This window comes from Andrographis paniculata, unplaced genomic scaffold (assembly GCF_009805555.1).
Source record: "Andrographis paniculata isolate CXL003 unplaced genomic scaffold, ASM980555v1 Contig71END, whole genome shotgun sequence".
In the NCBI taxonomy this organism is placed as follows: domain Eukaryota; kingdom Viridiplantae; phylum Streptophyta; class Magnoliopsida; order Lamiales; family Acanthaceae; genus Andrographis; species Andrographis paniculata.
The window spans coordinates 2,205,038-2,277,126 of record NW_026137608.1 but is presented as its reverse complement, the minus strand read 5'-3'; the positions used below and the strand labels follow the sequence as shown (position 1 = coordinate 2,277,126).

At 32.4% G+C, this 72,089-nt stretch overlaps 1 protein-coding gene across 3 annotated transcripts; it reads right to left on the bottom strand.

Moving 5' to 3' along the window:
• Positions 1–26,224: 26,224 nt before the first annotated feature.
• Positions 26,225–49,638, bottom strand: LOC127264740 (protein virilizer homolog). Of its 3 annotated transcripts, none has more exons than XM_051294245.1 (28): positions 49,280–49,638; positions 46,653–46,741; positions 46,334–46,457; positions 44,274–44,930; positions 43,740–44,108; positions 43,251–43,355; positions 42,917–43,096; positions 39,544–39,685; positions 39,278–39,459; positions 39,002–39,087; positions 38,872–38,920; positions 37,873–37,939; positions 37,330–37,808; positions 37,139–37,238; positions 35,903–36,039; positions 35,264–35,331; positions 34,964–35,180; positions 34,629–34,844; positions 34,322–34,477; positions 34,184–34,237; positions 33,893–34,101; positions 33,725–33,794; positions 32,620–32,951; positions 29,188–29,350; positions 27,740–29,101; positions 26,856–27,638; positions 26,687–26,758; positions 26,225–26,546 (listed from the first exon to the last, which is right to left on the bottom strand). In XM_051294245.1, exons 1-28 carry the CDS (start codon positions 49,355–49,357, stop codon positions 26,526–26,528), a joined length of 6,567 nt encoding a protein of 2,188 aa, XP_051150202.1. In that variant the 5' UTR covers positions 49,358–49,638; the 3' UTR covers positions 26,225–26,525. The 3 variants fall into 3 exon arrangements, with proteins under 3 accessions (XP_051150202.1, XP_051150200.1, XP_051150201.1); XM_051294243.1 differs by having other exon boundaries at positions 27,722–29,101; positions 49,280–49,637; XM_051294244.1 differs by having other exon boundaries at positions 27,722–29,101; positions 35,903–36,036; positions 49,280–49,637.
• Positions 49,639–72,089: the final 22,451 nt, after the last annotated feature.

The following is a 72,089-nucleotide window of genomic DNA, read 5'->3' as shown; positions in this document are numbered from 1 at the left end:
ATTAGCCTCTGAACTTAAACGCACCAAAGAAGGCTTGGTGGTGCATGGACACATAGGACCGAGCTATATGAAAAGGCCCATAAGTTTCATTCCCTTAAACGAGTGGCATCATAAACGGGTCTTATATGAGAAAAAATTTAAAAAGGCCATATGCATGTGGATTGGAGAAACCGCAAGGCTCTTGGAAGGACATCACAAAATATAGACTTCAATGCAAGCAGAATAGCTGAAGGGCTCTTGTGATGATATTGTTCCTTATCTAGAAGGTCTTTTGACCAGACTTTTCACAACGCCCCAATACTGAGCAACTTTCACTCAATTGGTTAGAGTGATTCATCTTTTGAGGTTGGGATAAATATTTTGTCCCTCTGAGCGTGGGGCTCTTTAAGTTTCATGCCTTCTGCACATATGGATGATTCTATGGAAGGGGCAACACAAGTTCCTTTATTCGAAAGATTGAGGGTGGGCATGTTTATTGTATGCTCTTTCAACATTTCTCTTATTTAGATGAACATGTTTTAGTACCCGTACACATTCTTCTAATAAGGACTCAAATTATTATATCAACATTCAATCATTTTCTTCCATCTTAAGGCTATCTTTAGGAATGACACTATGAGATCCAATGACAATATTGTATTTTGGTCACATATGAGCCTAAAAGGGATGTTTCCTATAGATGATGACTTTGAATTGTGATAAAACCACAGGAATTCTTCAAGATTTTTGTGCCAACTCTTACGATTGCTTTCTATTTTTTTCTTCACCGTTGATATTAGTGCTTAATGATTGCTTTTGCTTTGGTGTAGTATAGCAAAGTATAACTTATTCAGAGTCGATATTGATCAGGTCATTACTTAAGTATGAGTAAAGTGTATTCTTGAATCCATAGTAATTATTTGGGGGTATCCTGATAGGATGAATAAAATTATTGTTAATGAACTTTATGACATGGTTCTAACAGACATGGATTGGGGGAATCCATTTGGTGAAGCAATTAGTGGGTATAAGAATAAAAGAATAATCATTAATTGATGGAAAATATATCTTTTCAATGATATCTATTGTCCACCCTCTAAAAGCCATGACTTAATGATGGAATGTAGTTCTTTTGATAGTACTGATTGCATATGGACATTTCATTCGCATACGTCATATACCCGAGGGTATCTAACAAAATTTTGAGAAATTGTAAGATAGAAACAACCATATTTGAAGATCATCTACCTCATGGCTATTATGGCTTTGTGAGTTATTCCCAATCCCTTCAAGAAATATATCCATTACTTTCTTGGCCTCTTTAGAACCTAAGAAGCAAGATGAAGTCCCGCTTGGTCAACATTGGTATAAGTTGTTGTCAATGATGATGTATTTTAGGAGTTGTTATCTTGCATGTCTAGAGTTTGCTCTATTCAAATCTTCCCAATTTTTCCAAGAACTCATTTCGCCAATATGTGTTCCCATCGGTGCACGTGCATTCTTGCGGAGTGTGATGATCTTTTACTGTGAACGTAGATGTCCATTGAGCCAAATAATTAGCCTCCATATTTTTCTCTCTAGGAGTGTCATCTAGTATGGCTTGTTGGAATTACTTCAAAAGATCCAAAGCTTCTCCAATGAGGCCTTAAATTTTGGTTGTTAGTGCTTAGATTTTCCGAGCATCTAACAGATGACGAGATGAGAATCTTCTATGATTAGGATGTTGATGAACCCTTTGGATTAAAAAAAAAATATATAGAGCTAAGAACAACACATCATTCTTAACCTGATTGTTGGTGTATCCTTATGGCACACAATATAACAAAATTTTATATTTCCCATTTGGTGATAATCATAGTAACACCTGCCCTAGTTGCTTCTCCGGTACTAAAGTTATCAAATGTCACTTACCAGGGCTCTAGACCTCCATAGCGTGTAGATGTCTCTATATTGTACACCATTTTAGGGTGTTTTTCCAAGAAATCGGCAAAAAGTTGTCCATCATAGCCTTCAAAGGTTTATATAAAAGAAAAAATTATGCGAACTTCATGAATTATTTGACCAAGTAGTTGTACAAGAGAAGTCAACTCAGTAGGTGGCATAGCAGGACTACTTTACATAGCACATTAATTTAAGAAAGACAATCTTATATTCTAATTTTTTGCATGCATGATAGAATGATAAATATAATTTCTCAATCAAAGAATAATATTTCTCAGCATCATATAGGTTTTTACTCAAGTAATTCATTACTCACTCTTTTCCCCCTACATTATCTTGGGCATATACATGGTCCAAGAACGGTTGTATATTTAATGGATGACTCTGTTTCTTTCTTCTAAAACCTCAATTAGTCCAACGGGATGCCGTCAATCAAAAGTCTAGTAATATTAGCTATATCCACGAGAGTAATTCTCAAGATTCCAATCGAAAGACAAAACACATTTATTTTCGCATTCTAGAACGACATAAAAACACAGAGATAGCAAAGTTGGAACTTTTAAAAAAAAAGGGGCGGACATTAAAAATAAAAAATAAAATAAAATAAATGAGAGAGAAAGATGTTGATCATAAAATCTTGATAGCTCAAACGGAGGGCGTAGACTATTTTCTTGGTTTTCCATTCATTCCGTAGATATGGTGTCAAATGTTTGAACCGGGACTCCACTCATTTAGGACCTATTGTAGTGGTAATTAACTTTGATGGAAAGGAGGACCAGGCATATCATTGAGTGTGTAGAGGGATCGAATCAAAGAATTTTTCCAACACACCAAAAATACCGCTCGTATCTCAAAAGAAAGAATACTTTTGACGAAAAGCACGTATGGTAAGTACGTTGCCAATGGGACGTGTGGTTGGAGCCAAGTCATAATCAGAAAAGGAACCATCATAATCAGAGTTTCCGCCTTTTTCATCGAAAATGTTAGGAGACTCTCTATAATGCTTTTGACTCTAATTGCTCGCTATATCATATGGCCCGATAGAACTCGAAGAAATTCGCGCAGATTTACTATGGGGATCTACCAAGGTCTCAATCGACTCATTCGGTTGGCGGGGTTGATCAACCACCATCTTAGAAGGTAATCAATTAGGCGTTAATGTTACCCAAGGAGAAGGTGTGCGACGGTCATAGGTTAAGTGTAGGCCTCAAATTAGTACTAATGGACTGTGAGAGAATAGAGAAGGATCAGGATCAATATTAAATGATCTATGATGGTTCCAAGAAATAAGTTTCCAAATTGAACGAAGACATGAAATTGAAAAAAAAAAATTATTTTCATATGTGATATCTTGAAATATCCGGATCTCATATGTCGTATGGCTTTAAATAGAATAAGTCATACGAGAAAACGGGGCCTATGTTACCGCCAAAAGTTTAATTAGGTTCAAAATCAATATACACGGCAAAATCAGAAGAAATTTGGACATATATGGATCAATATTGATAGATGTCACAGACAAGAAAGGGCATTCGGGCATGTCAAAAGGTTTCCAAAGGAAGCTCAGGCATATCAGATAGCGTTTCAGATAAAAGGTATATTCAGACCATCGGACTAGTAGATCGAGTCCTCAGATGGTATCAGATGGCGTTTTGGACTTTAAATTGACCGTCGAACTTTTAGTTTAATACGTCAAATGAAACTAAGATTGACCGTCAAACGGATTTTAGATTGACTGTTTGACGAATCTTAGTATGACCATCAGATGAATTTTAGATTTTCCATTAGATGAATCTTACTACGCCTGTCAGATGAATTTTAAATTGACCGTCAGAAGAATTTTATATTGACTATCAGAAAAACTTAGGAATGACGCATCGGACGTATTTTCGGAGGAGCTACGACATGCTATTGATGTTTTAAAAAAATACAGACATGTCAGATGAATCTGGATGATATGCCAATTCCATATTAAAGGAATAGAGAATGTGTTTTATTTTGGCTCATATACGGTTGAGTCTTGATTTTAAATACAATATTAGGTTATATTGCCAATATTCAGATATAAGAATCTTGATTATTAGAAAATATCTTGAATTTTGTTAACAAAATAGTAGAAATTGATACCAAGATTACAAGATTATCTATTTTGAAAAAATTGATCAATTTAAAAAGTTAGATATAGTTGGAAAACTAAATTAATTCTCTGAACTATTATTTATGTACTGAATAGTTGCATCGTTTCACATTATTAGTAGATTAATTAGAATTACATTTTAGTTCTTAAGACACCATTTAGATTCTATAAATAGGGATTGATGTATTTATTATAAACTCAAATCTAACATCTCAATATATATTTATATTTTTTTTCGATCAAAAATATATTTATATTTTTTGTTTATTATAGTATTTTTTTTCCAAAATTTTCATTTTTATTTTTCTACAATTTTTAAATGGATGTATTTTTTATGTTAAAAGTGAAGAATCGTATCTGTAACACAAAAAATAATATTTTATATTGAACTGATGATTTTTTGTGAATGAATAATATGTATGTATTATATATTGTGTTAATGTGTATATATATTATAATTTTTTTTATACTATTTCTAAAAATATTGTGTTACTAAAAATTAGAAAGTAAACAAATTCATTAATTCGAACTCTTATATGAATATTAATTAATATCAAAGAAATTAATTCAGCATAACATTCTCGAAACATAAAACTCCAGACAATGTTATTAGTGTTATATATATGATATATATATAACATTATTAAACAATACTATATATATGACAAACTTCTCGTGTGTATATATATATATATTAATATGCGTGTGCAAAGGAGTTAGTGTATTATTATTGTTATTATTATTCTATTCTAAGAGAGAGTGTAGTAAATAAATTATTGTTAAGTTATGTTTTATTTCAACGAAATATGCCTTATTTATAGGCAATAATACACATGATTAGTCATCAAATTTGATGACACATCATAACCAAATTAATACACATAAGATTATACATGACATTCTGCATGTTTCCAAAAGGACACCTATAATAAATAATACATGAGATATAATACTCCCTCTTAGGTGTCATATAATTGCAATGAATTCGGCTAGTTAAAATCTTATTAAGAAAAACCCAATGGAACAAAAATTCTAATAAAGGAAAAATCATACGCAATTCATGCTTTCAAAATTGCTCCCCCTAATGTGGACTTCATTTGAAATCTCGTAGCCGACACATCCCGATGTTCCTCACCAATTTCTCAAACATTGCGGTCCGTAAAGCCTTAGTCAATAGCTATGCTAAATTCCCATCTGATCGAATCTGCTGCACATCTATTTCACTATTTTTCTGGAGATCGTGAGTAAAGAAAAGGTTTGGTGAAATATGTTTCGTCCTATTTCATTTAATATATTATTCTTTTAATTAAGCTATACGAGCTGCATTATCTTTGTATAAGATAGTATGAGGATTATCACTTTCAGATTTCAAGTGACAATTCTGTAAAATTTGATGAATCATTGATCTCAGTCAAATACACTCTCGACTAGCTCATGAATCGCTATTATTTCTACATAATTTGAAGATGTGGCAGTTAAATTTTGTTTAGTGGATCTCCAATGTACCATTGTACCTCCACAAGTAAATATATAACCCATCTGACACTTTGCTTTATGATGGTCAGAAAGATACTCAACATCTGCATATTCAATCAATTCATGTCGAGATCCTTTTGGATATAATAGGCTGAGATCAATAGTTCCTTAGAGATAACGAAAAATATGTTTGATTCCTTTCCAATGTCATTGTGTTGACATTCCACTAAATATGGCTAATAAATTCACAACAAATGCTATATCTGGTCGTGTACTATTAATCAGATACATTAATGCGCCAATAGCACTTAAATATGGTACCTCAGGACCAAGTGTTTTCTCACTCTATTCTTTGTTCTAAAAGGATCCTTAAAAGGATTGAGAGTTCTAACGATTGAAGTACTTAATGAATGTGCTTTATCCATTGCAAATCGTTTTAATACCTTTTGAATATATGCAGATTGATGAATTAAAATTCTATTGTCCAAGTGTTCAATCTGTACACCAAGGCAGAATTTTGTTTTCCCAAAATTCTTGATTTTAAATTCCTTTTTCAAGTATTCAATAGCTTTTTGGAGCTCATCGGGAGTTTCAATTAAGTTCAGATCTTCCATATAAACAACTATGATTACAAATTTTGTATCAATCTTCTTTATAAAAATATATGGGTAAAAAAAAATTATTAGTATATCATTCTTTCATCAATGATTCAATGAGCCGGTTGTACCATATGCGACCAGATTGCTTGAGCCTGTACAGAAAATTTTTTAATTTAATAGAATAACATTCTTTTGGCTTTGATTTGTATGCATCATGCATACTAAATCCTTCAAGGATTTTCAGTAGATATGACTATCCAATGAGCCATATAAATATGCAGTTACGACGTCTATCAGATGCATATCCAAATTTTTATGAACTGCCAAACTAACAAGATATCGAAATTTTATTCCATTCATTACTGGAGAATATGTTTTGTTAAAATCAATTCCAGGTCTTTGTGAAAAACCTTGAGCAACAAGTCTTGCTTTATATGTGGCAATTTCATTGTTCTCATTTTGTTTTTGAACAAATACCCAATTGTAATCAATAGGTTTAACACCTTCAGGTGTTTGAACAATAGTTCCAAGAACTTTTCATTTTGCCAGTGAATTTAATTCAGACTAGATAGCATCTTTCCATTTTGGTCAATATATTCTTTTCAGACATTCATCAATTGATTTAGGTTCTGGATACTTGTCACTTTCTATTAGATCAACTGTTGCATTATATGCAAAAGCATTATCCATAATCGTATCATTTCGGTTCCAATATTTTCCGGTAGTGGCATAATTTGTTGAATTTTCAATAATTTTATTCTCTTAACTAGAAATTCTATCAGGATTAACTTCTTCATGAAGTTTATCAGAATCAATCTCTTATTAAATTTGATCCATGTTACTAATTGTTTCTTGAAGATTTTGATTAATATTCATGTCATTAGTCCTTTCATTTGTTCATCTTTTTTTTTTTGAAAATTTTTATCCTTGAAGCCTAGAGGTCTGCCACGCTTCAAGCGTGCATTTGATTCATTAGAACTTTGCATTTTTTTCAGAGACAACAGTTTTGGCAAGTGCATCTTCTGCAGCTATATGATTTTGTGACTCTGCTTGCATCACCAAAAATATCAGGTAGCTGGTTTGCAATTTGCTGTAAATGTACAATTATTTGCACTTCTAATTCACTTTGACTTGTATGAGGATCAAGGAAACTAAATGGTATTTTTCAAGTAATTTTCCTTTTCAGTTGATCAGTTTCTCCCCCTAATGTTGGGAAATGCAACTCATAAAAATGACAGTCAACAAATATAGTTGTAAATAAATCACCAGTTAATGGTTCAAGATATTTAATAATAGATGGTGATTCATACCTGACATATATCCCTAATTTCCATTGGGAGGCCATTTTTGTACGTTAGGGCGGTGCAATTGGCACATAAACTGCGTACCCAAAAATTCGTAAATGTGAAATATTGGGCTTTTCATTATACACCAATTGTACTGTGGAGTAGCTATGATAGCTTGTCGGTTTTAATCTTATTAGTGTTTCTGCATGCATAACTGCATGTCCCCAAGCAGATACAAGAAGTTTAGATTTCATTAACATAGGTCTTGCAATTAATTGCACCATTTTTATAAACGATTCAGCTAGACCATTTTGAGTGTGTACATGAGGTACAAGAGGTTCAATGTCAATTCCAATAGACATACAAAAATCATCAAATGTCTTAGATGAAAATTCACCAGCATTATCAAGATGAATTTTCTTTATTAGTTGATCAGAAAATTGTGCTTGTAATTTAATCATTTGAGCAAGTAACCTCGCAAATGCCAAAATTCAGGTGGATAATAAACATACATGTGACCATCTAGTAGATGCATCAATAAGTACCATAAAATATCTGAATGGTCTACATGATGGATATACTGGCCCACATACATCACCCTCAATTCGTTCTAAAAATACAGGGGATTCAATTCCCACTTTTGCTGGTGATGGTCTAGATATCAACTTCCCTTGTAAGTAAGCAACACATTTTAACTCATTTGTATTTAATATAATATGATTTTTCAAATTATGGCTGTGGGTATTTTCAATAGTTTGTCTCATCATAGTGCTACCAAGATGCCCAAATCGGTCATGCAAAATTATAAAATCTGTAGATTTTTAGTTTACCAGATATATTTCATCTGCTTTAATCTTTATGTAATATAATGTGAAAGACAATGAAGACAATTTTCCTAATACATATTTGTGTTCATCAATGAATTTTGTAATCAACAAAAATTCATTATTTGCCTAATTTGTTGTCTCAATATGATATCTATTTATGTTAATCCTATTAAAACTTAGCAAATTTCTTTGGGATTTGCTAGAATATAGTGCATTTTCAATATCAAGTATTACTCATTCGGAGAGAAATATTATTATTCTTCTGGAGCCCTCAATTCTACCTATGGTATTACCTCAATTTTTCCAAACTTTAGGTTAGTGAAATATTTCTTATATATTAAGATAGTGTGTGTCGATGCACTATCAATGAGACATAAATTGTCTTTCATATTATTTATTATAGCGCGTTCAACATTCATATTTCCTCTTTTGGAAGAAAATATAAGAAATATATCAGAAAAATTGAAGGATATACATAGTTGTCATATTATTAAGAAATATGGGTAGTAGAAAGTATAGATGTTACAAAAATATATACACATATCTATATGTACACTATTACATTGCATCTTTCGGATTTTCATCGTATCCACCTTCAGGGTGTATCAGAAAGACAGATACATCTACAGTGTATTGTCAGTACATTTATCACTACCACTACCACTACCACCGACAATATTTTCCGAAAAATTCATTTATGGGGCATTGAAAATTTTCGGGGTTTTAGCATCTTCAGGTGCTTTGTTTTTCTACTTCAAGGAGTTCTAGTACAATTCTACGAAATAAGAGTTTGAGCGACAAGTTCTGGATCAGTATCCTGTCATCCTACAACGTTAACACTTATCCTCAATTTTCTTCGAACCTTGACCAACATCATCATGAGGCCGCTTCAAGGGTCTGTTTGGTTCATGTTCATCAAAACGTCCCTCATGGTAATTATGAAAAACAAAACTTCCACGACCACGTCCATGGTCGGCTCCATGTCCACGATTCATTCCACGTCCACGGTGAAATCTACATCCACGGCCTTGTCCGCGACCTCATCTGTGGTTGTATCTGGGCATATTGTTCAAATATTGAGTCGCATTCACTTCAGGGAATGGACTTGCAACAGTTGGCTTAGATTTGTGATTTTTTAATAATAATTCGTTATTATGTTCAGCAACAAGGAGACAAGAAATAAAATCAAAATATTTAGTAAAGCCTCTTTCTCGATATTGTTGCTGCAAAACTATATTAGAGGCATGAAACGTGGTGAACATTTTATTTAGCATATCCCTATCAGTGATATTATCTCCACAAAATCTTAATTGGAACATGATTTTAAACATCATAGAATTATAATCGGTAACTTTTTTAAAATCTTGCAGACGCAAGTATTGCCATGCGTGTTTTGCTTTTGTCAATATGACCAACTTCAAGTAGTCAAACTGATCTTTTAAATTTGTCCATAATTCAATTGATCTTTTACTATGATATATTCCATTATCAGAGCTTTATAAATATGATGACGAAAAAAATCATTGCATTTGCACGCTCTTGGCTTGTACATTCATTCCCCTTAACTATTGTTTTTGCAAGCCTCAAAGACTCGAGGTGCATTTCAACATCCATCACCAACGGCATATAATTACTTCCGGTAATAGCCAGTGGGGAGAATTCATATTTTGCTATGTTAGTCATAATTATATTGAAAATAGTTGAGTAATTACCTAAAAGTTTGGAAAAATCTCTGCAGCACTTTGATATACTCTTTTCATATCCGAGATGAAACTTGGGCAAAATTTCGACAGCAATGTTTTCTTTCAGTTTCCAAGATAGTACTTCAATATAAGAGTCAGACAAAAATATTTGTTGATCGTGCTGAGAACTGTGTTAATATATATAATATATATAACATTATTAAACAATACTATGCATATATATATATATGACAAACATAACGTGTGTGTATATATATTAATATGTATGGGCAAAAGAGTGAGTGTATTATTACTATTGTTATTATTATTCTATTTTAAGGGAGAGTAGTAAATAAATTATTGTTGAGTTATGTTTTATTTAAAAAAAAAAAAAAACTTTATTTATAGGCAATAATATACATAATTAGTCATCAAATTTGATGGCGCGTCCTAACCAAATTAATACACATGAAATTATACCTGACATTTTGCATGTTTTCAAAATGACACCTATAATAAATAATACATGAGTCATAATAATTAGTTTTTAATTATTACCATAAACAATATTATCTTTTTTTTTTTAGTTTAAATCTTAAAAATAATAATATAAGCCTACAGTTTTATTTTTATAATAATAATAATAATAATAATAATAAGTAATTAACATAATAAGTGAATGATGACTAATTACATTTTGGAGCGGTGCGGCGGTTCAAGTAAAGCTGTAACTTTCAATTGGATGGACCCATCCCATCGATTCTGCCAATTATTTATTTATTAGATTTTTGTCCCCCTCTCACATAATATATTTATTTGGTTAATAATAAATAATATAATTAAAAGAATAGCACTCCAAGACCAACTAGTCAATAAAAAATAAATTACACCAATTGGAAGGGTCCTTAACAATAAGATTAAATAATGGTAATATGCATCCACCGTTACCTGTTGTTGTTATACAGCTAGCTACGAGTGTGACAGCAATATCCAAACTAGACAATACATAATCTAATTTTGAGTTAGTATAAAGTATTAATTTCTAGACTTAGATAATGAATTACTTTTATGAAGTGAGAATTGCTTCCCTTTTATAGAGAATTATTTATGATTTGGTTTACTCTTATTTTTTCGAATTTTTTTTTAAATATAAAATTTATTAGTTATTCCATCTAAAAAAAATAAAATAAAATAAAACACATGTTAACAATCTTCATTATTTTATTTTTAGTTTTTTCAATTTCAAAATTAAATGACATAAAACTGATGGTTTGAGTGCAACGAAAAGTAACACATCTAAGTGTGTACATAGACGGGCTATTGTATTGTTTAAACAGCTTATAAATCATTCATAAAGCAATTGCACAATATATAAAGGACTTAATCCTTCAAAATCAGCCACCTCCACCGCTGTCACATCCAATACACCGACCCACCTATCTTCATCCACTCATTATCTTCTTCATCACCAAATTCGACCAGTGAAAAAACAGCTTCGAGACTTCGGAGGCAAAGTTGTCATGTCATTTTTTTATTTTTTATTTTTTACTATTTACTTTAAGTTTCAATCTATTTCGAGTCACGAAGTAAAGTGTCGATTTTTTATTTGAATCAGTAGTTCGATTTTTGGTGCGTGTAACAAAAAAAATAAGTGTAAAAATATTCTCGTGAGTTCATTTCTATCCATTTAATATCATCTTAATTTCTCCCGTTACACTATAATGAAATGGTGAAGAATAAAAAAAGGGTGCATAGAATAAAGTTTTTATTTTCTATATAACATACATATACTTAAAAATATTGTATATTAATATAAATTAAAATAATAAAATAGAGGTAAGATAGACTAATAGTCATGAATTAAGGGAGGGGCAAACCCAAATCATTAGACGAAAATTAAAAATAAAATTACAATACAAAAAATGAGAGGAGGGAGTGCTTGTGGCGTCAGTTGACCCATGCTCTTAATTGGGTCCGTCGTAGTTAGATCTGACGGTTGAAAAAATTTCAACACGATGTTGAAAATATTTTAAGTATTTGATTCCATGTCCATATATAAATAAATGGGCCAAAAAAGTTTGTCTATGTGATTCGATAATTTATAAGACCTATATTGAAGGAGAATCAATCTAAACTATTTCATTGTTATCATGCAATATTTGCAAGTATTTCAAATTTAACAACACTAAAACAATACTCTAAAATGTAATAACTTGCCAATAAAAGTGTATTGTCTTCACAAAGCATAATCGAATTTCTTCGACCCATCGGTTTCAATTATCTATATATGCTCAATTTAGGCCAAGCTCTATGATTGAAATCTTTCTTCAAATCGATAGTTGTTGATCCATGGGTCAAGAAGCTAAGTGGAATTTATATATCCAATGTATTCTAACAAATCACATCTTTAAGTATATATTGTATCACTACAAGAAAATATCAATTTTGTAATAAGGGTTTTTAGTCCCTAAATGTATTTTTTCTGTTACTAATGATATTAGAGATGGAATTACTAATGAAATTACGTTAGATACGTGAACTATAGGAACGAAATTCTGTTACAAATATGCTATTTTTTTTGTAGTGTATAGTCCATTGTATTAGTCAGTTTAGTTGAGAGTCCATTGGGGCCGTGTATATTCTTATATATAGGCATATTGTAACTTTATTACTCAATGCAATTCATATTTAGTCGATATGGTGACGTCACAAATCAAATTATTTCAAATTCACCATGCAAAATTCTCCCAATTGCAATCCTAAACCTTACTGAATTTGCAAAGAAAAAATTTTACAATGGCATAATTCACTTGACCCAAACATGTTTTCTCACAAAAATAATCTAAGATTTTCACTTCAAAACTTTAGATGGAAAACCTCTCTCCCTCAAAACTCCAAGGATTCTTATGTTAGGAGTGTGTAATATGTTTGCCGTGCAACCAATGTAGGTATGCATATGAATGAGAAAAGTCGATCTCTCAACCAATTAAAATAAAATACCTCAAATCATCCCAATAATAAATTTAATGTTTAAAATTCTTTTCTAATACAAATACATGAGTATTTATGGGCATATATAAGCAAAAATATGCATGGCTGCTTATTTAGAAATTAATTTTAAGCATGTTCCCATTGGATATGATGTGGTACAAATGTGATAAATTTACGATTAAAAAAAAGATTAATTAAATAAAAATTTTCATACAGTAAATATCCTTAGTAAATTATAAGTGACCCCAAAAAATAGGTGGATTTGGGCCAATGAAATTGAGTTTTGATGTTTGAGCACAAAATTTGAGTCCTTGTGAATGGGCAAAGCACCTCACTAAATAATGTGGTTAATGAGATTTGTAAATCGGATAGCAACGGTCTTCTTCTAATTCCTCGAGCATTCTCTGTATTCTTTTCCGAACAATGGATTTCCTTTTTCTATGTTGAAATTTGAGGGAATTGAAGTCCTATTCGCACGAAACAATAACTCGCTTAGATTGAGATATTGATTCCTTCACACAACAATTTTCTTCTCGTATCGATGAATTAAAAAGATGTCAACCGACAATAGGCGTCACCGAGAGAGAGAGTTGATAGGGCCGGTATCCTAATAGGCAGGGCAGCTCCTACTCTTACTGTAAGCAAAACCTACCTTAGTTCTCATTTTAGTAGTTCAGGTAGGAAAGCCAACTCAAGACAGAAAACAAGAGGCCCTCCAGCAAGAAGTTAGAAAGAGTTAGCGTACCTTATAATGCAATCGCAGTTTTCAATCCAATTGATGTTTTTGTTTCTATATTTCTGATTTATCCACTAGCACAGTCTGGTGGACAAGAAAGAAAAGATTTCTCGAAGCAACCAAACCCATGAGTCAACCTTCCCGTATAAGCATTCGGTCCGAGAACCTTTAGCATTGTACTCTACCCTCGAACCAGCAGAAAATATCTGGATCAGCCGTAAAAACAAAGTGTTAAAAGAAGTCCTAGCGGCTTAATCGTTGATTTCGTCCAATATTCATGCAATTCACATTAGGCTATCCAACCTGTCACTGGCGTTGTAGTGTGCGGGTTTGAGCCATGCTAGGGAAAAGACTAGTCCAATTGTTGTTTTTGTTTCTATATTCCTAAATGAAATAAATTAGGCTAGGATTAGAGGAAACGGACTGGCCCAACAAGTTTAAATGTTTTGTTAAAATGATGTGTGGCAAAAGGATATAGCTTATAAGCATGGCCCAAAGGACTAAAGAAATTGGGTTTTCAACAAAATATTTTGGGTTGGAGTGTAAAGAAAATGGTTGGATCATAAGGTTTAAAATGTTTTGTTAAATGGAGGCCAAAGAGGAGAAAATAAGGTTGTGTAATACCTCTGGAGTTGAATAAGTACTAAGCTAACTCCCGTAGATGGATGAGTCAGTGCTAGACTATTCAAAATTGAATAAAGATTAAGTAGATTGGCTAGATTACTAATATCAGAAATGTGCATATTCGTTTTCGGAAGTCCTATTGAAAAAACTCGAGTTAAGAGTGTTTGCCCTAGAGTAATTTCAGGATGGGTGACACTCTAGGAAATATCTCACGGTGTGCGTGAGTGAGGACAGAGGTATCCTAAAAAGACTCGTGTTGACTTGTGGGGCCAGTCTATGATCTCGACATGCCCGGGTTAACGGAGTTTGTGGACCGGGGTGTCCTAGTTGGTATCAAAGTCGACCTGCGACAACTTGATAGATCCTTGGGGTGCAACATGGATATTGCATTCTAAAGTGGGGATGATGTAATATCTCTGGTGTTAGGTCGGTGTTAGGTCAACTCTCGTGTATATATGAACCGGAGCTAGGCCATCCAAGATTCATAGTGTAATTAAATGGATTGAATAGACTACTCATGTCAACAATGTGCACATTCTTTTTCGGGAGTCCTATTAAAAGAACTCTAGAGTTAAGCGTGTTTACCTTAGAGTAATTTAAGGATGGGTGATTCCCTAGGAAGTTTCTCAGGATGTTCGTGAATGAGGACATAAACGCGTTGGAAGGACTCATGTTGACCTTTGAGCCAGTCTACAATCCCAACACCCCCGGCTTTGTGGAGCTTGCGGGCCGGGGTGTCATAGGTTGGTAATGGATCGGAGAAGAAAATATAACTTTTGGAAAGAGAAATAGGCTAAACCACGAAGTAAATTTTTTCACCTAATAAAGTTGGTAATTCTGCATTAAAAAAAAAGACAAAAAAAAAAGAAAACAAAGAAACCAGAAATGTTGTTTTGGAAATCATCACGAGTTAGAAGACCATCATGAAAATTTTGTTTGTATGTTTTGAAATTACTAAGTTTTCAACATGTAAAATTAGATAGAGTTCTATATTTCTTTATTAGTTTGGATAGGTATTTCTAATAAATGTATTGAGATGGTATGGATTAAGGATGCAATAACATCTTGTATAATCACATATTTCATTAAAGATTGGAATTTTATTTGAATATATTTTAATAGCATCTAGTATATTTTATTGTTGGACATGGATGACGTATGAATCTCATAATCTTTTTTATTGGCCCGAAAATCTAGCAATGAAGACTTCATCAATAGTTTTAGCTTAAATATGTTCTTGTGTTCTATAGGGATTTGTAGCCATAGTTATTTGTTGCACCATAAGAAGGATTTGGTGTTCTCCTAAGCCATCAAGATTCCAATTATCTAGGGAGTAAGAGTTAAAACGAATTAGAGGAATAGGTTGTAATCCACTGGTGAAAACAAGAGGTTGAATATCCTAATTAGTTCCACTAGATTGTGTGGTAATAAATTTACTCGTGAGGATGATGGAGTTTCAGGAGCATACTCAGCGCTAGCAGTTCTTTTTTTTTTTTTTGATGGCGTAGTAGTTCCTATTTTTGAACGTTGGAATTGAAGTTATTTAATGAAGTCAGTTGTTTCTTATATAATATATTGCATATTTTTTTTTAAAAAAAATGAAATGGTTTAAAAAGTGGTTTTTTAAGTGGGGAGCTCTTTTTTTTTATCTTTTTCTTATATAATTCAAAGAATTGATTATCATGAATATGGGACTCAATTCCTTATAATTATTTTTTTATTCGTATTCAAATGCACACGGGATTGTTTGTCCTATTTTGGCCATTGTCCCATTGTCTCAGCTAGTAGGGAATTGACGTACAGAAAAATATATCTATTTTTGTTTTGCAAAATAAAATTACTTATTTGCACTTTAGTCCTTAATTGCAATTCAACCTTATTCCTCAAAATCAACTCTCACTTCAATGAGTTATGTCTGCCCGCCCGCTCTGCCCACCCGCTCCGCTTTGCTTCATCTCATTTACCCAACGAAAAAATTATTTTTAATGGTTGTGTTTTCATCACCAGTGTATTGGACAATGATATTAAGTTTATGTCCCATTTTTTGAAGGAATTGCATAAGAGTTTGGGACAAATTTGGATTTTAGCATTGTTTTTCACCCGATGACTAATATTTAGGCTGAGCATACTATTAAGACATCGGAGGACATATTAAGATCTTGTGTACTGCAGTTTCGATTGTTTTTGGTTGATCGGTTGTGATTGAATGAATTTTCTTATAATAACAGCTATCATGCGAGTATCAATGCTGCACCATTTGAGGTGTTTTACGAACGTCAATTTCTGTGACATCTCAACCCCCAAGCCACACTAAGTTGGGCATGTCGGGATCGTAGACTGGCCCCACAGGTCAACATGAGTCCTTTCAGCGCAATTCTATCATCACTTACACACACCCTGGGAGATTTCCCATGGGGCCATCCATCCTCAAATTACTCTAGGCCAAACACGCTTAACTCTAGAGTTCTTTCAGTAGGGTTCCCGAAAAGGAATGTGCACATTGTTAACATGGGTAGCCTATTCAATCTATTTAATTACTATTTAATCTCGGATGGCCTGACACCGGCTCTTCCACGGGAGCTGGCTTAGCATAGGCCCAACTCCGGGAGTATTACATTATCCCCCAGTTAAGAATACAACATCTCTGTTGCACTCCAAAGATCATCAACTGCTATGTCCGTCACCAGTCCAGTCAACAACTGCGAGCTGTCGCAGGTCGGTTTTGATACCCTCAAGTTTGAATAAGAGGTTAAATAGATTGAATAGACTACTCATACCAACAATATGCACATTTCATTTCGGAAGCTCTACTGAAAAACTCTAGAGTTAAGCGTGCTTGCTTTAGAGTAATTTAAAGATAGATGACCCCCTGGGAAGTCTCCTAGGGTGTGCGTGAGTGAGGACAGAGACACACTTGAAGGATTTTTATTGACCTGTTGGGGCCAGTCTACGATCCTGACACGCCCGACTTTGCGTGGCTTGCAGTCCGGGGTATCACAGCGATCCTGACACACCCAACTTTGCGTCGGAGAGGATTTAATACCCCCGAGGTTGAATAAGAGGTTAAATGAATTAAATAAACTACTCATGTCAACAATGTGGAAATTTTTTTTGGAAACCTTGCTGAAATAACTCTAAAATTAAGCGTGTTCTCCCTAAAGTAATTGAAGGGGGTGTGTGTGAGTGATGACAGAAGCACCAGTCTACGATCCCGACATGTCCGACTTTGCGTGACTTGCAGATCGGATTGTCACATAAGAACTATTATATATATATATACATATTGAAATTTAGAATTTTGATTTTAATAAAAAATAATTAATATAATATTATCTGAATCGTTAATTCAATATCAAATATTAAATTATACTATTTTTTTTTATCATAGCCAAAAAATTGTATGAATTAATATAAATCATAACTATAGTTTTTTTAAAATCAATGTCGAACAAAAGATAATTTTATAAATAATTATTAGTACGACTCATATGAACAATAAGAAAAAATCATATTTTTAAATCTAATAAAAAAATTATAACTCTTTTTTATTCATAGAAGCAATGTAGGACAAAATATCGAGTTCGTTCACTTTGTGCTTTTCGATAGATGTAATTTTATCTTAGATATTAAAAATTGTGTTGATAATATAAAATTTACTAATATTTTGTGTTGAATTATTGATTTTTTATAAGTGAATAAAATATATATTATGTTAACAAGTGTATATTATATATATTTTTAATAATATTTATGAAAAATCGTTTCACCTAACAATACTAAGTGAACAAACCCATCATTTTGTTATACATATATGATATTGATAATTAAATTCTGAGTATTTATTATTGAAAACAATGAGATATAAAAATAACTTTATGAATAATTATTAAGATTACTTACCTTTATAAGAATCATTAAAAAATTTTAAAAATATATTATTCGAATTTGGGTTTTAATCAAAATAATTAAATCAATATTTTTTGGATCACTGACTTAGTATCAAATATTAAATTTATATTATTCTTTATCGTGGCTAAAGGTCAATGCATATGTTAGTTAATACTCTTTCCATCCCATAAGTAAATATCAATTTATTTTTTGCACGTAATTTTAGAAATATTAGTATTATATTGGGATATAGTATGAATAAAGTATAAATGACTAAAATAACTTTATTAGTATGTGTGATATAAAGGTAATTGTATTTGTGTAATATATTATAAGTTGTAAGGGTATTTGTAATGTTAGGTAGATAGTACAGTTACTAAAAAAAGAAATAGATATTTTATTATGAGACAGACTAAAATAGAAAAATAAATACTATGTTATGAGACGGAAAGAGTATAAATTTTTATATTTATAACAATGGCTATAATTTTTGTTTTGTTTTGTTTTGTTGAAAGCAATGTGATACAAATTATAATTTTATAAATAATTATTAGTATAGTTCAGTATTATATATAATCAATAAAAAATATTAAAATTTTTAATTCTAAGTAATATGATTTTGATAATTATGAATCTTTATTGTTACAAGTCATATGTGATACAATATAAATTTATAAATAATTATATGTATAACCTACTCTTATAAGAACCATTATAAAACAAACAAAAAAATAAAATTTGAAAATTTTATCTTTAATCAAAATAATTAATTCAATACTATTTGGAACGTTTTGACCAAGTATCAAATATAAACTTTACACAATTTTATATGGTAGCCTAAAAGCCAAGATATATAAGTTAATATAAATTATCATATTTATTAGAGTCAGCAATAGGTCGATTTGTATCGGGTTCGTGTCGGGTTGACTATTTTAAACGAGTTAAATTACTCAATCTTAACGCGATTCGTTTCTTATCGTGTCGGGTTCGTGTTAATCCGTTTATTATCGTGTCGGGTTCGGGTTGACTCGTGTTGACCCGTATACATAATTAAGTCTAATTTCTTGATTCAAATTAAATAATTTTTTGTTTTGTTGTCGTGTTATGTTAATTTTTTATTGGTTTGAACGTAACTTAGGTTGAATTACTTAAAATTGAACTTACTTTAAATTAATTGATGAAAAAATTATTAAATTATGATTATTTAATATATATAATCAATATTAATATATTATAATCGGGTTGAAATATTTTACCCAAACCCAATTATTTCGTGTCGGGTCATATCGGGTTGTCGTGTCGGGTCAATTTTTGTCAACTCTAATATTTATAACAATAACTATGAGTCTTTTTTGTCCATTATAACGTATGAACAAATCAGAAAAAAAAAAATTTAAAATTCCAAAAAATCAGTAATATGCATGGTGGTTATACAACCTTCAAATATAAATTAACTAGAGGATAATCCGTGCCATGTATGGCTATTTTATATACTAAATTATACGCGATATTCGAATCATTTTATATCTAAAAATAATAGATTACTTAAAAAATATCTATAAAAGAATAATAATCACAAATTAAATATTTTGAAAAATTATAGTAATAGTCAAATGTTAAATTTTAAAAATTTGGCTTTAATCAAAATAATAATTCAATATTATTTGGAACATTGAACTCATTAAATATTAAGTTTACATTATTTTCTTTTTTTTTTTTTATTGTACTTTAAAGATCAAGACATGTATAGGTTAATCTATTACCCGTCCAATAAGATCAGCATTATTTATTTTTTAAACGTAAATTTTTTACTATTAGTATTATATTGATTTATTGGTAAAAATATAAAATACCCTTATTAGATTGTGTGATAATATATTGTAAATTTTAAATGTATTAATTATGTTATATATATATAGTACAATTACTAAATTAGAAAACAGTACTATTAGTTTGGGACTGATAAAAATGAAAAATGATATTCTTCTTATGTAACAGATGAAGTATATTAACATATTTGTAACTATAGTTCTTTTTTATTGAAATACTACCAAAATAATGCTAATTTGTAGCGAATTTTATAGCAATGTTGGACAAAAAATAATTTTATAAATAATTATTAATGTAATTTATATTATATATGAACTAATCAAAAAAAATTCAAAATTTCAAAAAATTAATATGGCAGGATCATACACCTTTTATACACACATATATATATATAATGTTAATATGATAATTATAATTCTTTTTTATTATTTTTATTGATAGAAACAATGTGAAATAAAATATAAGTTTATAAATAAATTTTAGTGACTTACTTTTATAAAACCTATATATAAAAATAGAAAATATATATAATTTTATATAATTTTGATTTTAATCAAAATATTAATTTAATATTATTTGAATTGTTGATTTGTATCAAGTATTAAATTTATACTATTTTTATCTTATCCTAAAGACCAAAACATATATTAGTTAATATAAAATTTCATATTAATAACAATAACTATGCTTCTTTTTCGTTATTGACTATATTTTTATTTTATTTTTTTAAGTGGAAGTAATGTAGGATCAAATCTAATTTTATAAATAATTATTAATATGGTCCGCTATTTTATACTTAATTCAAAATATTATTTTTATCATTTTCTTTCATTCCATTCAAAAGTATCTTACATTTTTTTAAAAAATAAAAATAATCATACACTAATACCAAAATATTTTTACCTTTTATTTAAATTACATACATACTATCACAGGTACAATTAATTTTTAAATAAAATTAAAAAGCAAAAATGTTAAAACCTCCTACACACCTTCATTAACTATTAAAATATTATTATTTCTTAATTTACTACAAAACCTCAAAGACCCTTCTAAATGAGGCAGAGAGAGTATGAACTAATAAAAAAATAAAAATTGCAAAATAATTAGTATGACACAAAGTAAATCATATACCCTTCAAATATATATACAAATATATATTATGTGATGATTATTACTTTTTCTGTTAAAAATTATGTTAGACAAAATATATTTTATAAATAATTGCTAATATAACTTGCTTTTATACATGAACAAATCAAATAAAAAAATAAAATTAAAAGTTTTTCTATAGTTAGTGTGCTTGTTCTATGAAATATTTTGCAGGAATATTTTTTATACGAAGTATATATAATTGTGTAGATAATATAAAAATAATGAATATGTACATATTATTTTTTTAAAAAACATATGTTTGATTTTATTTTTTTTCAAACCAAACACACCCTTAAATTTTTGCAAGAACAATACGAGACAAAATATTAATGACCCAATATCAAATAATATTAAGTTTACACTATTTTTTATCATAACCTAAAGGCCTAAACGTGTACGAGTAAATATAGATTATCATATTTATGTAAGTAACTATAGTTTGTTTTGTTGTTGAAAGAATGTGAGACAAAACATAACTTTATAATAATTATTAATGTACCCACTTTTATCTATGAACCAATTGGAGAAAAGAAGAAAATTATAAAATTTGAAAAATTAATATTGTAAAAAGGTAGATCATTCATCTTTCAAGTAATGGTGTCACGCGGCAGTTGGAAAATATAGAGATATATTTAAACTCTAATTGATTCTGATATAATGTAGGAAATATAATAGAGAACTAGAGGAAAAATATCATTAAAAAATATCATTACATTTCATCATGAAAAAGATGAGAATAGTATATAGATAGAGAGGTATTTAAAAATATATCATATCAAACTAAATCTAATTAAATCATAGATATGATATGATATGATGGATATGAATAATGAATATGGATATAGATATGGAAATCTAACACTTCCCAAAGCCGTCGGGGAAATCGGTGGAATGTGGCCTGAATACTTCTATTGCATCCGAGGAGCCAAAAGGGTTCGTGTTGGCCTCCATTTTTAAAAACCCGATTGTCTTAGCAAAACATTAATTTTTGGAGCGAGGAGGGCACACATTGTGATACATAGATCCAATTCCGTCCCAACAACACTGAATATGTTGCGTCTGCATCTACGATGAAGAAAACCGTAAAGATAGTTTTCGGCCCCACTTCGATTGGTGCAACCATCATTCCTTCGGATTTGATTGGCTCACCAATGAAGCTAGTCATTTCAATATCAACGGGAGCCAGGTCAGATATACCCTTGCCTAATTTCTTGAGAATCCTTAATGATATAACGTTAAAAACTGCTCCATTGTCAATAAAGACCCTGTCAATCGGCGGCCTTGGAGGAAAGTTGTGCCAAATTCTCAATGTCATGGGCCGTAAGGGCTTCCCTTAGCCGTGCATTTCGAACCATCAAATTGATCATTTCTTCTTCATCAATAGCTGTCGGACAACGTCCCTTTAAAAACCGAATTCGCTTGATGAGTTGGGGGGCATTCTCTTATAGTATTTCCCTTGTTTCCAAAAGGTCGGTAAGAGATACCGTTGGGTTTGGATTAAAGAAATGCGTGTGAAATACAATCTTCAATCATTCTCAAGTTTGTATTTGCCGAGGTGGGAGGTTGACAAACCATGAGAATATTGTTTTTGTTAATGACAAACCAAATAGTTGAAGTTTGAAGTAGGGGTTGTTCCCAACTTCCTCTAACTGGTTGTGAATCTTCCAACATGCTCAATAGTCGAGGCATTGTCTTCTCCAAAGAATGTATGAAAGTCAGGAGGTCGGTAATTTTTTGGGAGGGGGCGTCATTGACGACTCTTTCCGGAAAAGGCCTTTGAAGGCTAGCCGATTAGCTATCTGAGGATTCATTTCAAAGTGCACCCTTAAAACTTGTGCCACCTCTTCGGATCAATCCTTGGTGAAAAACGATCGGGGATAAGGATAGGTTAATGTGTCTGTCCTCCTGGTCGCTCTTCACATAAGTTGAGTAAACCGGAGGAATGAATTTAGGTCTTGTCCCTATTGGCATATTGTTGGGATATGTAAGTGGAGATTTCCCTCTGTCCACCCTATTTGGGGTAGTAATACTCGAAATAATGCTATCCACATAGGATGGCCCAGAAATTTTTGCCTGAAGTCGGGAAAGTGATATTCCCAGCGGTGTTGAGAAAGGGTACAGATTAACCCTCGAAAAGGCTTGATTCAAGTCGCGCAACATTGATTGCATGGTCGTTTTTTGTTGATTGTTCAATTGTTGAACATATTCTAACCATTCGGCCGAATTTTGGATGAGCCTTCATGTAGTTGGGACAGTTGGGGCGTTGATATAGAAACTCCTATAGATGTGCTGAAAGTATGCGGTTGTGAACTTTCCATGTAGATATTTCTGATAATTCGGCCAGATCGAAGATGTATGTAATTTTCGTCGGAAGTAGAACAACAATCTTATTGTGCCTCCCACTGTGTTCGCCAAATTGTTGATGTGGAAATTTCAACAACAATAAAATAAAATTCGAAAATATATCTCAAATTTCATGATTTGTGCCAGAGATTGAATGAAAATATAAAATGAAACTGAATACAAGTTTGATCCCTGGTGAGATTTTTTGAATATTCGGTGTCTGTTTACCTTCATTGAGACTCTCTCTATATAGAACTGTTAACCGTCATTGAACTAATCCAGGCCAATTACTCATATCGTGCACCAACTAATGACAGTTTTTGGTATCGTAGTCTTTCTTATGGAGCAATTACAACTGTCTTTGATCGGCCACTTCTTAGCATAATTAGCTTTCAACTTTCAATCACAAGATTTGACGTTCAACAGCTTCTTTCTTCGGTCGCTAGCACTGTTTCTTAGTCGGTCTCTTACCCTTCTATGGGTTCAGCCTGATGGACTCCAAATAGACTCAACCCTAGGCCCAATCCAGCTAGGCCGTAAACGCAACTCAAATTTCATATCTTAATAAAAAATTATTATTATTATTATTATTATTATTGCAACAAAACAAACTAAGATGATTGTCTCTCTTCATTCCTCCCTCACCCACTCAAAGTACTAAGGCCTCATTTGGATTGGCTTCTACCGGGACCTTTTGGTTTTTGCTTTTAAAAAAAAAAAAAAAAGCAGTTTGCACCCTTCGGTTCAAAAGCAGAAACAGTTTTGAAGCTGAAAAGTGTTTTTTTTTTATTTTTTTTAATTTTTTTCAGAAGCACATTTGGGTAGCTAAATAAACAGAAGTACTTTTCATTTAAAATTATTATTTTATTTTTAATAATAATAATAATATAATAATAAATAAAATACAATAATATAATATAATATAAAACTAAATAACTTATATATTATATTTTAATAAAAATTAAAAAATATAATTAATTTATTATTGTTAATTTATGTATTATATTTGGATTAAAATTTAAATACTGAATTTAAATAGGAGTATATAAACTTTTTAATTATACTTAAATTACTAAATATAATTTATAAAATATTAAAATAAATTATAAAATACAAATTATTTAATATTATATTGTAATTTTATATTTAATTGATATTATCCTTAAATTAAAATTTTGAAATATAAATAATCAAAATTTAAAAAGTACAATTTTTATACGTTAATTTGAAATATTTAAATATAATTTATAAAATTTAAATTAAATTATAAAAATGTTATAGAAAAATACTATTATATTAACCGCATGTCCTTTTAAGTAATTTTAACAGTTTAAAAGCACTCTCAACTATATAACGTCCAAACCGTTTAGCTTCTTCTGCTTTTGGCTTATGTGTCAATCCGAACGGGCCCAATTAAGTAATTGAACAATTTCTTGTTATCGTGGCTAGGGATGAGAATAGGCCACGTTGCGTGTCAGAGCTGGCCTACATAAAGCCTAGCCTAACCTAATTTATTTACTAAAAAATGTTAGATCAAAATTTTATTAAAACTTTTTCATTTAAATAGAATAGGCTTAAACTTTAAAAAAAGCTTTTTTAATTAACAAACCACCTATTTATTATTTATTTTTTTTTGTAAAAATATTTTTATTATATATTAAAAATAATTTTTCATCTAATAACAATATTTATTAAATAATTTAAAATTTAAAATTTATTATAAAAATGGAATTTTTTAAATTTTTATATATATTAAATAATTGTAAGTACTTTATTTTTTTTATTTCTAATACTAAATTTTTAAATAAATAAATAAATAAAAATATTATGTAGTCTTTTAAATAAGCTTGTAGACCAAGCCAGACTTTTAAAATAGCTAGGCTTTAAAAAAAAAAATTCAGACTCCAAGCTTAGATCAAATATTTTTAAAACAGGTCAGATTTATTAAACCAAAATCTGGCCTAGCCGAACCTATTTCCATGGCAAGAAAAAAAAGACTTTGACTACTGACCGCGAAGGAGACGAGAAATTAAGGTAAGATTTATATACCCAAAAGAATTAGGAGAAAAGCTACTAAATAAACTAAAGCGGAAGAAGTTGATATTGACGATGAGGATGTACCAGGGCTAAAATAAAAACAAATGAGAAATTAAGGGGATTTCAATACAATAACTGAAAGTGGATTATCATATTTCATTCCATCAAAGAAGAAATTAATTAAAAGAAGATGAAGTAATAGTTTCACTGACGAATGAGGACCTCCAAAGACAAGATCCAATAAAAAAAAATAGAGAAATTTTAAAATTAAAATAAAAATGCGAGTACATATATATACACACATATATAGCAAATCGAAGATAAGGTACTCAACTTTGTTAGTTAACTAGAAAGCTCGTTCGTTCCAAAAAAAATAAATTATTATGATAAAAATAAAAATACACAGTCGAAAAGTGGCAAGTGCAGTGGTGCATTGCCATTTCATAACCCATAAGTTTTGACATTTTGAAACGACCTACATAGGAGCTAAAGGACAGTTAATTTTGTTATATTTATATTTTTTTAAGTTGTAATATTTTTAGTAGAAACTATTGAATTTTCTAAAATTTTCTATTGCTCAACATTAAATAAATAAAATAAAATAAAATGAATTGACATTTTGCTCCCTCCAAGGGCCAGTTGCGTCACTGCATGCACCAATTACTTACTAACCCTACAACTAACTCAAACAGATTAAGCTCAAAAGGTAAAACGACAATAACAGCAAAAATCCATCCCTGCTCAGCCTACTACCTATTTAGTCAGTTAGTTGGTTAGTTATACACTTCCATTTACATCTTTCCCTCTTACCATCATTAATAATAACAATAATCATAATAATACAAAGTATTACAAGTCCAAAATTCAACCAACGGATTGTTATGGCACTCATCTACTCATTATATATATATATTGATGCTTACCGAGCAAACACAATATAATAATCTCTGTTTTTGCCAATACCTTCTTCATTGGGTGCTCGGGAATACTACCACTACAATTGCCCCAGCCGGTCCTGGTAGAAACCACAAATGCTAAAGATTAAGCATGGCAATCAACAAGTTTATGAAAACAGAAAAGTATATAGCTTTGCATCTATCTACCACAGTATAAATAATTAGCCAACAGAAATGAGAAAATGCAAAAGATTCTGACCTGCAGCATCTGCATTAATTTTGGATTTTGTTCCAGAAGCTGACATAATTTGTCTCGGTCACTCAAAAGGGACTGCAATTCAAGTAATCACAATTGTCAAAAAAAAACAAAACCCACTTTATAATTACCTAACATTATATTATAATAATATCCCTGCAGTATAAAGTACCTGAATTGCTTCAGGGGATCTGAAGTACTCTTGTAAGGACATTCCCAAATCTTGTTGCTGAGATGCAGCATCTGCCGGACCAGGCATCTGCATGATCCTTTGTGAGCGGTCAACTTGCTGCAGCAACAAATGTGATGCATTCTCTTGCTGTTGAGTTTGATAATAAGATGGCACATTGGATACTTGGGGCTGCTGCAGCGCTTGGGATGATTGTGCAGGAATTTGTAAGGTGCCTTGCATCTCTGACTGTGCAGCAGCAGGTACAGGCGGTCTAAGATGCTGAGGTGGAGGCCGAGGAATTTGAGGTGGCTGCAGAGGCTGTAGCGGAGTAAGAGTTGGCATTGGTTGAGCTGAAGGCATAATAGAGAAGGGAAGATTTTGAGAGACATTGGACAAACTATCTCCATGATTTGGGGTCGAATTATTCCCATGACTCACTGGGATGGAACCTGGTCTGTAAACCATTGGTTGCTGCATCAATGGTGGTGGAGGAGGATACGATGTTAACATTGTGCGTGAAGCTGAAAGGTTCACTGCCCCATCAGTTGACATTACTGCAGAGGCTTGCTGAAGCTCAGAACTACTGACTGCAGGAAAATACTGCGAAGCGGAATTCTTTAATGAAGTGTTGGCAGAATAAGGAGGAGGTGTTGGAGGAAGTGGAGGAAGAGGCCTCATAGCTCCAGAAACTGCTGATCGTCCAAACTTCATATCTGTCAATGAAGGTGAGGAAACCACTGGTCCAGAACTGTTTGCTCCTGAAGATGCATATCCAGGGTGAACCTGCAATATAGAAAAAGTGCAACACAACATTCATACACAGAATAGAAGATAGCAATTCGAGTCGTATATGTATATTTTCATACATGGAAGTATGGCGGAACCTGAGCCTGAACATCGACAGCAGACTTGCCAAATGATGACGATGCTGCAGGATCTATATTCTGTGACGTCAATGGTGAAACTGTTGGTGGAGGTGGCATTGGAGGCAGAGGCGGTTGGTTTGAAGGAAAATTCTTTTCAAAGAAACCTGGAAAAGCAGTGCTTAAAGGAACACTCCCACTTTGTTGTTGAGTTGATTTGTAATACATGTTAGGTGGTGCTCTGGCATCAACAGCAAAACGAGCAGAAGAGGAATTATTCACGTAGACAGAAGAAGCAACTCCTGAACTACAGCTCACTGAAGAGGGATCAATTGCATTAGGTCTATTCGGAAGAGTCTTCAAGTTCTCCAGTTGGTCAGGAAACTTCTTATCTGAAGTAATACTTGGCTCCCGAGTCAAAGGCATCTCCGGACGAGAGGCAGAAATTCTTGATGAATACTCACTTGGAGTATTTTCATCCATGTTTGATGCTAAAGGAGTACCCAGGCGAGAGCCTTGACTACTTCCATTGAAATCGCTCTCGTTCTCCTCAGCTATGGAATGAGGAGAAAGTGTCTCAGCTACAGCAGATGGAGGTTGCGGTAGATTATCATCAGGTTGTGGAAATGGCAATTTATCATCAGGTTCAGCTTCTTCAGCATCAAAGACGATATCAATTCCCTGAAGATCATCATCAAGATCTGGCTTCACCTGCCTAGGTTTGCTCAACTTTTCTGTGTCTATGCTGTCCTCTGCAGCTGTTGTTTTCACTTGGTTAGATAAATCATTAACTGCTGCACCCACAATATTTTGGCGCTCCCTCTGTCTGGCCATGAACACATCCACATGAACAGATGGTGGTCGTCCACTTGAGGATCCCATTCGTGAGACAGCAATTACACTAGAAGTATTAGTGCCATCAGCATTCCGCTCTCTTGCAACATAGTCATCCACATGCATAGAAGGAGGCCGACTAGTGTTTGGCTTCCGCAGTCTGAACGCATCCCGGCGTGTGGGACCTGTGGGTGTGGAAACAGGGGCTGACCCTCTAGAAAATGTACTTTGTGAAGTAGCTTCAGCAGCCAGCGCATCTCCTCTCGCATGCCTATTTGGTCCCTCCAGTGAGGAAGTCTTTCTTTTTGCAGAAAGGCCTGTCTGAGCCAACCTATTTCGCAAATTCTCAGGGCACTCCCATGAGAACATGGCTCCAATATCATCCGAGGTGCTATCTTCAATATGATCCATCTTTCTGTCACCAAATTTATATATTCTTGAAGAAATTGGGGAAACTAATGAGGCATAACTGCTGGCAATTGCAGAATATTCTTCTGGGTTCATAGGTTTTTGCAGCAAGAGCAGTAACAACCGTGATACCTCCTTGATCTGAACTTCGACAGTAAAAAGATTTCACAAAAGTCAAAATTAAATGTATGAGAAAAAAGAGAAAGGTGTGGAGCAATAATTTAAACCTGATGTTGTGTAGGGTGACTGTCAGAAGCTTCATTATTAGTATCAAATCCAAAGAATCTTGTGAGATTCTCAACATGCTTCAGGTTTTCTTGGACAAGATCTTCGGAGTCATTCTCAATTCCAAACAATAACTTGATCGCAACAACCCTCTCCAAGCTCACACTGAAGAAAGAATACAAGGAAGTCAAAACTATCTGTCATGGGACTATTGGCATGGAATGAATAAATTTTACATGAAACAAAACGGAAATTAGAAGTGTTAACGGAAAGAAATCTGGAAAATAACAAAAGGCGTGAGGATATAAAAAATATAAATAAATAAAAGGGGAAAGCAAACAAGAGTATTTTAATCAGGAAATCTTGGCAATAAAATTAGGATATAGTTATATAAAAATTAAATGGTAGACATTGAAATGGGATTCAAATACTTATGTCTTTAAAACTACTTTATTTTGTTTTTAAAGGCATCAAATCCAAGGATATTTTCAGTAAAGAGGGTTATAAAGAAAGATATGATGAAGGAATTTTCAAAATCATATTTGGTGCTGGTACTTATAACGAAATGGATGTAGGTCTAATTAAACCCACCAACAATAAACTACTCATCCGCTTCTAACAAAGGGATTTGGTCATTTGGAATGTGTTTTTTTTTATTTTCTCTATTTTCTTATTATAAAAAAATTATTTTCCCTCCAAAAAGTTATTATGGTGGAGCAGAAAATTATTGTGAAGCAGTCAAGCAGAATGATTCAATTTAGTGGGAGCAAGCCATGAAAGAGAGACGATAAGTTCCTTGCACAAAAACAAGAAATAGATTTTGACTAATCTTCCTTCCGACAAAGAGGCGCTTCAAAATATATGGGTGTTCTGAATCAATGATGAACCAGATGGGTCGAGGGTTTCAGGTTGCTGGCAAGGAGAATTGGGTCTGCAAATTGAAAAAGAGCTTATATGGTCTGAAAGAAGCCCCCAGACAATGGCATATAAAGTTCGACAACTTCATGATGAGAACGGGGTACAAGACATGCAAAATAGACCATTGCCGGTGCAGACATGAGAGAAATTAATAAGTTAAAGCAACATATGTCTGAGGCATTCAAGATGAAAGACTTAGGTCCAGCCAAATAGATACTTGGGATGAGTATAATCAGAAACAAGGATGGCCCTCTGACACAATCTCAAGAGAAGTATATCGGGAAAGTGTTAGACAAGTTCAACATGAATAGTGAGAAGACTAAAGTTGAGAAACACACCTTGGGAAGCCATTTCAAGCTTACCAAAGATCAGTATCCGAGAACAGAGAAAGAAAAGGTAGATATAGCTAAAGTCCCTTATGCATCTGCAATTGGCAGCCTCATGTATGCGATGGTGTGCACGTGACCAAACATTGCTCATGCAATCGGGGTTGTTAGTCACTACACGTCAAACCCGGGGAGAGAACATTAGAAAGCCGTCAAGTGGATATTAAGGAATTTGAAGGGTACTTCCAAGATGAAGTTATGTTTCAAGGCAAAATCTGATGCCAATTTGGCTGGATGCAAAGAGACGCTTAAGCGCACTACAGGGTACATCTTCACAGTGGAGGAACTGCAGTCAGCTCGATGTCTAAACTTCAGAAAATTGTGGCGCTTACCAAAGGGTTAGTTTGGCTAAAGAACTTCCTCCTAGAGTTGGATAAAAGGCACACAGATTATTCACTATAGTGTAACAATGAGAGTGCAGTTAAACTTGTAAAAAATCCGGTATATTATGGAAAAGCGAAACATATTGGGATGAGAATCATGAGATATCACTTTATCAGAGAACTGATAAGTGAAGGAACTATGAAGTTAAAAGAACATCTCAGGCGCTATAAATCTGGCAGATATGTCCACAAAGACTGTTACGCTGGACAAGCTAAAGTTATGCATGACTAGCTGGGCTTCATGAGAAATAATGAGAAGACCGGAGCAATCAAGTGAAGCTGAAGATTTTACGGTAGTACAGTGTAGCGCAGATGTTTCGAAGCCTCCAAGTGGGAGATTGTTAGATGTAGCCTTCTTTACGGTAGTTAATCCTAATGGGCTTAGGAGTTCGGGCCCAATTGTGATTAAACCTAAGCCTAGTCTATAAATACCCTCTGGTACTTTAAAATCTGTGCCTCATCATACTGCAGTAATAAGAAAAAATTCTTGATTGTCCACGTGGACGTAGGTCGATAATCCTTATCGGCCGAACCACGTAATCCTTTGTGTTCTACTTTCTTGTTTGTGTATGTGAGAGTTAATCCTGACACTTTTTATAAAGTTCCAACATAAATAACAAATTGGAATTGATAGGATTTTTGCTTGATTAAATAAGCACATCACATTAGCGAAAGACTCCCTACATCCCGAAAAAATACGCTTGTTTGGTTGGGCACAGAGCCTAAAAAATAGTATTTTACTGTAAAAATAAAAGTTCTGGTAGTGTATGTGTGATGCAATGACAATGGCAAAGTTGTTGTAATGTAATTAAATTATGGGTAAAATTTAAGTGGATAGAAAAGGTTGTTCTTTGTGGTATAAGCATAAATTTCATGAACAAACTTTAAAGAAAAGTAAACATAAATTTGGTGGACAAAATGAGTAACTAACATAGTTCCATTATATTAATTTTTCCCATATTAGAGTATCTCCCGTATAAAAGAGCACTATAATGATATACAATTGAAAATAAATATCTAGTTTTAAATTTTTTTGGACATTTGGTTTTAACTAAAGGCCAACTAACCCAACATGCAATTTATCATCTCTCTTCAAATGTGATACCCCGGAAAGAAAGTTGTCCAATTCACCATGTCTAATTCCATTCATAACAGTTACACTATGTTCATTTTACATATTCTTTTCTTAGCCTCTCTACAGTTGTTGATTTAAGTAAGGGAATAACGTAATTTTAACTGAAAGAAGTGTAGAAATCAAAATAGCTAATAAGACTACATTTGATTAGATGAGGGTTCATAGTAAATATGACATTATCACTTTAATTATTTTCCTAATATTGGAAAAGTATGCAACTTTTAAGGTAGAATATGGTTTTTTATACATTTGAACATTAGTAAACGAAGTAGACCAAAAGGCCAAAACATGTAATCATTATCTCTACTCAATACTATGTTGGAAATATGAGCTTTTTTTGTTTTCCATAGCGCAAGTTACTACTTTTTAGGTTCGCTACGACTTCAGGTAAAGTTTAGACAAGTTTGGGTCTCCAACACCGCCGGTGGTCTTGCCCACACTCTATGTATAGTTTTACTCAAAAGACAAATGATATATGACAGTTTATGTAGGTACCATAAAAACCTCTTCAGGCATAATTAAGCATAACATGAATTTGATTTGTGTAGGTTTAGGAAGAGATTCATATAAGCAGCAATAAAAAGGAAAATAAATGAAAGAGCAACAAAGTACCTTTCATCATCCAGGCAAAAGCCTAAAGCACCTGTGACTAATGCGCCAACTGCATCCATAACTTGTACTGGAGGAACTTCCTTTGAATTAATGGATCTCAACAAAGTGATCAAGCAGGATAATAATGGAGGGCACTCCTTCCAATCAGACAACGCATAAATTATGCTACAGCTCTGATCACTTTCAGGTTGAGTTTTAGACTCAGAATCCTTGTTTTCAGAGCACTGCAAGTGCTTCACAACAGCAAGTAAACTACGTTGTCCTTCAGCAGAGGAACCCATCTCTTTAAAGGCAGACAGACAAGCATGCAATTCTGTTCCGACTGGCAAGACCTACGATATGAATGAAAAATGGCAGAATAAAATAAGTTTATAAAATAATTTTTAGAACATATTAAGTGGCCAATTATAAGCACATGCAGCAACATTGTCCAGGATAAATTAAAACCTAATCCAATTTCCAAGTGCCGTAGTAGAGAATAGTCATACTCATAATAACATCACATGTGAATAAATATCCCTGTGAAATAATGGATAATACCAAACTAATAAAAGAATGTGGCATATATATGACCCTTCTAAAATATATTCATCCAGGAGAACCTGTGCAATGTTCATTAAATGTGTAGTAATAAGAATTGCTTCTAAAAGAATGAAAGCTAAGTTCTCGCTGCAATTTTATTTTATTTTTTTATATTAACACGACCATCTTTCTCCACTTACAATGCTTCAAGCATGATATGGCTTGACATTCCGTATAGTAGCATCAACAACAAGTAAAAGCTTTTTGATCCTCTGTAGCAAAGCTGTACTCAACTAAAAAACATACACTACTAGTCCATTTGATTTAGCATTCAACATCCATACACCACTTCAAAAATATCAATCTAAAATATATTTCAACACATACCATACACAAGCATGGTTCAATCCTTACATAGTGAACAGAATAAATGTCATTGTAAGGTCAACATCATGAACTAGGCACAGGTCTGTTTATGAAAGTATAAATTAATAATGATAACAATATATGACAGCTCTGCTCTACTCAAAAGGGAAAATTCGAGAATTATAGATGTACATGAAGTTGCAAAGAGGGAATCTACCATGCACGCTTTAAGGAGATATGACCAGAGTATGAAGAATTCTTCAGATGTAAAGCTGCACTGAGTGTCTCTGATATGCACAAAAGAAAAACAAAAATTGCACATCAAATGTCTATCGAACCAAGCACCCAGAAAATATTATGTAGAACTAATGTGAAATTTTCTGACCTTTCATGCACTGCAGATTGTTGAACAGGTGCCCGACAATCACTAATCAATGAGATGGACCGGAATATATGTATAGACCAACTTACAACCGAATTTTCATAGTTTAGATTCATGTTTTCAGGAAACTTGACGCCAGAGTTGGAAGCTCCAAAACACCTCTCAAGCACTTTCGAGAACAACTGAAACCCACCCTCTTCCAACAATAGTGGCTGTCATTGGAATGTCACCATACATAACTACTTGGCACCAGAGAGAATGAAAGGGAGGTTTAATTTATAATATGAAGAATACCTTAGCACTTGGATGCTCCATCAAGACACAAATAAATTTAAGCAACTGGTTAACCTGTTTAAAAAACATTTAGTACAGCAAATACGGGAGGAGATTGCAATGAAAGAAAATGTAACTTTAGAAAAGTGAGCATATAACCTTAAAAGTGTCCACGTCGGAAAGCTTTGAAGGCTCTAAGAGGCGATCAGAGATCCAAGACATTGTGGGTTTTATCAAGGCAGAAGCATAATCAAGATTCAAGCATGCAATTCGAATCACAAAGACACGTAGAAGATCTTGTATGACAACTGACATCTGACATGACAAAGCTATCATTAGGTGGAAAGATCAAAAGAGCTGATAAAGATGAAAAAAGAAAAATGAGGTAACCATACCACAAACCGGGACAAGTCAGGACAATGCAATACCATCATGAAACCAATATAACAGTACAGCATAAACTTACACTCAAAGCACAATGCAGTATAATTTCCCCAAGTTTCCCAAGTTGTGGCGACAACTGAGCTAGTAGCTTTTCAGGATTCCCAGGCCTTAGATACCAATTAATTTGTTTCTCCTTCTCTGGACCCAGTAATATCCCGGCAGCCATGCCCGTTAAGGGGCTCTGCAAAGGCATTCCATTCTTCCACAGCCAAATACTTTCTCCTGGAAATAGTTCATTCTAGAAACACACAATGTAGTAAATTTTGTCAAAATCATATTTTATTATCAGATAAAATATTAACACTACTATTTCCACAATGCTTTGGAAGAAAAAAAGGGGATTAGAAAGTCTGCTACCAGTAGACAAAATAAACTGCAGATTTCCTTGGGGCCCAGTGCCAACAATGAAGTTGCATTGAGATTGTCCATGAGGAAATGGAAAAGTCCAGGAATCCAATCGTACACTGGCCAGTAAGCTAGAGCCGATGCAAGCAGATGGCAAACAGTTCCGAAACCAAGTACAAAATCAGGACAAGAACAATGTAGCTCCACCACACTGGCAGCCAGCTTGGGGCTGTAAATGGAAAATATGTAAAATTATGGTGAAACCTCAACTCTTTTTTTTATATTCAATAAAACGAAATACAGTTTCCTTACCTCACTTCTCGGTGCAACTGTAGAAGTGCATCCATTAGCTTTGAATTTCTGTGTTGCTCCTTCGTCTCCTGAATCCGAAAACAATGTTGCAAGACTCAATAACAAAGTAGACATTTCAACTTCACATAGTTCTTTGGTGGTCAAGATATCACAGGAACATAGCCCTCAATTTACATAAAAAAAAAAAAATTCTTAACTCTCTCAAACTTCCCATCAAGCAACAATTGAGAAAACAGCAGCACATTGTGAACATCCAATATTAGCATATACTTCGAAATTTGAAAGTCAAATATTATGCAAGAAAGATGATGAATTGCCTTCAAACAATCTGAATGAGGTTTGGAGAAATGTACATCCTTCAATACCAATTACCTCACCATCCAATGTACCGATGTAGTACAAGCTTAAAAATTACGCATATATATCATATGTTGGGACTAGGGAGATAGATCATGGTAGTTAGTATACAGAAAAACAGCCCATACCACAAGCTAATCAATCACTGGAATAACATCTTTGCAAGGTATAGAAGTTACCTTTAATAAATCCGAACTAAAAGCATAGCAGACATCCGAATTTGTATAGATAATTGGACTAAAATGAAAATTAATGATGTGTTCAAGAAATCACAGCACACACCTGTAATTTTTGTAACAAATTGATCAGCAAGATCAATGAAGGAATCAGCAGATCAAACAGGCTTTTCTCACGGTTTCGCTCCATAAGCAAATCAGAAGTAGAATTTCCTTCAGCCCCCTCATCAACAAGATAATCTGCTGATGACAAAAAACTGAGCTTTAGAATCATAAGCAAGTTTCAAAGTGCATTTCAAACAATGCTCTTGGTTGGATTCACAAGGCAGCCCCCTTGGAAAATTGAATTCAAAGATTAATAACCTCCGCCACCTTATCTCAAGATGCCCAACTACCTCCTTTGAGCACATCCCCTGATGTGCAAATGGGATGGCAATCTTCTTTGCATAACAAGGAGCAAGAGGACTTGTTGATCTCTCAACTTGGACGTAATTCTATGAACTCAATTTTTAAATCTGTACCCTATAATATATACTACACTACTTGGATTTCTTTGCCTATAGTTGGGCAAGCCTATGTCTCCTATCTTATTGCCATAGTAGATATCTGTTTCCATTCTAGAAACAAAAATTTTCAAAACAAGTGTCTACCATGTGTGTTGCTAACACGCTCAACACAAGCAACTGCATCATTACATAATCCTTGCCTACTAGTAATAGAATCTGGTACCTCAAAAGAAATCAACTAGTTGTCACCAAAAGAAAATGCATGCAATGATACACACCCAGAACAATGCAGTTACAGAAATTCAAAAAGATTCATGGACAAGGTAAATCATCTGCATTCTGCAACAGGACCACTGAAAGAAAATCATTTCATAACAAAACATTATAGTATAAGAAACATAGCGTATATATGTTGGAACAATGCAAAACAATTATAGACTGACACCCCAATTTAACAACTAAAGTATTTTGTAATGTTCATGAACAAATCCATAGCAAAGGCTGATGAAATTATACCATGTATAGAGAGAGAGATGTGAGATTCTATGTTTGGGCAACTAGAAAGACAAATATAGTTCAAATGATATATCATCCTAGCGACTCAATATTTGATACAGCATTTCAACTATTTATATTTTCTTTTGAAAAGATAAAAAAGTAAAAGGAATGTCCATTTAATCTTTTGCAAACACCAGAAAACTACAATTCTAAATTAAACATCATATCATTGCATTACACAACAAAATCGACACTGATCCTTAGAGAAGTGATCATTTTAGTAGAATTATACAAATGTTGAGATTGTTAAAAGTGTCTATATTAGAAATAATACTTACCATAAGTATTGGATGACCTCTCTAGCATAAGTCTACAATTTATTATAATGGCATGGATAACCATTACAGCACCTTCATCATAGAGGGAAGCAGCGACAACCTTTTATGTTCATATAAGAATTCTCAGTACTGTTTCACTAATCAAAAAAGCTGAGAGGGGAAAAATTAAAAATAAGAAATTAACACCATACCGAATTATCTGAAATAAATGCCAAAATTCGAAATGCTGTAGTGAGCTGTGCGATAGAGGAATCACGAAGAATAACACCAGAAAATTCTTTCTCAGTTATATGTTTTCCGACGAGATTATCCACAGCATTGCCATCAGAATTATTAGAACCTCCAAGCACATTATCAGCATCCATCATGTCAGATGCCAAAACACTGTTTGAAGCCATGTGAACATCTTCTCCAGAGGCCAATACAGCAGCATACCGTAAAAGTCCAATTGCCCCATTTTTATTGTAAACCAAACCAGCATCTATCCATTCCAAAAGGCGTGCAGGAGCATCTTTCTTGTTGGAACCTGGCGAGATGGAATGCAATGCCTCATGCAGTTCCTTTCCACTGTCTATCCATGATAGCAAAGAAGTTGCAGCAGAATCCATTACAATAACTTCAAAGATCTCCGCAGTAGCATGAAAGATGGCAAGACTCAACGGAGAGACTCCTGGGCATCAAGAATATATTAGATATAGAAGTATATTAGTGTGAGCAGTCACAATTTAATGTACCAGTGTTTGAGGAAACAGGTTCACATTCCCCCTCAGAATGTAATGCAGCGATCAGAACTTTAAGTGCCTGCAAAAAGGGAAAAACATGGCTGTTCAAGAATCAAATCAGATTGCAGATGATTTAATGGGAATGTTGGGACTCAGCAAAGGGATGATATACATGCTACTTGCGAGGCAGTTCCTGATCACATAAGCTTTAAAACTACCAAGCATAATCATTTCAACTGTGATTAGGGATGGCAATTGGAGCGGGGGCTGGGTTCGGGTTCAAAATTTTATAGGGGGACAGACTATGGGTTTTGAAATTTTAAACCCGGCTGAGTCCGGGGCGGATTACGGGTTTGATCAAAAATTCATCCCGAACCTGGCCCCGTCTCGAACCTGCTTAAATTAATAATTATAAAAATTAATATTATAAATGAATAATTATTTATATTTTGTAAATTTTATAATTTTAACCTTTTATCATATTTACTATTTTTCATTTTTGAATTTTTACCACGTTTAATGGTGTTGTATCTTTCAATTGACTAATTTTTCAACTCACTATTATTTTGTTACTTATCGTTATATCGATGTCATTCCGATTGAAAATATATTACTATATCTATTATTAAAATTTTTAAAATTTAAAAATTTAATATTTAATATCTTAATTTTTAATTGTATTTTATTATATAACCTATAAATAATAAAAAAAATTAATATATAAATATATTTTAGAAAATAAGATGGGTTTTCCAGGTTGGCCCAAACCTGGCGGGTTGGGGGGGGGGGGGGGGGGGCTGACCCGGGGCGGGACGAGTTCTAAGTAATAATTTTCTAGCCGGACAGGTTCTCGGGCTTGCAAAACCCATCCCGAACCCGCCCCGTTACCATCCCTAACAATGATGGCAAACACAAGATTTTTTGTATCATACAATAAGAAGCTAATGAGAACATGCTTCCACAAGGACCATTTCCATGTAATGGCAGCATAAGACCGTTAACAACATATACCTCAGGAAAATTCACCAATACCAACACAGCCTGTCGGCCACACTCGGACCTGGAATTGGGAAATTTGAAAATCAATCCAGTAATCAAATAAATAGCAAACCCATTGAGCAAGACAAAAGGCATACAAGACCTGGAAAGGCGACAGAGATCCCACAGCACCCATAAGAATTCTTCGGTATTTGGAGTCAACTTGCATAATCTATCTACTGAAATTAACTGACAAAATTCAAAAGTAAATATATTTGGTCTTGCAAGAAGTTTAAAGAAAATAGAAAGAAAAATATAGATTGTGATAAAGGAAAACAAGAGAAACCAACACAACAACAATGAAAACAATATCGAATGAATCAGATTAAATCAGGAATGGCACAATGTACATGTAAAGACATAGGGGAGAAAAACTTACTGCCCTCATATGCATCTCTATAATCATACCAACTTCATTAGGATAACAAAAGAACCCTTTTGACAACAAAGTATATGCATGGCGAAGTGAAAGAGAATCTTCCTTGTGAATATACTCACGACCCCACAAAGCATGGATAATGGTTGAAGAAACCTCTGGATCTTGCATAAGGAAATTTAATCCTGGCCAAAGTTTTCAATGTAAGAGACAGTATCTCAAATGTTGAAACTGAATTTCTGATTCTCGTAATGTAACAGTCATGAAACCTGAGCGACAAAAGAGTAGTGAAAGAAGTATCACTTCAATTTGTGAAACAACATCCACAAACAAGTCCATTGCATGCCCTGTTCCTGATCTCAAGGTTGAAGATGACAGCAAAGCAGCTGACAAAGGAAGAAAACCCCTCTCCTATTTACAAACATGTAAAATCAAATCAAGATAAAAATAAAAAAATAAAAAAAATAAAAAATCACAATACATCATTGAACAAAGAATTTTGCCAAGTTGGGGGACTAAAAGACAATGAATTACAAAGAAGATATAAATAGAAGCATATATTGTGTAGCACACCAATAAAGAGCTAAGGCAATAGGAATACTTATTACACAGTAAACATGTAGTTTAAAGCAGAATAGAAAGAATATCTGAAATAAGACATCCAGTTTGTAAATGCATCAATATACAGTAATTAGTAGGTACGAATACTGCTAGGTGTGGTTCCTCAAATTCACAATCCAGCTTATCACTGACAAACTCACCACTCACAAAACATCTCCATTCTCCACACACTTCAAACTCCGAAAAGTCAATTCACTACTCTGGGAGGCCTACCATTCTGTGAAGTTTTGCAAGTTCTCACATTCTGCCAGCCTTGATTTTTGTTAGCGCGTACACTTGTCATGTTTTTTCTCCCCATGACTCCAGTAAATGTGGGTTGTTATACCAAGTGTCATTTTTTTTAATTTAAATTTTAGGTAAAATACTGTTATGCCCATACGGCATACACAAATATATTTTCAATTGGTGTATAACTCAGGATGTATGAGAGACATCAAAATATCCAAGAGATTGTGAGCTATGAACGATCTACTTCCTCTGTGAATTTCGTGTATTTTGTAATCATCGTTGTGGATTCTCCACATAATTGCTTGTATAACCCTCATTTCTTTTACACCTTATTTACACATCATCTCATTTGGATTTGATTTATAGCATTTTTGGGGATTCAAATTTACTAAAATCCATCTTTATCAGTAAAACTATACACATATTCATATGATCCTAACCTAACAATAAAGGGCAACATCCAGTTTGCAAATGCATTGTTAATATGACATACAGTATAAATAGATATCAATGATCTTAACCAAACAATCAAGATTATATGTGTGCGTGTAATCATAATTTAAGAATCAAAGTTGAGTAGTTTGAAAGGTTAGGTGCCCATAGGGATATCAGAAATTCCTGAAGATATCATGTGGAAAGTGATGGGCCATTTGTCAAGCATTCCGGCTGCACTTCTTTTGGAACCTAAACCTTAATGAAGTACATACGTGTTGACTATATAGTTCAGATATAGTTAGACTAGAATTGGATTATTAGAGTTTATCCATTTGGATAGACTGCTAATTGTATCCATCAATCTATCTACATATGTGTATGTGTAACCTCAAGTATGTTAATATGAAGAAATCTATTTACAACATAGTAATAACCAATAAAGAGGTACAGTAATATAGATTGGTGTTAAACTCACTGTCACAAGCTAATACCAAATTTAAAAATACATACTCATCATCTCAAAATTTTCTGATTGCATACTCATGTCTGAGCAATATATCTCCAAGATCCTCACATTCCATTATATGTTCACAGTTCATGATGTTTTATTCCATAATCTTTTAGATCCAAATTACATTATTTTATTTCTTAACATTGGCGAAGGTACATTGAATTTTATGGGGCATGTGTACATTTGCTCGTAGAAAATGTTTCACCTGCCACATTCATCTGTTGGTTACAGTTTAGTATCATATTCTTGAAAGAATATTATTACTGGAGCAGGCTACAGGCTATTATGCATGTGCAAATGTTTAGTCTATTCCCAATAATCATAAAATTACATAATACAACTAATAAATATACATAGTTAAAATGAGCCAAAACTAGTCATAAATAACTGGATAACACAGACCTAAAATAAGCATAAATAACGGGATCAACCAACACAGCATAAAACGCAGTTGTCTAATGTTATTCTAAGAATACTACTTTGTGGAACAAATTAACAAAAATCAGTTAAGCAACATTAGACAATATCTTATAATTTTATGAGTTTTAGACCATCTTACCTAAACAATGTGTTGATCAAACTCATTTTCTTATTTTATCTAGAAATTTGTATGTGAATCTTCCGTTCTTGGTTGTCTATGTGTGTGTGTTTTATACCTCAAAAGAGTTTAAACTTAAATCAAAAGGCTTAGAATCATAGTTGTCAATCACGGATAGTGGTGCGTAGCGATTAACATCTAAAATGCTATAGCGGAATAGCGGTACGACCACTATTTAAAAATTTAAAAATATATATAAAAATTATTATACATACAAATTTACAACAAAAATTATATAAGAAAAACCTATAAATTAATCTCATAATTATCATTCAAAACAATTACATCACTATTGTGTGATATATATATATATATATCAAAGCTAATTAGATCCAAAATCTGATAAAGAATTTTCTTCTTCATTTTTGTCATCCTGACTACTTAATTACTCTTGCCTATATATTATTCCTCCTCTTCTTCATTCTCATCCATTTATTTTATTATATGTTCGTCACCTACGTAATACCATTTCTCTCTTTAGAGCTAGAAGTACTTATATAAGCCTGTTAGCTCCAGTAGCATCATCAATAACTCCTCTCGTCAAATCATCATTGTCAAAAGACTAACTCATCCTCTGCAATTATCAACTTTTTTAATTAACCACTCATTGGAATCATCAATATCGTTCACAATAGGACCAATCACATTATTGCTACCATAACGATCTAACAAATTTTGGTTATACTTGATACAAATCAAATTTTGCAACTTTTGACTATCTAATTTGTTTATTTTCTTAGAATGAATGTTAGTTAAAATTTTGCAACTTTTGGCTATCTAAAAATTTAGTTAAAATTTAAGATAAATGTTATTATAATAAAATACATTTTATAATTAAAGTTATATTTCAATTATTTATGTGTTAAAACATAACCCAATGAGCTATAATAGCAGTGTAGCAAAGTGTAGCAGAGTGCCGCTACAGGCCGCTAAGCCCCTATTGCCTAAACACGGAATTGCAGAGCGGTTGTAGTGAAAAAGTGTCTTTCCACTACGCTACACCACTATTGCGGCGCTAGCGCGCTATTGACAACTATGCTTAAAATTTAAAATATAGCTAGCATACCACATCATCCAACCAATAATTTATATAAAGCCACACAAGAATAACCTGGGTCTTCCACTATAACAAAAATGACAAGAAAAGACGCTCAAGGAGGAAGAGGATGAAACAGCAGCAAAACTTGGTGAACTATAATATCCTGAGCTATACAGTATTAATCAAGGAAACAATTATATAAAATCATACCTTCAAAAGGGAAAGTAAATACGAGTCAATGTCCCAATTTAGAAAGCCACAATTTGACAGCTTGATCAATCCACTGGTTGCTTTATATGCCAATACTCCAGTATCACCAAGGATGGAAGATTTACTAGCCGCAGCCATTGGAGAAGGATCATCAATTGGACTACTCAACTTTATCAATTTCTGCAACAGCACTTGCCAATAATAGATTTGCATTCAGAAAGAAGGATTTCCCATTAACTACAGATGCGAAAGCATCCAAAGAGTGATATACTTATGTATATTACACAATTGAAATCAGGAAGAGTCTCTTTTTCGGATACAAAACAAATCTAACCAGGAGTTTCTTAAGTTGCATTTTAGCACTCGCAAGCATGTCCAATATAAGATCTGTAACCAGGCCATCAGTAGAAATCCCCCCTAAGACAGATAGCACAGCCTCCTGCAGGTTACGAACATAGAGTTTGAGTATCAAACTAAATGAAGCTCAATAGAATTTCATTCTATAGGCAATGTGCATAAACAACACTTTCACAACCAACTAAAGACAAAACATTCTAGCTCATTCAAGCTACCTGATGGATATGCATTTAGTTAAGGTTACAGCAAAGGGAGCCACTTTTGCAAGTCATGTGATATCCTAGAATCAGTAAATATAATAGAAATACTTATAAAATCACATACTCAAATGATGTGATACTCCAAAGATCTTTTTTCTCATACATAGGCAATGAACACGATACACATACATCTAACTGAATACCCAAGCACACACCTGATTATAGATCAAAGTTATCATGCGCATAGTTCTCAAAACAGGATGTACCTCATATCTACAAGAAACTTCATAAAAACGCAAGCGATGAAGTAGATAGGTTGATAGAGAAGCAACATCATGCCTCTGACTCTCCAACAATAACTTCAGCAACTGACTATAGCCATCACTAGTACCAGATGGTATGCTTTCATCATCACGAGGCCACCATCCCAGGAAACCTTCACAACCAATTGAATGTTGGGTAGCCTGCTCGATGATTCCAAGCAGCAACAATGTGAAAGCAGTGGAGTTCAAATTCCGGTGAGCGAAGATATATCCCAGTTGCTTCATCCCACCATAATTAACAAAGTGAAAGCAGCTCTCTCTTGTGGAGCATAATAATCGAGCCAGGATCAACCACAATATTGTATTCTTTTTCTAAAAAGAAAAATAAAACCAAGACCAGCTATAAGTTACACATCACTTGATAAGCAGGTGTGAAAGGATGAAAAAAAAAAATGAGAACAATATCACTAAATTGATATTAGTGTCATAAATATATGGACCAAAGCAAGTATACATAGAACATACAATTATAGCTACCTGTGAAAGATTTGGATATCCAGTATTTCCAGAGTTACTTAAAAAATCAAAGTGCTGGTGTAGATAATCCATCAACTCTTTAGAAGAAGGAATGTCCACTTCACATTCATGAGGCAAACTTTCTTCTGAAACTTCCTCAGATGATTCCCTAAAATGAAGACTTCTATAAAGGTCTAGAAGTTCCATTTTAGCTTCAGTAAGAGTTTGACCAGCACTGCCACTACTTGGCAATTTATTATTTTCTAGTTCACTTGAATCAATAAGTTTGTGAAAAGCACTAGGTTTTCCAACAGATGATGCCACTGATAATAAGGAATTTATTACTTTATCAGTTGCCATTCCAGGTTTCAGAGATTCCAAAACATTAAAAACTAGTTGAAGAAATTTTCTTAATTCAAGTTGAATATCCGAAAAAACAACTGTTTCAGATAATATTGTCATCGGAGATACAAGTTCCTTAATTGTTGGTGTCGTGGGATGAAAAGCAGGAGGCAAATCGTCCATGTTTCCTTCAACAGCGCTAACAGTGTCTGTCATAGAGCTATCTAAATCAACTTCTATGTTGAACTGTCCCAAATCTTCGGCTGTATTTCCATATATGACCATGCTTAAGCTTCGGTAACTGCCTCTTACAACCAAATGATTTGTAACCACTGCCTACAACATGTAAAAGAAATAAATAAATAAGTTGCTATTATACTTTATCAAGGCAGCAAGAAGAGCAATTTTAGACATCATTGGCAAGTATTGGAAACTAACAATCAGAAGAATAAACAATTGTACTAGTCTAAAAGGTACAATTATGCAAGGTAAAAGCTAAAGTAGTTTATCTTCAGATAGAAGATATCCTCTCCATAAAATAGCTTGTAAGATATTGCAAGTGAGATAATGAATGTATAAAGGAAAATTCTATTATTGAAGAACACTCATGATCTGCACAATTGTAAGGTTTTTAATAAACAAATTGTAACTGAACTAGTAGGGAAATGTTCAGTTAACACTTAGCATACAGGTATATTTGTTCAGCGAGAAATTTATCAAGTGCAAACAAAAAATTTAGTGATAGTTTATTGTATAAACAAACATGAACAAGGATGCTGGCTTGTTCAATGTTCATGAATTTATTAGTTAATTATATAAAGTCTAAGGTATTCATTTATCTACTTACAAGAATAATAACCAATTAATCTAAAAACACAAACCATCAAAATCAAAATGATAATTTACTTCTTCCTCTCTAACAGCATCATCTTTATTGTGCATTATATGTGTTTACAGGTCCTTGTTTTCCAGTTTCCAGTTATATTTTTATGTATACCAGTAAAATTAATGTGTGAAACAAAAAGAAAAAATTAAGAAATGTGTCTTCTTGTCCTCTTCACATGTACCTTCGTAAAAGGTGCATAAGTATGGGACGTGGTGAAGCTGCATGCCACAGAATGGAGAATGACACCCAGGATGCACCATGCACCACTAACAATATCGATTTGTTGATTTATCACTCTTAATATAACAATATAATATATATATATAAGGAAATAGATTTGAAAATTTTGTCCTATAACTGGATTGTAGCTCAATCAAAATGTTCCCCAAGCAACTTATTAGTTTGTTATTAATATCATTGAGCATTCTTGATGGGCTTTCTTCATTGGTTATTAATGTTCATGAGCAGCTTCTTCATGTGTTCAGAATGTTCATAGTCAGCTTCTTCATGCTACTCATGTTCATTTAATGTTGTTTACTGATGTTAATTTATGGTAAACAAACTTTTTGTTTACTTGTTCACAAAACAAAAGAATTTCACTGAATACTTAACAAATGAACCCAAAAATTCAGAGTAAAAACACAAACAGTGATTAATGATCATGAACAAGGATTTCTTCACACACAAGCTTATAGCCTACTTATGTTCTTCGACTGACCACCCTACCAAGCATCCACCAAAATAAACCTCATCATAAAATATAAACAAAAAATATCACTAATGCATAGGAAAATGATATAGTGGTAAGAAATAACTCTGAAACTAGCATCAAAATTTTTTAATGGTTACATACCTCAACCTCAAGCACGTTAGAAGACGAATGGGAATACAAACAAGGCAGGCAAAACCGCCTAAATCTAGCCTCCCCTTCACACTGGATGAATACCTCCAACGCAAATGAAGGAGGAGAAGTGGCCCTTCACAAAGCAAAGGACAAGCTATAATTGCATGTTAATAGACATAAACAAATGTCACGAGATGAAATAAGTAGTCTGAAAACTACTGAAAGCAATGAATGATCTACTATATCTTCGGCGGTGTGGGGGGGGGAGGGGGGGAATTAAATTAAGAAGCCAGGAAATCAAATTTTTAGTACAATAATGCCCTCATACCCCATAAGTTTCACAGCAGGACAAACTGACGAAGCATTCTGCTCAAGGAACTCACAAGCAGTGATGACTACAGGCTCTGCAAATAAAACCTGGTACAAAGTAGTAAAAATGAATAACATTCTTTGAATTTAATATACAAGCCAAGGAGAAATGGTGCATAATAAATATGAATCAATCCCAAAATAAGCCTGAGAGCAAGCAAAATATTAACAAATATAAAGAGGTTAGAAATGCCAACAAGAAGGTAATACACATTGTTAGATGGGAAAACAATACTATAAAGAAATCAAAATACCATGAGTGCATGATAAATGCATGTGAATGGTCATCTTAAAAAAATAACAAACAAATGACAAACTCCACTGCATTGATAAAGTTAGTTCATCTTGCCATCACCCCACTACCCCACCCCACCCCACCCCCACATCAGGCATTCACAAGAAAGTATGAAATTAGAATTGAGAGTTAGTACATCTATCACACTACATCAGATATCACTTATACTAAAATAAAGATAGTTCAACTTCCATTATATTTGCTCCTAACATAAAATGATTTGATTATCTTTGATGTTTTGCTCTAAACATGAAAGACAGCATCCATGTGGACAATAGCACTTCATAAATAAAGCACGAAAGATAAAAATCATTAAGGATAAGTGACAGTTGGGAAGATAAAACTGATTGTTGCAGAGCTTAGTGAAATGTGTAATAAAGTTACAAGTTCATAGATACCGAAAACCGTTGCACATCTACACTTTGTTCTGTAAGTAAATTGGGGGCAAGAAATCTTGTCGTAATGAGAGAAATAATAGTAGTGGCTAATTTTATTGTTTTAATTTTGCTATTCATAAATTTTATACAATGTATTTTTATGATGAGATGGAGTATACAAGTGTGGTTTGATCTTAGAGTGAGAAGTATCAATGAATGTGAAGATATATATATTAAACTTATATTCTAAAAAATTAAAATAAATCATACTAAATTAAAATAATTACTTCTCTATGAAAAGAGAGAATTTATGCGTGGTGGGGTAGATGTTTGAGTGTAATATGAGTTCAAAGAGCATTATAACCAAACTAACCGATAGTTATAGAATTGTAGATGTTAGTTATTCAAATATGGAGGACCACATGGATATATACAACTAAGTTTATTAGGTTACATGTAAAAGTAAAATATTACCAAAGTGGCATTGACACAAGCAAGAAAAGCAAAACAAAAACACAACAGGTTACATGTAAAAAGTAAAATATTACCAAAGTGGCATTAACAAGCAAGAAAAGCAAAACAAAAACACAAAACCCCCCCCCCCCCCAAACAAAATCATAATATAGAGACCTTTATTTCATAACATGGAGATACGATTGGCTTCCACAGCAAGTTTTCAACTTAATAGAAATGAGAAGTTGCACTAAAGTCGCTAGCAAAAATCTCTCCAAAATTCCTCAAAGAGAGAGAACCCTGCACCATCTAGAACCTCGAAAGCAAATATCATACTGAAACAAAACCTTCCCGATGAATCATATCTTTATAATAATGGCATTTGAATGGCACTTTTTCAGTAAACCCTTCCTCTGTATATATAACATACATTTCTCTGGTCAAAAGTGAAATAATACCCATTTAGTGGCACTGATTTTAAATATCAAATGAGAGATCAATCATTTGCATTCATTTCCATCAGCATTAGATTTATGTACCGTAAAGGAGCATTGATAGATTCCAGCTCAAACTCGTTCAAGATAAATATTATTATTGATATCAATGATGTATTACTAGCTAAATCGGGACGGTCTAACAAATATGATCATAAACATTTTTTTTCTCCCAATTCAAAGCTACTGCAGCATTAAGCATTGGAAGGCAAAAAAAATCAGAACTAAATCTTCAATTTTCAAACTGTAGGAAAGCTTTAAGTATCCAAAAATAAAGTTGAAAGTAAATTTATCTTATGCAAGATTTCTAACCAGCCTAATTGAGAAATTCAATGAGTTAATGTGACCAGAAGTTATTATAAAATATTATAGATATTCAAGAGAAGATATATATATGTGTGTGTTGTAAAGGTGCCACCAATGCTTACTGAATGTCATAATCCCATCCCAGCCAAACCCACACCAAGAAAGAAAATAAACAAGCCCTCTAGCAGGCAATGACAATAAAAATTTCTAAGAAACAACCACAAGACAATAAACCAGGGAACAAGAAAATAGGAAAATAAACAATATTGCCTACGGGATTTCCACAAAGAACATTGATTTTAGTGAAGGTCTTCTAATTACTCTAAACAATAGTTTACTGCTTCATTGTTGCTTATATATATATATATATATATATACACACACATAGAGAGAGAGAGAGAGAGAGACCCAGCATTCTTCAAGTGGCCAGGAAACGAAAATAAATAAATTAAACAGTAGATAAAATTCCAAACAAAATATAACAAGAAAAACCACTCTTATATCATACGATTAAACAAAATCCTTATGAAAAGAGTGCGAATATTGTCCACAAATTTAATCCTGAAACTGTAGGAAAATCTAAAGTAAACAAAAATCCGGAGCAGTCATTAAACAAACAAACAAACAATCAAGGGAAGTGACCATTAATTGATAGAAGTACCTCGTCGACGTATTCATCAAGGTGCGGGTGGACGAACGTGTGGGCGTAGAGCACGCAGGGTTCGGATCGAGCACCCATCGTTTTCCTCTGCCTGAACCCCAAACTGTTTAATTAAAAAACCCAAACAAAGGAAGAGGACGATTCAGAGGCCGCTCATGAGAATCCGTATGTTGCGATATATCAAGTCGAGGCTGGAAGAGTTGCTGACGGCCGAAGCATCGCCGGGGCCGGCGGCGAGGAGAGACCAAATCCTTTTAGGGCTTTAGTAGCTGAGTAGCGCGGAACGGATGTCGCCGGGGCCTCGAGGTCAAGGGCGGTTAAAAGCTCTTGCACAATAATTAAAACTAGGGGTGTATTCTACGAGTTTATTGTACTCTAAAGATTTTAGATTTTAAAAGAGTCGAGAAATTTGGATGTTTTCAATTCATATAAAAAGTTTTTTTAAATTTAAAAATATTCAATTATAAAGTTTAGAGATATTTAGGGAGTATTTTATTTGAAGTTTTATTAAATTTTATTAGATTTTGAAATGTTTTAGATTTTTGTAAATTTAAAATTCCACAAAATTTATGTGATAAATTTTATTGATTTATTTATTTATTTCAATAGATTTTTATATATTTGACAGAATTATTTCATAGGATTATAAAGTAATTTTTTATTAATTTATATAATTTTATATGAAATATATTTATAAATAAAAAATTAAAATTATTAAATAAAAATATAAAAAAATATAATATTATAAAAAAAAATATTGCAGTTAAGAATAGTAAACACAACTTCTAAAATATACTATTATAATTATATTACATTTTTATAAAATCAAATATATATGAATATACTAACATATTATTAATGATGTATAATAAATTAATAAGTATAGGATAATATTATTTTTGTATATTAATATTTTAAATTTCATAATTTTCATCGTATTATTATCCAATATATTAACTAGTTTTAATTTGTTAGATTTTAGTATAATTTTGTTATATGTGTATATATCTTATTAATTTAACAAGTTTGATGTGAAATAATAACGAGATAAAATGGATATTAAGCAAGTGATTCGAGTTTAATTGTTTTTCATATATTTTTTAATTAAATTTATTTAGATATTTTATATGCAAGTAGAAATAAGAACTAATTTAGAATTTTAATTTCCGAAAAATTTACTAATAATTCTCTATGATATTTTAATTTTTGAAATTATTATTATCTTAGTAATATATTTTAGTTCTTTATATTATTATTATTATTGGTATATTAAAAGTCAAAATACTCATTATAAAAAAATCAAAAATCTATTACAAAAAGTCAAATATTTAACTTGAAATAATATATTTTATATCTTTGACACAATTATCCTACTACACACTAAAAATCATTTCATAGGTTAATAAAACTATTGTGTAAAATTATGATTTCAAACACAAATCACTACTATTTATTCCAGAAAGTGGATTATGTGCTGAAAAATCAATTCAACGCGTTGAAAGAATAAAAACTAATTAGTAATATAATTTTTATTATTATATAATATAAGTAATATACTTATACATAATTTATATTTTAAATATCATCATGACACCGTTGTTCATTCGGTACAATTTCAATAAAAATGCAATTATTTTTTCATAATATATCGCAATATAATATTATTTAAAAAATTAAAATAATATTTTATTTTAATTCAATTTCATACGGAACCTCCGAACCCCTAAGTTCTCTTAGTTTTGTTTTTTAATTTTTTTATTCAAATGTTTCCTTGTCCATTCTTCTATTTAAATATAAAGTTGGTCTATCCAACTATTTTTTTTTATCTAACATGATTATCAATGTAATATACTCTCTCCGTCCCGTAACAAAGTATCTATTTTTCCATTTTAGTCTGTCTCATAACATAGTATTCATTTCTTTTTTAGTAATTGTACTATCTACCTAACATTACAAATACCCTTACAACTTACAATATATTACACAAAAGATATTACTTTTATATCGCACATACTAATAAGGTTATTTTAGTCATTTCTACTTTATTCTTACTATAATTCAATATAATATTAATATTTTTAAAATTACGTGTAAAAAGCAAATGAATATTTAATTTCGAGACGGATGAAGTATTATTTAAAAAAAAAATATTCAATATAATGTTATAAAAGCTATGTACTATACATACACATCAATGCAACGTAGTCAATTGTGTGCTTTTTAGTTTCCTTCCTTGTGAGGTTTCTTGTATATAAATATGGACTCAAGAATGAATGAATATGCACACCTCACCACTTTTCTTTGTTGTTATAGACTCACACACACATATACACTAATATCTATATTATTAATACACGCGTGCATACACACAACAAACATATATATATATATACTTTAGTGTATATATACATACAATATATAAAATACTAGTTAACGTTATAAATAATTAATATTTTTATTGGCTAATCCTATAATAATATTACAATATATAAAATATTTTTTTTTTATATTACTAACATTATTCTCTATACTTTACGTAGTGTTTGCTTGGGGTTTGAATTTTAGGTTAGAATTTGAATAGTAAAATTTTTAAATTGAAATAGTGGTATAATGTAATATAAATAAGTATTGATGTGATATTTTGAATGTAAAATTAATTTTTAATATAATATAAAAAATAAAAAAATAAATCTTTGATCTACTATTTTTTAAAAAAAAAAAATTGTATGAATAGTATAAAATTGTCAAAATCCTTCAAAGAAAAGTACTTTAAACCAAAATACTAAATAAACAAACTCATAATATTTTATTGGTAAAATAATATATTTTATTAAAAATGATTGTTATACATGTTTTTATTATCTTATAAAAATTTTACAAATTTATATTTATTTAAATATGTTTTTACATGTTAACGGTTTTTGTATAGAAATAAATAAGTCATTTATACAATATATAATTTTGCACTTAAAATAGTATAATTAATAACAATTCTAAACAATTAGTGTATAAAAATAATTCAATATAAAATATTATTTAAAAAAAAAAAATCCAATCCTATATATTTTCTCCCTTAGCTAAAATTACTATTTGTTTTTTAGTTGTTCCTTGAATTTCTACACGATTCATTTATAGTAATCAATTTTATTTATTTAAAATTTTATTATTATTAGTTTAACACATAATAATCACTTTGTCATTATTTTTTTTACTAATCTCATTATTATTTTTATCAATTATTTAATAATTTATCCATTTTTTCATATTTGTTCGTCTCGTAACAAAGTATTCATTTTGGTTTTTTTAGTAATTATATTATTTACCTAACATTACAAATACCCTTTCAATTTACAATATATCGCACAAGTGTAATTACTTTTATATCATACAACACTAATAAGATTATTTTAGTATTTTTACGTTTATTTATACTACATCCCAATATAAAAACTAATATTTTTAAAACTATATGAAAAAAAAAACTGACAGATATATATGGGTCGGAGAGAATATTATTTTTTAATCTTCGTGTCCAAGTAAAATGACATAATTTTCCCAAACACATAGAGTATTATTTATCTTACATAACGCTTAATAAAATCTATTTTTTTTTACAAAATACTCCCTCCCTCCCACATGAAATGATACCTTTGGGTTGTGGCACGGTATTTAAGGTAATGTAATTTAGTGAGTTAAAAGTAAATAGTTTAGAGAAGTAATGATGATGGTTTTTATATAATTTTATTTATTTATCTATATAGATAATATTGTTAATAATTTTATATATTATTTAAATTTTAATATTGCCTTCGTCCCAGTCAAAATGACCTCTTTATTAAGGACACGGTATTTTACATATTATAGATTAGTAAGTTATTAATAAGTTATAATATTATTTTATTATTTTTATATGATTAGTGTTGTTGGTATTTTAAATATTTTTAGTATTATATATCAATAAAATATATTCAATATGGAACGATTTTGTAGAGAATAAAATTTTATATAATACAAATAAATAAAAAAATTAATTAATTTATTTATAATTAACTTGAAACTAATTTTATTAAAACTAAGAAGTTTTAAATATAGATAAAAATATTTATTTATTGAGGAAATATATAGAAATAAATGGGTTTTGAATGGGTCATACGTGTGTAAGAGGTTAGAGATTTAATTAAATTGATTTATATTTGTTGAATACGTTTAAGATGAATAAATTTACTAAAAATAGAAAATGATCATCTTTAATTGGACGGACAAAAAAGGAAAAATAGGTCATCTGTCGCGAGACGGAGGGAGTAATATTTATTACTTTTATTTTATTTTAAAATCTAATAAATTTAAATGTGTAGTAAAAAAAATTAACAATGAAAATTTTATATTGAATTAAAATAAAATTCATAAATTTAATTATGAAAATTAGTTTTAATAGTAAAAGTTTTATATTGTGTTATATTGTGTTTTATATTTTTTGTGTAATAAACTATAATCATTTAATCTTTAATCTTAACATGTTATTTCAAATTTAATAATAAAAATACAATATCAGTCATAACTATGAAATCATTTTAGCAACAATTTTAACACAACATAATAAAGCATTCCATATTTGAAAATAAAAGCATAATATCAACAATAATAGAACTAGAAACAATATTTTTAGCCATAATTTTAACATAACAAGTCATTTCAAATTTGATAATAACAAAATTATACAACATCAATTGTAGCAAAAAGATACTGCATTGTAGAGTATAACAAATCACAAATACAATATCAACCAGTTAATTGCAGTTACCAAAAAGCAATCTGGATATGAAATTCTGCCAAATACTCCCCAAATTTTGCTTTTCCTCCAATAGTTTCCCTTCAAAATTACATATGCTATAAACTACATTAAGGGGACCACAAAAAGTTTAACCTTTGCACTGCCATTCACAAAGATATACAGAGATTAGTCAAGATTCTATGCAGTAGAGTAGAGAAGGAATAAAATTTTCTGTAGTGTAATTTATCCATGTAAAAAATATATATTTATTTATTTTTACCTTATCTCAAACTATAGGTTGCTCGTGATCATTACAGTATAAGTTTTTCCTTGACATCTGGCCTACAATGACAGGGAAGAAAAATCGCAGTGATAGTGAGCGTAACACAATAGTTCAATTTTTACTTAGGAATCTTAAGAATGTCAAACCTGCTTTTGGGAAAATGGTGGAGCCACAATTTTTTTTTTCATATTCTAAGTGTACTGTCAGTCGGTATTGGAGGGATGCTAAAAAACAATTGGATAATGGCGACGTAATATACTCAAGCAGTAAAAAGAAAAATGTTTTTAAACCAAATAAAGTGCTTCCAAATTATGAGCTGATTGCTAGTATTCCCCTAAAAAAAAAAAAAGAACTTCTATTCGAATTATGGCTGCATCAATCAATTGTTCTAAAAGTATTGCTTGGAGGTGGATTTCAAGTGGAGCCTTAAGAGCACGCACAAGTGCTTTTAAAACAGATTGATAGCACCAAAAAAGTTATTCAGGCTGCAGTTTGCATTTAACAATTTGTTTACTCTTCAATTGAAGAAGCTATTCAATTTAAATGCATGGATAATGTCATACACATAGATGATAAGTGGTTTTATATCACTAAAGATTCACATAGATTCTATATGACTCCGGAAGTGGAAGATCCACACAGAAAATGTCAAAATAAGACATTTATTACCAAGATTATGTTCACGTGTGCAGTCTCAAGACCACTATATGGAGCGGATGGTTCGCTGATTTTTTATGGAAAAATTGGTATCTTCTCATTTACTTACAAGGAAGCTGCAAAAAAAAGTAGTAAAAGTTGGGCAGAAGGCACCCTAATCATCAAGCCTATTCAATCAATTACAAAGGATATTACTAAGGTTTGCTTAATTGACAAAGTAAGTATACTACTATTTGAATTTATAAAACATTAGATTGCACTAGTATTCATTCAAACTAACACAATCCAACTTATTCTATTTTAAAATATGCATTTGCTAACTTTGAAAAGATTGAATGTGTCCATTATTTATTTTTGAATATTTTGACAGATTATCCCAACCATAAAGAAGAAATGACCAGCCAACATGACAAAAAGAATCTATATTCAGCAAGATAACGCTAGACCACATATAAAAGATGATGAGGCCGATTTCAGAAAAACTGCCACAAGTGATGGATTTGATATTATTTTAGTGCAACAACCTCCCAACTCTCCAGATTTGAATATCAACGACCTTGGATGGTTTAGGGCTATACAAAGTATTCAAATTGAAAAGGATTGCACTAACGTGGATGAGCTAGTGAATGCAGTGGTGTTATCCTTTGAAAAATTGACAGCAGAAAAACTAAAAAAAGTTTTTTTGAGCTTACAAGGGTGCATGATTGAAATAATGAAGAATAGAGGACAAAATAAATACAAAATTCCACACATGAAGAAGGATGCACTTTTTAGGCAGGATGCTTTACCTAGACACCTGAATGTAACCAAGGATTTCGTGATTAATTGTCTCACATACCTCATGGACAAAGAAAAAGAAGACTATGCTATGCTATTGTTGTGCGGACTTGGATTTGAGGTTCAAGATGCAATCATCTCTCCCTTTTCAATGATAACTCTTTCTTGAGTAAGCAAACAATGACTTTTTCGTTAACTTAAAAGTATCAACATTTTATAAATTTCAAACCGTGTATATGACACTGGTTTTTTTATTTTTAATGCAAGTTTTTGTTTTGTTATATCTCTCTTAAACCTTTTTTATTAAATACCTACACTCTCTGTGTTCGTTATTGAGGGAAAGCTGTTGGTTTGTTTGAAGCATCTTATCAGTCTTGATTAGTTTGTCTTAAGAATTTTAAAGGTTATGCATGGGATGCTCTTGATTAATTTATCTGTGTCCGTCACTTTCTTTATTTTTATTTTTAATTTCTATAATGCTTTTAACACTAATATCTCATTTTGTATATGTTTCTATAGATAATTGGATTTATGGGTCCTGACTTGGCTATTATTGGTTTAAATTATTAAATTTTTTAACACTTTCTTGAAAGCATCTAGTCATTGTTGGCTTCTTGGTGAATCTTCAGGTTGATAAATTATTATTATTTTTTCTCTCTTTTAGCAAAATAATTGGCACTCTAAAGCCTAACTACTAACATACTCCGGTGTACTATATGGTAAATTCCTAATTTCATTTAGAACATTGCTGCATATTAAAAATTGAAAGACTCTGTGTAATTGCAATATGTCAACATTCTTCTTGTTTTTAATTGGTTATTTATATATATATATTGCATAGTAGCATATCCTCATATTCATCTAATGCAACGAAAGATACCAACATATAACAAGGAACTCATGATAAACAAAAATTATAGAAAAATTTTCATAAGAACAGAAAATCTCATACAAGCAGTATATTATGAATAAAATTTCCATGTGAGAAATAGAGTTCGTATATCCCAAAATCAACTAAAAGAGCATCAAATTGAAAAAATTAAAAATAAATTTAGGCATAATTTCTCCTAATAGAAAAAAATTAGCATAAATCAGTAAAGATTATTATTAGTCTCACATAGTGAAAATTGACGGGAATTAGAGCAATTGAAACTCCTCCACGATTTTTAAAGTTCGTTTGAACACCAATGGCGATTCTGGGCAAAATGAAGATTGGAATCCACCCAGGCTTTGATAACCTTGTAAATAAGTGGGGGTATCATTCACATAGCCAGAGAGGCTCACCTGGTCATCACCAAGCAGCGTCGCCACCGATTCATCAGAGAAATGAGTTTCAGGAACAAACTCACTATATTCAACCGTCGAAACCACCGATGGAAAAGATAACCCGGTGGTCTCGGAATCGAAGTCGATTACTCCTCCCTTCGACATCCTCGGCAGCGAGGTGGCGGCGACTGACCACGACCCATCAAAAATCGGATTGGGGGGGTTAGAATCCATGGGCGAAATCGACTATGGCAAAGTCGACTAGGGCTTTTGTTGGGGGAGGAAAAAGAATTGCAATGTTAGAATTTTATGATTTAATTATTTGTTTTAATCATATTGTGAGTTTGGGTGGGTTTGTTTATTTATATATTAAAAATAAAATATTTTATATTAATAATAGAATAAGGTAATTAAATTTAATGGTTATTGTTAATTATGTTTTGATTTGATAAACCTTACCAAGAATAGAAAATGATCATTTAAGGTGAGACAACTAAAAAAGGAAATGGTATCATTTCAGGTAGGACGGAGGGAGTATTAAATTAATATATTATTTAAATTAATATTTAAATTGATACTCCAAATTCAAATCAAAACCAAATAAACCCTGATAATATATATAAATATATTCAATATAAACCTTGTTCACGTTGTCTTTTTTACTTTTGCGTTTAATAATTGACTTTTATTTTTATTATTCTAACTTTTTATATGGATAGGGAAGTGCAGGGCTCCGACCAAATAATATTCCAAAGCCGCCACCCTTAGACTAAAACCCAACCATTTGGCGGCGATCAACCTAAAAAATATCAATCTGAGATGAATCAGGGTTCTATGCCATCAATCGGGGTTGATTCATGGCTCAACGGAGAATATTGAAGTAAACAACAACTACTATGATACTAAACCTCATCGAACTGTCAACAATGCAGATGACTTTGTGTTCCACCTCCGGCATCACCCTTTTCCAAGCAGTGAATAACCTGCGCGTTGAAGATGCAGCCCGTCCCATGCAATCCCGTGTTACCAATCGACAATCAATCCCCAATGATAAAAACCCTTTGTAGGTAATGATAAAAACTCAAGATTCCGGCCAATAAAGAGGGCCGAGGGAGGGACGGAGAGGAGGAAAATATGGAGAGAAGATAAGGTGTGGGGAAAAGATAAAGTTTAAGTAGTTTGAGTGTGTGGTGACTATATGTAATGGTAAAAACATCTACAACGGTTTTTTTTCAAAAGCCTTCCAACACCACTTCGAGGTTGTCGTTTCTTTCCATCGAAAATAATTAGGTGATATAGACTTTGAAAGATCTAATCTATAACTAAAAAACCTTTCTAACAAATTAATATGATTTGGAAGAGAATCTTCAGTGTACATTTGATTTAGCTTATCCCATAAATCTTTGGCCGATTCATAAAATCCAATTTTCCTAATAACATGATCCGTAAGATTCAATATAATGTATACATAAACCAATTCATCCAATTCGGCCCTCTTTGCAAGAGGGATATCAATTTAATGTTCAACTTCAACAACTTTAAAAAATCTTTTCGAAACTAAGACACTACGCATTTTCTGTTTTCAAATAGCAAAATCTATTTTACCATCAAAAGGTTAAATATTGTAACATGCAAGACTAGCCATCTTTTCCACAAAAAACTGATTTTAAGAGAATGTCCTAGAAAAACCAGATTTTATTTAAGAAAACTACTTCAAAGCAAGTATATATCTACAGACTCACCATGCAATCAGATAACCTATTGAACAAAAGATTAAAAAAGCTACCTCAAAAGATAATGGGCATACACCAAGCAGGGAAAATACTATTCAAGAGCAAAAGAACATTAACTAAACCACGAGTTAGTTTCTTGTGAAGCTAACTTGACAGACAGTTAATATTCCAAAAAATTCCCAATAAAACAACTAGTGCTCAATCTAAGCAACACAAAGAGCCATCATCACAAATTCAAGCAAAAAAAATAATAATCAACCACAGCTGAAACAAAAATTAGCAGACAATTCAAGTAAAGGCACACAAAGCCACTGCACATACAAAAAATCAGCAGATGGCTCAGCAAAGAACACAAACAGCTACTGCATTCAGATTTCAGTAGGAAACTCATGCACATAATATAAACAACCACTGGACAACCCAAGAAAACAACAAACAACACAAGTAAAACACAAAAACAGTTACTACTTCAAAAGTAGAGGGATAAGCTATTGGTTACCCACTCATAGCTCCGCCAAAAACTTTGCCAATCTTTTAGGATTCCTTTTGTCACCAACCTGTTTCACCCTTTCGAACTGCGCACTCAATACACAAGTTAGAATAGTTTGGATGAAGCGATATCCTAATCAACAATAATGTCACATGTAAGACAAACTTATACCGAAAACACAAATTCAGTTTCACTTTTTAGACTATGTGACCTCAATTTTAGTTACTCAAGTTCTGAAATTTCAAGTAACAATCACCTAATTTCCAGATTGTACTTCAAACCTAAGGAATTGAACTAATTGAACTTCAATCTCACTATAATTCACAAATTTAAAACCACGTATCATAATAGCATGATGTGTTTGTTTCAATCTTGGTTTCAAAACAGTTTTACAGTAAAACTCTATGACCAATTTTTGAAAGAACCAAATTGAATCATTTTTTTAACATCGAATAGTCCAATTTTTTGAAAAACAAGGAACTATCATCACATTTTCGAAAAAACAGAGAACAAAAAAAAAAAAACCTAGTTTCAGATTTTTTAAAAAGAACAATGAACTCACAGTTTCAAATCCTCTTACCAAAACGGAGAGTAACTCACATTTTCAAGATTGTGGAAAAAGCAGAGACAATATCACGATTTCAATCTTTGGGAAAAACATTCGACAAATCACGGTTCAATTTTTTAGGAAAAACAAGAAAAAACCACGATTTCCAATTTTCGAAAGTAACATCTACATAGTCACCTAAAAGCTTTGATACCACTTGTTATTCCTAACCAAGATCGACAACTTGTTTAATCATTTACCAAACAAGAATCAAGCGAAAACTTAAAGCAACTTTTATTATTACGGAAGCAATATACTCGGACTCAGTTTTACCCAAACATAAATTGACATAGAACACACATCCAAGACCTAAGCCACAAACCCAACCTAAGGAAACACCAACGATTTCAAGCCTATTTACACCGCGAACAACATATACATCGCGAGACACAAAAAAGCACAAATCGATTTAATCAAACCGTAGAACCATCAAGGTTCAAGTCACACATCGACACGGAAAGAGCACCTCCAAGCTCGCTGGACAGATTCACCGGAGAACACATGTGCGTTCGATCGGAAGGACACTGGAATCGCCTAGGGCTTGAGAGAACCACGTGAGAGGTTCTGTTATGTTCTCGTTTGTTGAATTGAATCCTGTTCAGCGAGCAGCAATATATATAGAGATCAGACCAGCGGTTTAGACCAGACCGGTTCAAAGCCAGACAATCTGTGATCCGACGAGTCTCACAAAAGTTGGGTTGGGCAGCGGGTTGCCAGGTCCGGGCTTCAATTTGGGCGGGTCAGTTGTGTGCGTTTTAGGCCTCAATAATTACCGGCCAAAATATATAACAAATCTAAAATAACGACCATTTTTATTATACTCCACCTTATTTGAGGTTTTATCTCGATGTTTTTACCAAAATTATACAAGATATAAGACTAACTGGTGATAAGAATCTCGATGACTATAGTTCTATAGTTTTATTAAATGCTATCCCTAGTTTCTACTCGGATGTGATATCGGCTATTAAGTATGGGAGAAACATGATAACACTAGACGTAGTGATAAATGGCTTAAAAAGTAAAAAAATAGATTTACACCTTTTTAAATCTAGTAGAGAAAGCCATTGAGAGGTTATGCATGTTAGGGGTAGATCTTCTTTTAGAACTAGCAAGAATGACTCTTCTTCCCATAACAATAAGCAAGAGAATGATTCTCACAATAGTCCACATAATAAGAAGTCTAGAAGTAAGTCAAAGAATAGATCTCAAACCTCTTCTGAGTACGTCAAACATTGTTTTAATTGTGGCGATCCTTCTCATTTCATTAGGAATTATCCTAAGAAGAACCTTAACTCCAATAAAAATAGTTATAATGCTAGCAATTAGATAAACACTTGTAGTAATGAGCTTGCTAATATGATATTAACCGATGAATGTTTAGGTGATATATTTGTGGTCTTTCCTTTATGTTCTAAAGTGACTTCTTTTGATAAGAACGAATGGCTTTTAGATTCCGCTTGCATGTACCATATGACACCATTTAAAAAAATTTGTTCAAAATATAAAACTTTGTCAAATAACAATGTGTCTATGGCAGATAAACGTGTTTGCAATGTTGAAGGTAGGAACCATTATGTTGAAATTTGATTCCAGTTATGTGCTTGAGCTTTTGAATGTTAGACCTGTTCCTAGTTTGTCTAGTAGCTTGCTATCATGTGTTAGTTTATCCTCTATGGGGTTAGAAGGGAAGTGGGGAGGAAATTGCATGAAAATTACAAAAGGTGCTTTAGTACTTTTTAGAGCGGATTTGAAAAATAACCTTTATGTCACCTTGGCTTTGCCAATTAATAAATTTGAAAATATAGTTAATGCGGCTATAGATAATACCAATCTTTGGCATAGGAGATTAGGACACCTTAGTAATAGGGGTCTAGAAATATTGCATAAATCGGGTTATTTTGGTAATGAAAAGCTTTGAACTATTACCTTTTGTGATCATTGTGTGTATGACAAATATCATAAGGTGCAATTTCTTCAAAAACCCTTGGAAAACCAAATATTTTCAAAAGGTATTCTAGAGTATCTACATGCCGATATGTGGGATCTTTCTAGTGAACTCACACATAATGGGAGTAGATACTTTCTCTCTATAATTGATAATTTCTCTAGAAAAGTGTGGGTTTTCTTGATTAAACAAAAATCCAATTTTTTTGAAACATTTATAAATTGGAAGATTTTGATTGAAAATCAAACGGGTAAAAAGATTAAATGGTTAAGAATCGGCAATGGTTTAGAGTTTTGTAATGCTTGGTTTGACAACTTTTGTGTAGAAATGGAATAAAGCGTCAAAGAACCGTTCTTGTTACACCCCAACAAAGTGGGGTTGCTGAACGGATGAACCGGACCTTATTAGATAGGGTTAGAAGCATGCTTGCTTTCTCTGGGTTGTCCAAACAATTTTGGGGAGAAGCCTTCGTCATGAAAGCCTATTTAATCAATAGGTCACTGTCGGTCCCTTTGAAGGGAGCTTGCCCCGAATCGATTTAGTGTGGGAAAAATACAGACTTTTACAACCTTAAAGTGTTTGGTTGTTCCACTTTTATTCATATTTCTAGTGATAAATTGGAACCTAGAACCTTGGAATGCATTTTCTTAGGATACCCCGAGAGAGTTGAGGGGTATAGGTTGTGGCTAACTTAAAAATTGGGATTCAAAACTTTTCTGAGTCGGGATGTGATGTTTAATGAACGCAAGATGCCTTGTTTGAAACATAATGTGCCTAGTGAGTTAGATAAGACCTCAAATGAGGTGAAACATAATAAAAATGTTCCGAGTAGCGCTGAATCTGAATCTAATTCGGCACACGAATATGAAAAATTTCAGAATCTGTCAGCACCAGATTTAAAGTCTGGAAATTCTAAAAATCCGTCCCAAAATGTTTTAAATTCTGAAATTTTGCATGAGCAATCTGATTTACATGAAAATTCTGATTGTTTAGGTTCGGAATTAAATGTAGGAAGCCCTCGAGAAGTTAAGAATTATCAATTGATTAGTGATAGAAATAAGAGGATAGTTAGAAAACCACATATGTTTGATGATTTTGCTAATACTTTACTTGCCTTTGGTGTGTTTGAATCTGCAGGTGGGATTGAACAAAAAACTTATAATAAGGCAACAAGATCAAAAGGTAGAAATGAACTGGTTAAGGAAATAAATGAAAATAAAAGGGGTCATGGTCTTTTGAAAAAGTTACTTTGTGGGTTTCAAACATATAGACATTATGTTTCGTTTAATTCATGATGTTGTGTCTAAATGTTTGATGAAACTTGAAAAGATATTTTTCAAAAATAACCTTGCGGACAAGGGAAAAGAGGTTTTATCTGTTACAAAATTTGAATTTGATAAGAAAATAGTATACATTCATACTTTTGATTAGAAATATTTTGGAACTGTAAAAACTGTAATTTAATCATTGTTTTTGTAAAGTAAAAATGCACTATTTTTCTTAACTTCTTAGAAGACTGCATTGTTGTTGTTTTTCGTATGTAGATAAAATTTGTGAATACTAATCGTGTTAAAAAGTCCGCATGTTAAAAGACCGGAGACAAATGATGATTCGGACAATGATTACACCTGAGAAAAATAGTCTTCCACACCCAACATAAGGTGGAAATTTGTTGTATATTTTGGCCGGTGCTTATTGAGGCCTAAAACGCACACAACCGACCTGGCCAAATGAAGCCCGGACCTGGCAACCCTCTGTCCGACCCGATCTTTGTGAGATCACAGGTTGCCTGGCTTTGAACTGGTCTGGACCGGTTTGAACCGGTCTAGTCTGAACCGCTGGTCTGATCTCTATATATATTGCTGCTCCCTGAACCAGATTCAATTTAACAGACGAGAACAGAACAAATTCTCTCATCGCAGTTCTCTCAAGCCCTAGGCGAGTCCAGTGCCCTTCCGATCGATCGCACACCTGTGTTCTCCGATGAATCTGTGCGAGCTTGGAGGTGGTCCTTCCCTGTCGATGCACAACTTGAACCTTTATGGTTCTACGGTTTGAATAAATCGATTTGTGCCATTTTATGTCTCGCGATGTATATGTTGTTCGCGGTGTAAATAGGCTTGAAATTGTTGGTGTTTCCTTAGGTTGGGTTTGTGGTTTGTGTGTTAGTTGCGATTCCGTGGTGAGTCATTTGTGGCTTGGGTCTTGGTTTATGTTTGGGTAAAACTGAGTCCGAGTAGATTGCTTCTGTAATAATAAAAGTTGCTTTAATTTTTCGCTAAATTCTTGTTTGGTAATTGATTAAAAAAGTTTTCGATCTTGGTAAGGAATAATAGGTGCAATGGGAGTAAACTTGACGGATAAATATCAATTGAACCTCGTTCTCGCCTCATGTAGTCGAGGCAACTTCGATGGAGTTTTACTATTCTCTCAATTTCTTCTATCTTTCACCTCCCCTCTCCATGTTGTGGCCTCCTTAAATAAAGCTGAAATCATGAATTTGGTACTTGATTTTCCAAAAAAGGCTCAGTTGAGGTACGAAGCTGAAATAAAAAATTTGGTTCTTCTCTGAGGCCGAGGTAGGTTTTCACGGGTGTGTTGGTTTGGAGGATTTTGGAATATTTTCACTATTCACATAAAAATATTTCTCTAAAAATATCAAATCAAATACCTATTTTTAATTTTTTATATTATACTAAAAATTAATTTTATATTCAAAACATCATAGCTATACTTATTTATATCACATCATACAATAATTCTAATTCAATTTTTTTACTATTCAAATCTCAACCCAAAATCCAAACCTCAAACAAACACACCCTAAAGACAAAACTGAGGTGAGGATTTGGGTATAAATTAAAATAATAAAGTATGTGAAATATATTTTTTGTGGAGTAGAAAATGAAGCTACTGTGTGATTTATTGTTACGGTTCTTGATTTGGAAAGTGGTTTGGGTTCTTGGTTTGGTACCGAGCTAGAATGATTAGCGAAATGATTTGAGTTCTTGATTTGGTGTGTAAAAGCTAAGGAAATGTTATCCTTGTTTGAAACTGTCAGATACAATTTTGGATATCTTTGAAATGAAAGATATTGACATTGCTTTAGAGTTCTATAGGAAGAACATGATGCTAAATGGTGTAAAGGGTGATGATCATACTTATGGGATTTTGATGAAAGGTTTTTGCATAACTAATAGAATAGGTGATGGGTTCAAGCTATTGGAAGTGTTGAAGAATCATGGAATCAAGGTTAATATTGTGGGGATACAATACACTATATATGGTCTTTGTAAGAATGATCAGATTTATAGAGCTAGGAGCATGATACGGTAAATGAAAGAATTTAGTGATGTTACTTTTAACATTTTGATTTCTGCGTATTGTGATGCAAATAAGCTAGTGCAGGCTCTAGTGATGTTGGAAAAGTACTTTAATCATAGTTTTGCCACATATGTGGTTACCTTGACTAAGGTGGTCGACATTATGTGTCATTCATATTGTCTCTAGGAAGCTGTTGAATTATTGGATATTCATTTGTTGCCTCAATGTTAAAATAGTGAGAGTTTTTTAAGTGTCATGTTAGTGGATCAACAAGATTATTGAACTATTTTATATATGTTCTTATTCGTGTTTGTTGTTGTGTTTAAGAGTGATTATATTTTATTTTATAATATTTTGTATCACTATAATATTTTTTGTAATGAAAATTGCACCTTATATTTTAGATAGTTCAATAATTGCCGACGGAGGAGAATAAACTAGAGTGGATGGAAATGGAATTCATGAACTAGTTGAGTTATATGAAGCAAATATCAGATTTCATACGTACAACACTAAACACCGTGTACTCAAAATACAACAATTTGGCCACTCAAAAATCAACTTTCTTGAGCCATTATAATATGAGTTTTAATCGAACTTTTTCTCCAATGTAATACTTTCTGCAACACAACGACCCACTTATCTACCAAAATATATGGAATTTCATATCTTCTTGAGCATCATCTCAGGTTCCTTATCATGATACCCAATTCTTACAGGCCAATACTACAATCTTCAATACAAATAAACGATTGCTTCAATGTGAAACTTCATCCCAAAGCAACCTTATAGTAAGGCTAATTGAAAATAATCAACATGCAAGTAATAATTGAAATATTGACGAGGATGTAGAAACGATTACGGCATGGTGCAATATGACAACGGATGCCTGAATAGGGGTACGTAAAAAAAAACAAAGGCTCTAGGAGCGTGTATGTAAGAATTCTGTCGTTGTTACTTCGTATATAAAGTCATCTATTTGGTCACTTAAAATTATTTATCTTTGATCATGGAATTGTGGGAGGTCGGTTATATGGTAGTTCTTATTCAGTTAACAAACATCCAGAAACTACCGAGCTCTTCTGTCAACCAAAAGTCTGATCATTTTTTGCCACAATTTACTTGGGGCCAGCCTTGGTGACCGGTGGGCGGTGGTCTTTGGCCAAATTTTAACTGATTTTGAAGGTTGGTTTTAATAATAATAATAATAATAATAATAATAATAATAATAATAATCTAGATTGAATTATAGAAAGATTTTGAAAAAATATATTTTTTATATACTATACTTCCTTCGTTATTGAACATTTATACTTCCTCCGTTATTGAACAGTTGACGCATTTGATTAAAGATATGATATTTAACGTTAATGAAGTTTAGTAAGTTAATTATAGTAGGTTATGATATTATTTATTATTTTTTATATGAGTGGTGTTGGTATTTTTTTTAAATAAAAATTAATATCTATTATTTTAAAAACTTAAAATATATGTTTTAATATATCAAACATTATATATCCTAATAAAATATATAGAATATGAATATAATTTGATAATAAAATTTTATATAATACAAATAAATAAAAATAATATATCATTTGTGATTAGTATAAACCAATTTAAAGATAGGAAAACTTTAAATATAAATAAAAATGTTTATTTATTAATGAGATATATAAATAAATTTTTTTTGAGTGAAATAAATTTTAATTAAAAATAAAAATATATCAACTATATATAAACAAGGAACTATCATCACATTTTCGAAAAAACAGAGAACAAAAAAAAAAAAACCTAGTTTCAGATTTTTTAAAAAGAACAATGAACTCACAGTTTCAAATCCTCTTACCAAAACGGAGAGTAACTCACATTTTCAAGATTGTGGAAAAAGCAGAGACAATATCACGATTTCAATCTTTGGGAAAAACATTCGACAAATCACGGTTCAATTTTTTAGGAAAAACAAGAAAAAACCACGATTTCCAATTTTCGAAAGTAACATCTACATAGTCACCTAAAAGCTTTGATACCACTTGTTATTCCTAACCAAGATCGACAACTTGTTTAATCATTTACCAAACAAGAATCAAGCGAAAACTTAAAGCAACTTTTATTATTACGGAAGCAATATACTCGGACTCAGTTTTACCCAAACATAAATTGACATAGAACACACATCCAAGACCTAAGCCACAAACCCAACCTAAGGAAACACCAACGATTTCAAGCCTATTTACACCGCGAACAACATATACATCGCGAGACACAAAAAAGCACAAATCGATTTAATCAAACCGTAGAACCATCAAGGTTCAAGTCACACATCGACACGGAAAGAGCACCTCCAAGCTCGCTGGACAGATTCACCGGAGAACACATGTGCGTTCGATCGGAAGGACACTGGAATCGCCTAGGGCTTGAGAGAACCACGTGAGAGGTTCTGTTATGTTCTCGTTTGTTGAATTGAATCCTGTTCAGCGAGCAGCAATATATATAGAGATCAGACCAGCGGTTCAGACCAGACCGGTTCAAAGCCAGACAATCTGTGATCCGACGAGTCTCACAAAAGTTGGGTTGGGCAGCGGGTTGCCAGGTCCGGGCTTCAATTTGGGCGGGTCAGTTGTGTGCGTTTTAGGCCTCAATAATTACCGGCCAAAATATATAACAAATCTAAAATAACGACCATTTTTATTATACTCCACCTTATTTGAGGTTTTATCTCGATGTTTTTACCAAAATTATACAAGATATAAGACTAACTGGTGATAAGAATCTCGATGACTATAGTTCTATAGTTTTATTAAATGCTATCCCTAGTTTCTACTCGGATGTGATATCGGCTATTAAGTATGGGAGAAACATGATAACACTAGACGTAGTGATAAATGGCTTAAAAAGTAAAAAAAATAGATTTACACCTTTTTAAATCTAGTAGAGAAAGCCATTGAGAGGTTATGCATGTTAGGGGTAGATCTTCTTTTAGAACTAGCAAGAATGACTCTTCTTCCCATAACAATAAGCAAGAGAATGATTCTCACAATAGTCCACATAATAAGAAGTCTAGAAGTAAGTCAAAGAATAGATCTCAAACCTCTTCTGAGTACGTCAAACATTGTTTTAATTGTGGCGATCCTTCTCATTTCATTAGGAATTATCCTAAGAAGAACCTTAACTCCAATAAAAATAGTTATAATGCTAGCAATTAGATAAACACTTGTAGTAATGAGCTTGCTAATATGATATTAACCGATGAATGTTTAGGTGATATATTTGTGGTCTTTCCTTTATGTTCTAAAGTGACTTCTTTTGATAAGAACGAATGGCTTTTAGATTCCGCTTGCATGTACCATATGACACCATTTAAAAAAATTTGTTCAAAATATAAAACTTTGTCAAATAACAATGTGTCTATGGCAGATAAACGTGTTTGCAATGTTGAAGGTAGGAACCATTATGTTGAAATTTGATTCCAGTTATGTGCTTGAGCTTTTGAATGTTAGACCTGTTCCTAGTTTGTCTAGTAGCTTGCTATCATGTGTTAGTTTATCCTCTATGGGGTTAGAAGGGAAGTGGGGAGGAAATTGCATGAAAATTACAAAAGGTGCTTTAGTACTTTTTAGAGCGGATTTGAAAAATAACCTTTATGTCACCTTGGCTTTGCCAATTAATAAATTTGAAAATATAGTTAATGCGGCTATAGATAATACCAATCTTTGGCATAGGAGATTAGGACACCTTAGTAATAGGGGTCTAGAAATATTGCATAAATCGGGTTATTTTGGTAATGAAAAGCTTTGAACTATTACCTTTTGTGATCATTGTGTGTATGACAAATATCATAAGGTGCAATTTCTTCAAAAACCCTTGGAAAACCAAATATTTTCAAAAGGTATTCTAGAGTATCTACATGCCGATATGTGGGATCTTTCTAGTGAACTCACACATAATGGGAGTAGATACTTTCTCTCTATAATTGATAATTTCTCTAGAAAAGTGTGGGTTTTCTTGATTAAACAAAAATCCAATTTTTTTGAAACATTTATAAATTGGAAGATTTTGATTGAAAATCAAACGGGTAAAAAGATTAAATGGTTAAGAATCGGCAATGGTTTAGAGTTTTGTAATGCTTGGTTTGACAACTTTTGTGTAGAAATGGAATAAAGCGTCAAAGAACCGTTCTTGTTACACCCCAACAAAGTGGGGTTGCTGAACGGATGAACCGGACCTTATTAGATAGGGTTAGAAGCATGCTTGCTTTCTCTGGGTTGTCCAAACAATTTTGGGGAGAAGCCTTCGTCATGAAAGCCTATTTAATCAATAGGTCACTGTCGGTCCCTTTGAAGGGAGCTTGCCCCGAATCGATTTAGTGTGGGAAAAATACAGACTTTTACAACCTTAAAGTGTTTGGTTGTTCCACTTTTATTCATATTTCTAGTGATAAATTGGAACCTAGAACCTTGGAATGCATTTTCTTAGGATACCCCGAGAGAGTTGAGGGGTATAGGTTGTGGCTAACTTAAAAATTGGGATTCAAAACTTTTCTGAGTCGGGATGTGATGTTTAATGAACGCAAGATGCCTTGTTTGAAACATAATGTGCCTAGTGAGTTAGATAAGACCTCAAATGAGGTGAAACATAATAAAAATGTTCCGAGTAGCGCTGAATCTGAATCTAATTCGGCACACGAATATGAAAAATTTCAGAATCTGTCAGCACCAGATTTAAAGTCTGGAAATTCTAAAAATCCGTCCCAAAATGTTTTAAATTCTGAAATTTTGCATGAGCAATATGATTTACATGAAAATTCTGATTGTTTAGGTTCGGAATTAAATGTAGGAAGCCCTCGAGAAGTTAAGAATTATCAATTGATTAGTGATAGAAATAAGAGGATAGTTAGAAAACCACATATGTTTGATGATTTTGCTAATACTTTACTTGCCTTTGGTGTGTTTGAATCTGCAGGTGGGATTGAACAAAAAACTTATAATAAGGCAACAAGATCAAAAGGTAGAAATGAACTGGTTAAGGAAATAAATGAAAATAAAAGGGGTCATGGTCTTTTGAAAAAGTTACTTTGTGGGTTTCAAACATATAGACATTATGTTTCGTTTAATTCATGATGTTGTGTCTAAATGTTTGATGAAACTTGAAAAGATATTTTTCAAAAATAACCTTGCGGACAAGGGAAAAGAGGTTTTATCTGTTACAAAATTTGAATTTGATAAGAAAATAGTATACATTCATACTTTTGATTAGAAATATTTTGGAACTGTAAAAACTGTAATTTAATCATTGTTTTTGTAAAGTAAAAATGCACTATTTTTCTTAACTTCTTAGAAGACTGCATTGTTGTTGTTTTTCGTATGTAGATAAAATTTGTGAATACTAATCGTGTTAAAAAGTCCGCATGTTAAAAGACCGGAGACAAATGATGATTCGGACAATGATTACACCTGAGAAAAATAGTCTTCCACACCCAACATAAGGTGGAAATTTGTTGTATATTTTGGCCGGTGCTTATTGAGGCCTAAAACGCACACAACCGACCTGGCCAAATGAAGCCCGGACCTGGCAACCCTCTGTCCGACCCGATCTTTGTGAGATCACAGGTTGCCTGGCTTTGAACTGGTCTGGACCGGTTTGAACCGGTCTAGTCTGAACCGCTGGTCTGATCTCTATATATATTGCTGCTCCCTGAACCAGATTCAATTTAACAGACGAGAACAGAACAAATTCTCTCATCGCAGTTCTCTCAAGCCCTAGGCGAGTCCAGTGCCCTTCCGATCGATCGCACACCTGTGTTCTCCGATGAATCTGTGCGAGCTTGGAGGTGGTCCTTCCCTGTCGATGCACAACTTGAACCTTTATGGTTCTACGGTTTGAATAAATCGATTTGTGCCATTTTATGTCTCGCGATGTATATGTTGTTCGCGGTGTAAATAGGCTTGAAATTGTTGGTGTTTCCTTAGGTTGGGTTTGTGGTTTGTGTGTTAGTTGCGATTCCGTGGTGAGTCATTTGTGGCTTGGGTCTTGGTTTATGTTTGGGTAAAACTGAGTCCGAGTAGATTGCTTCTGTAATAATAAAAGTTGCTTTAATTTTTCGCTAAATTCTTGTTTGGTAATTGATTAAAAAAGTTTTCGATCTTGGTAAGGAATAATAGGTGCAATGGGAGTAAACTTGACGGATAAATATCAATTGAACCTCGTTCTCGCCTCATGTAGTCGAGGCAACTTCGATGGAGTTTTACTATTCTCTCAATTTCTTCTATCTTTCACCTCCCCTCTCCATGTTGTGGCCTCCTTAAATAAAGCTGAAATCATGAATTTGGTACTTGATTTTCCAAAAAAGGCTCAGTTGAGGTACGAAGCTGAAATAAAAAATTTGGTTCTTCTCTGAGGCCGAGGTAGGTTTTCACGGGTGTGTTGGTTTGGAGGATTTTGGAATATTTTCACTATTCACATAAAAATATTTCTCTAAAAATATCAAATCAAATACCTATTTTTAATTTTTTATATTATACTAAAAATTAATTTTATATTCAAAACATCATAGCTATACTTATTTATATCACATCATACAATAATTCTAATTCAATTTTTTTACTATTCAAATCTCAACCCAAAATCCAAACCTCAAACAAACACACCCTAAAGACAAAACTGAGGTGAGGATTTGGGTATAAATTAAAATAATAAAGTATGTGAAATATATTTTTTGTGGAGTAGAAAATGAAGCTACTGTGTGATTTATTGTTACGGTTCTTGATTTGGAAAGTGGTTTGGGTTCTTGGTTTGGTACCGAGCTAGAATGATTAGCGAAATGATTTGAGTTCTTGATTTGGTGTGTAAAAGCTAAGGAAATGTTATCCTTGTTTGAAACTGTCAGATACAATTTTGGATATCTTTGAAATGAAAGATATTGACATTGCTTTAGAGTTCTATAGGAAGAACATG

Excerpts from the sequence above, each read along its gene's own strand:
- LOC127264740 (XM_051294243.1), bottom strand. The coding sequence starts at position 49,357 with ATGGGTGCTCGATCCGAACCCTGCGTGCTCTACGCCCACACGTTCGTC. Across the intron at positions 46,742-49,279 it reads TTGATGAATACGTCGACGAG|GTTTTATTTGCAGAGCCTGT; the intron begins GTACTTCTATCA and ends ACTTTGTACCAG. Across the intron at positions 34,478-34,628 it reads TACTGCATTGTGCTTTGAGT|ATGTCAGTTGTCATACAAGA; the intron begins GTAAGTTTATGC and ends TTGTCATGTCAG.